Raw genomic sequence first — 72,089 nt, forward strand, 5'->3', positions numbered from 1 at the left:
GCCAACAAACCAGTAATCGAAGCCACCAGCACTGATAGTCACTATGACAGCCCACCTTCCTCTCAGAAAAAACTGATCACCCCCACAACTCGACCACCACCACCAATTGGAGGCAATACCCACCATGCCAAACCAACCAACCGGTCCCGCTGCATCCTAGTACAGCTGCAACGTTCCATCAAGTACCACCTTACCTAGCCACAACGTGCGACCATTGAATCGCCCTAAGAAAACATCCTACACCATCAGATCATCCTTGATCTCCCTCGTGCTCCCCCATATAATGAGCCGATGGCTGCACCCTTGGCACAGCCGTCCCGCAAACACACGCCCCATCAGCGTAACTCTGCACCCGCACTTCAACTGCCCCCAGCAAAGACTGCACCACCTTAAACCGCACCGTCCTTGCCGATCTAACTGCCTCTATCGCAGCCCATAGGACCACACCATTACCCACGAGGCCCACACTCCATAGCCATAACATCAATCTCTATCCCCCACCAACCGCATCACTGACACTGGACCTCCAGTCCCTTCCTGCGCCAACAGAACGCCAAAAGGGGTATACGCCACCTGCTGCAATGACACAACAACCCACACAAATCATCGGACCCGCCGACCCAATGCAAAAGAGAATCATCCTATAATGAATGAGTGATGTAAGCTTGATTGTAAGATTCTGATCTGGCTTATATATCCTGAGTCATATTGCAATGGATTGTTGAAAATCCACTTGTGACTTTTAGGATCGCTACTTCCAATAGGTGGCGCTGTGCTAGAGTTTGTCTCCTTTACTGGAGAGACAATTTGATGTAAGCTTGGACACACCACGCACCACCCACTCCACGAAGAAATAACCGCCTCAAATAGGAACACGAAATGGAACAACCCGTCAGCAAACACCGATCAACGTAAGAACTCCCATCCCCACAGCAGCACCAGAACTGCTGGCTGGCAGGGTGTACCAGTAACAACCGAAATGTCGCCGCCACATCCGCCTTCACCATCAATGCTCCACGGCTCACCGCGTTTACCAAATCCCCACACTTCGTCAAACGACACATAATAAACCGCCGACAATTCTGGAGCAAAGCAGGCATACACCAATGACTCCTCCGGATAAGATACGTTTTTGAACAAGCCGAAATATATTCAGCTCCTTTTTTGGCACTACCCCCAACAGAAACCCAATCATGAGAAGGAGGGACCCTGAATGGCCACCCATCCTGCCCAAAGCCACTTTCTTACCCCACTTTCCACTAACAACATCCGGGCGTCCCCTAGCCAAGCGCCAATTCCAATAAGGAGGCGAAGATCCACCAACACCAACAGAATGCCAAATCGCGGGAATTACTACGTCTCTGTCCCCAGCCCGAACACCTATGCTTAAGACCACCGGCTGCGCCAAATCTGCACTGCCCGCCAATCTACTGCCCCCCAACAAACCCCCATCGTCCGGTTCGCTGGGATTCCAAGTCCTGAACAACCAACTGCCCCCCGGAAGGGCTGACTAGGAGCCGCCATCAACCGCATCCATAAGGATATGCCCGTATGATCCTACCGCATACTCGCACGCAACCCCTTTCCCTGCCGAAATTACTCGGCGTACAAAAGCCAGGCTAAACCACCATATAACCGAACAAGCCTACCCAAATGCATCCATATAACCAAACCATGCCGAACAAGTACCCAATTCCTTCTCCCGATATACACACACCAAAACGCAAATGCCCGCAGCCACGTTGCAAATGTACGAGGGGAGAGCCTATAATGGCGCTACCCCCCTCTACTCCTCCTTCCTGGAGTCACTCGGTTTGACCTTATCCAGGTGAAGCTGTTCCAGGGGGAGCAGCGAAAGTATTTCTACACTCTCCCCATTCAAATCTTATCCCTCACATCCTCCAGCAGGTGAGCCCCCCAGCGGGCCTTCGAAACACCCATGCCTCTCACTTGGCCACTGTCATTCAGACGCACCGCCTCATCACCCTTTTCTTTCCTCACCACTTACTCTGTTACAGCCCTTGCCGCCTCTGGCCGAAAACGCTCCCCTGCCGCCACATGCGCCTTCACTCTGCCTGCCGTACCTGCGCCTATTACCACCGATCCCGTCCATGCCGCCGGCGGCGCATGCACACACTCCGCAACCGTATACACTATCCCCTGCAGTAAAACCCCATACCTAGTCGAAATCACAGACCCCCTTGGCGCTGCCGTGTCCGCAGCCGCCCCCCCCCCACCAACTGTGCCCCAACCCTGCCGAATCCACGGCCGTCTCACCCGACCGCGACCCGGCGTATCCTGGAATAAAGTCACGCCATCCTCCGCCATCCGGACATCCGAATCCTCCGTCGCCGCTTCCTCCTCCTGCTCGCTGGAGCCGACTGCCTCTGGCTCATGTAACGCAGCGCTGCCACCACCACGGCCGTCCTCCTGGTATGCCGCGTGGGTACCGTCCTCCAAGCTCCATCTTCTGTCCCGCGGCGACAACCCTGGAAACCGTCACATCCCACGGGCTGCCACCGCGGGCCTCCTCTTCTGGCCCGACCCCCCCCCCTGCTGCCTGCAAGGACGGGGGGGGGGGGTACCTGTGGCCCGACCCGAGACCGCCGCTGCTGGGAGCTGCATGCCTGATCTGGGTGACCAGGCAGGGACCCCGCCGTCACCCCCACGTACTGACGCCTCCCGGGCACCCGTTGCACCAGGCTCGCCTGCCCTGGTGCCGGACCCCCTGCTGGCTGCAGCCCCCCGGCCCCCCACCACCCGCGGGGGGGGGGGGCTGTAACACTGGCATCTGTCCTCGCCGGGCGCTCTCCTGGCCTGGAGCCGCCGCATCCAGCCCTCCTGGGCCCACGAAAGCCTCTGTCTGCTGGGCCCTCCCCCTTCTGGGGTAGACCGCCGTGGCCGGGAGCTGCACCCTGCTCTGGGTGACCGGGCAGGAACTGCAGGGCCCCTGCCGTCACCCCCCACTCACTGCCGCCTCCTGGGCACCCGTCGCACCAGGCTCGCCTGCCCTGGTGCCGGACCCCTGCTGGCTGCAGCCCCCCGGCCCCCCCTCCACCCGCAGGGGGGGGTGTAACGCCGGCATCTGTCCTCGCCGGGCGCTCTCCTGGCCAGGAGCCGCCGCATCCAGCCCTCCTGGGCCCACGAAAGCCTCTGTCCGCCGAGCCCTCCCCCTTCTGGGGGAGACCGCCGCGGCCGGGAGCTGCAACCTGCTCTGGGTGACCGGGCAGGAACTGCAGGGCCCCTGCCGTCACCCCCACTCACCGCCGCCTCCTAGGCACCCGTCGCACCAGGCTCGCCTGCCCTGGTGCCGGACCCACCACTAACTGCAGCTCCGCGGCCCCCCCCACCGTCCGCGGGGGGTAAAGCTGGCCTCCGTCCACAGCAGGGCGCTCTCCCCCGTCCGGGAGCCGCCGCATCCCGCAATCCAGGCCGCGGCTCGAAACCGGAAGTAGGCCGCAGACTAGCCACGCCCCCCCTCCCGGCTGCCGCGGCCAGACGGAGATTCCTCCGGCGGCTGGAGCAGCAGCAGAGCATCGCCGCCGTCCACGCCACTGCCGCGGAGGGTCCCCGAAGGGGCTCTCACGTCTCCTCCTCGCTCCCCCCGCATACGGCAAGTACCTGAAATGAAGGAGGGGGGGGAGGACGCCGCCCGCTGCTGACAGGGGAGCGAGGGGAAAGTGCCGACAGGTTAACCCTCGGCAGCCAAGATGTGGGACCGCGCTGCCAGGGGCCCGTGCACTGCCATGGTGAATCCGCCGGTCCCGGACAGCAGCCCCGTCGCATGTCCGGATCGCTCCATATCCGGAAATCAAGAGAAGGGGGTAAGCCAAATTTCCTATACTTACACCCCTCATCTGTCCCACCTCTTCCTCCAGAGAACTCCTCCTACCCACCAATCCCTTTCTCTGCACTATACACGAACATTCCTGTTCTTATTAACCCCATCACTCCTTCCCTTCCCTCTAGTCATGTCGCCCCTCCACCCTATGGGTTCCATGGCTTGCTTACAGCTCCGCTCCGTACACATCGTACGCTCTTGGCACCACTTGACAGACATCGTACACACACGGCTCTGTACACATCGTATGTGCGCAGCTCTGCTTTGGTCACGTCGTATGTGGATGATTCCACTGCAGAGATATCATACACTTACAGCTTCGCTCCATACACATCAGACACATACCGCTCTGTAAACATTGTATGTGCAAAGCTCTGCTTTGTACACATAGAATGCTCACGGCTCCGCTCCCTACACATTGTACACACACGGCTCTGCTCCGTACCCATCGTACACACACGGCTCCGCTCCGTACCCATCGTACACACACTGCTCCGCTCCGTACCCGTCGTACACACACTGCTCCGCTCCGTACACGTCATACACACATGGCTCCGCTCCCTACACATTGTACACACACGGCTCCGCTCCGTACACTTCGTACACACACGGCTCCGCTCCCTACACATTGTACACGCACGGCTCAGCTCCGTACACTTCGTACACACACGGCTCCGCTCCTGGCATGTCGTATACATCTCTCCCTGCTACATCCCTCCTGACCCCACACATAAACTTCACCTCATCCAGCACAGCAGAGTCCTGCACACACTGAGGAGCTGATCATGTGACCCCTGACTCCTCCCCTCCATGTGACATCATCACAGGTCCTGTAAGCACAGAACTGCATTCTAGCATTTTGAACACGCCCCTATCACGTGACAGAAATGCCGTCATACCTGGAAGGAGCCCATACAGTCTAGCATCTACCATATATCCAGTGTGCGGCTCTGCAGGAGGAGGTATGTGGAGATTCCCCAATACTGGGCGCAGGGGGCATTAACCCCCTCAGTGCTGAGCCCATGATAAATCTCTGCCTATGACTATAAGGCTATATGCACAAGCGGCATCTTTTTATCTTGTGGTCACAGAAAATGCAGCTTTGTGACCCAAAAAGCGCAAGACGTTTTACCGTGTTTTTGTTAATGCGTTTTTTAAAGGAAGAACAAAATATGATAGGATAGGATAATTGATATCTAGCGAAGATGATGGAAAGAACATATAGGAAAGAAAGAAGTAACAGAATAGCTGGAGAGAGAGGGATAGCTAGCTTGGCCAGCTGTTTTTTTCAAATTATGTTTTGGTAAAAAAAATGACGTGGGGTCCCCCCCATTTTGCACATCTAGCACAGGAACAGCAGCTGTGGGCTGCAACCCTCAGCTGTCTGCTGCACCCTGGCTGGTTATGAAAAATAGAGGGGATCCCACTGGTTTTTTTAATTATTTGATTTACTTAAAAAAAAAAATGGCAAGGCCCCCCCCCATTTTTCTAAAACCAGCCAAGGTTCAGCAGACAGCTGGGGGCTGAAATTATTAGGGTGGGAAGGGCCATGGGTATTTTACCCTCTCCAGCCTAACAGTAGCAGCCCACAGCCGCCCCAGAAGTGGTGCATCCATTAGATGCGCCAATAGTGGCGCTGGATCCGGCTCTTACTGGTGCGGTGGCAATAGGGGTAATAAGGTGTTAATGGCAGCCAACAGCTGCCACTAAGCCCTAGAATAGAAATGGGAGACGACTATGAGACCCCCCCATCACTAATCTGTAAGTGAACACCCAAATAATCCTTTATTTGAAATAAAAGATAAAATCCTCTTTCATAACTTTATTAACCCCAAAAACACCCCTGCAGGTCCGACATACACACGAGGTCCCACGACGCTTTCAGCACTGCTACATCTGAAGCTCACAGCGAGCGCCATAGACCATGGCATCCCGCTGTAAAGTAGCGACTGAAGGGAGCCGTACGATCATCGGTATTGTCACTCAGGTCATTTCCGGTCATAGGTGGAGGACTCCAGCTGTGGCTGCGGCTAATCTGAGTGATTTTACCGCTGATTGTGGCTTAGTCTCTGCCAGAACCTCACAGCGGGCAGTCATGTTTTATGGTGCTTGCTGTGAGCTTCAGTTGTAGCATTGCTGGAAGCATTGTAGGACCTCGTAGGGATTATGTCAAACCTCAGGGATGTTTTTGGGATAAATAAAGTGGTGAAAGAGAGTGTTTGTTTTTTTGTCTTTTATTTCAAATAAATTATTTTTTGGGTGTTTGTGTTTATTTTCTTTCACTTACAAATTAATGATGTGGGGTCCTCATACGCCTCCCATTACTAATCTAGGGCTTAGTGGCAGCTGTGGGCTGCCATTAACTCCTTACTACCCCGATTGACACTGCACCAGAGCAATCAGGAAGAGCCGGGTAAAGTGTCGGTATTGTCGCATCTAATGGATGCCGTAATTCCGGGCGGCCACAGACTGATATTTTTAGGCTGAGGGGTGCCCAATAACCATGGGTCTCCCCAGCCTGAGAATACCTGCCTTCAGCTGTCGGGCTTTATCTGTGCTGGATATTATATTATTGGAGGATCCTACGCCAATTTTTTAAAGTTATCTATTTAGTTTACTGTACAATATAAACCTGCCCACCAGCGTCTGTGATTGGAAGCGTCAGACACGCTGTCACTCAGCGTGGGGGCTCGTCTGACTGCAACCGATCACAGATGCCGGTGGGCGGAGTTTTAGAAATCGAGCAGAGAAAAAAGATGAAATAGCAGGCAGAGATTGTGGGGTTCTAGTTAGTAAGGAGGTGATGTCAGGTCCAGATAGGTAAATCTGTGTATGATCAGCATAGAGATGATACTGAAAACCGTGGGACTCAATGAGCTGTCCCAGGCCGACCGTGTGCATGGAGAACAGGAGGGGTGGAATTCAGTGGAATGGTGCTGTCGGAAGCCAGATTGTAACTGGTCAAAGAGATAGAGGTGGGAGGACAGTTCAAGAAGGACATGCTGTTCCAGCAGTTTAGAGGCCTAGTGGAGAAGTGATATGGGGCGATAGCTTGACACAGAGGATGGGTCAATGGGAGGACTTTTTCAGGATGGGTGTGATTGAGATATGTTTAAAGCATGACGGGAATACACCAGATGTTAGTTATAATTTGAAGATATGGGTTAGGGTGGGGAGAAACACTGCGGAGACGTTGGGGATGAGGTGAGACCTGAGCGAGTCAAGTGCACATGTGATGAGATGTGATCTTAAAGGGAACCTGTCACCAGATTTGGTGACTATAAGCTGCGGCCACCACCAGTGGGCTCTTATATACAATATTCTAACATGAGCCCAGGCCACTGTGTAGAACATAAAAATGAATTTATAATACTCACTTAAATGGTTGGTTCGGAGCAGAATGGTCAGATGGGTGTCTCTGTTCTCCGGGTGCAGCGCCTCCTCTTTCGGCTATCTTTGTCCTCCTTCTTCTGAAGCCTGGGTGCATGACGTGTCCTACGTCATCCACATGCGATGGCATTGAGGTCCTGCGTAGGCGCACTACAATACTTTGATCTGCCCTGCTCAGGGCAGATCAAAGTGCGCCTGCACTGAATTGAGGCAAGAGTCACTTTAAACTCTTTTTGTGCAGTGCGTGCGGTCATCATCAGTTTTTTTCACCTTTTGAAAAGACGGACACCACTTAACAGAGGCCCCACAGAGTCTGGAGTATAACTCTGCTGCCTCATTAGTGAAAGGACCCGTAGGGGTTTTTATCTGAATCACATATTAGGCCAGAGCCATTTGTAGAAGGGCATCCAAGCCTGCCTGGCTGGGTGGATTGCCAAGTGGTGAGCGGCACGCTGCAGAGCCAGGTGATGAGCGACCCGCTGCAAAGCCAGGTGATGCGTGGTCCACTGCAGAGCAGAGGACTGGCATCTGGCTCCTTGAGAACCCTTGGATGGGCTCCTCCTCTCCATGTTCAAAACTGTCAGGTGGTGCGCTGTCCGCTGCAGAGCCATTGACTGGCGTCGGGCTCCTGGAGGACTCGTGGGTAAGCTCCTCGTTGGTGCACGTGACACCGTCCTCCACCTCTTCTGCTCTGACCGTAGCACTGGCCAGTTCTTGAGCTTTGCTAGTGCCCTTCTTAGTGACATTCTTGCAGTCTTTGGTCACTGACATAGAGCTACAACCTGATGCACCGACACACCTTACTATATCTGCACTCTGACACTCTAGTGTTGAGCTAGTCTTAAGACCCCAGCAGCCACAGCTGCTACTGGCAGTCTTTAGTGTCTGGGAGTATGGGGTCTCACACTCGCACACACTATTATCTCAATCCCACAGCTGCGTCTAAAATGTTATGAACTGGGCCGGGGGGAGTCTCCTGTACGTCCCTTGCTCGGTCGCGACCCTGTCAATGTGCAACGAAACTTCACCTCGCAGCCCCACGCTCACGTCTTTAATACGTCGGGGCCATACGAAACGACCTCAATGCTTCAGCCAACAAGCGACGTTCTGCACCCCTGAGGGGGTTTGGCACAATGCAACACTGACACCTACTGTCCCCGCGGGCACAGGGAGGCATGGGGAGTTGAACTGAGTAGACCGTGCAACCTCCGTTGCACCCAGCTTTCCCACAACCTTGACAGGCCGACAGGAACTTTCCACTAGCCTAAGTAGAACAGAATTCTGCTGGTCCAGTACAGTGCGGTAAACTGCCACCAGTTCTTCGTTAGATATAGGCCTGGTCTATTAGCATGACTATATCTGGCCAGAAACCATCCCAATTAGCTTGTAAAACTAAAGGCCCCGTCACACGCAGCGATATCGCTAGCGAGCGTACCTGCCCCCATCGTTTGTGCATCACGGGCAATTCGCTGCCCGTGGGCACAATATCGTTCGGAGCCGTCACACGGACTTACCTGCTTAGCGACTTCGGTGTGGCCGGCGAACCACCTCCTTTCTAAGTGCGTCACAGCGGCGTCACTAAGCGGCCGCCCAATAGAAGCAGAGGGGAGGAGATGGGCAGTCATAACATCCTGCCCACCTCCTTCCTTCCTCATTGCCGGCGGCCGCAGGTAAGCTGTAGTTCGTCGTTCCCGCGGTGTCACACGTAGCGATGTGTGCTGCCTCGGGAACGACGAACAACCTGCGACCTTAACAATCAACGATTTTTTTAAAATGAACGACGTGTCAACAATGGACGATTTGGTGAGTATTTTCCATCGTTAACGGTCGCTCGTTGATGTCACATGCAACGACATCGCTAACGATGCCGGATGTGCGTCACGGAATCCGTGACCCCGGCGATATATCATTAGATACGTCGTGGCTTGTGACAGGGCCTTAAGCCGAGCTCACTGACTTGGAACTCGGAATCAAGATAAAAGAAACCGCTCAGATTAAATTATACATATTAAATTGCCTTAAGGGCACACTAGATAAGACACTATATACAAGATGAGAGTTACAGAATATATGTCAGAAGTGCAGTTACAGATAACCTCGTGGCTATAAACAGATATGCAGATTTATAAATTACCTTGTTCCTTTGTGTATATGAATGGTGATTGGCTGACACAGGGAAGACGCTGTGGAGCCACAAGTTTCCTGAGACTTCTCCCACGTGTATCGCATGAGACCACCTGGAGAAGAGCAACACAAAATGTCCGCACTGAGGTTCTGAATCTGGCCACATTCCATGTCCCCTCCCACCTGTGACCTTAGACTGAGCTGGACATGAGTGTGCCTCTTCCCTTCCAGGGAAAGTATGTATTTCACTTTTCCTTCATAACTCTGCCCCCGAGCGTCCCACATGGAAGATATGAATATTTATATTTTGCACCAGGATCTTATCTATCCATAGATAGGAAATATGATATGTCTGGGGGCTTCCTACTCCTAGTTATTAATTATTGAAGGCTCGCACATCTTACAATTTAGCAGAAAAGTGTGTGATATGCGTCTTGAAAATCTTATTTGGGGGAGCAACGTGCTCCTCGATATTGTAACTCTTTCAACGGCTCCTTTCGGTCTAGTTTTTCCCATTGAGGCTTGTTCATAAACTTGCAGTTCTCCTCCTACCTCCTGAGCCGGACAATTCACTCAGCAAGAAAGCCTGCTCTACTCAGGAACTGTCAATTAGATTTGTCACCTTGACCAGGTGCTGAGTAGATCTAAGGGGATTCTTTGCTAGAGTGCAAGGGGGTGGGTTATTGTACAGGGACAGCTGACTGACCTTTGTCATAATTCTCATCATATTCCTCAGAATATCCTCACAGGGGTTCTGCAAATAGAGTCCGCAAACTAATCTAGGAAAATCTTGTGCTTCAGAAATGAAAGGGCGCTCCTTCCCTCCTGAGCCCTGTGGTGCGGCCAAACAGTACTCTACAGTCACATGTGGGGTATTGCCACTTTCAGGAGATATTGTGTAACACATTATAGGGCCATTGTGTACCTTTTCCCCTTGTTGAAATTGGAAATCTGGAGTTTAAACAATATTTTAGTGTTAAAAATGTAATTATGGGGGGCGTGGCTTGCTGATGGCCGAGTGAGCTGCACTTGCTGGGAGCTCTGTCCTGAACTTCCCCCATTAGCCTCTATTAGAGCACATTAACATCTCCCTGCTTATGGGCAGATCCAGGAAAGTCACCAGACACCGAGGTGAGATAAAGGAGACAGTGAGCAGCATGGATCGTTTCCTCAGCCAGAGCACCTCAGCAGCCGTCAGGAACACTAGATCAATGATGGCGTCTGCCTCCCTCATGGAAAACTCACAGCCCCGGGAAAGTCAAACACAGACACAGCAGGAGCTGGGGAAATCACAGCAGGACTTCTCCAGCGAGGAGGACAATGAGGGAGATCTGCCTAATCTACATGAGATAAGTAAATCTATCAAGGCTTTGCCTACAAAAAAAGATTTGGACAGATTTGCTAGCAGGCTTGAGAATACTTATAAGAAAGAGCTGCAGGCACTGAAATCTGAATTCACATACAGGGTAGAGGAAGTGGAGAAGTCCCAGGAAGCCATCACTGCTGAGTTGTCCCTACAAAGGAAAATATTACTTAGCCACTCAGCAAAGATTGATGAGCTCACTTCAGGGCAAGAGGACTTAGAGAACCGCAATCGGCGAAATAATGTCCGTATCCGTGGCATCCCTGAAAGTATTGGCACGCCTGAACTGGAGGCCATGGCACAGAAGCTCTTTGCTCAAATTCTGGGAGAACAAAGCTCTGGGCCGATTGAGTTAGACCGCATACATAGGGCCCTGGGTCCCAAATCCCCTCCAGATTCACGTCCAAGGGACATAATATGTAGAGTCCACTTTTATAAGGTAAAGGACTCCATCATGTCCGCGGTGCGGCAGGCAGGATCCATCAACTACCAGGGGTCCCAGGTCCAGATATTACCGGATCTGGCTAGACGCACTCTGCAGCTGCGAAGAGCATTAAAACCCCTGCTCCAACACCTCCAGGACAGAAACATTCCATATAGATGGGGTTTCCCCTTCCAGCTGACAGCGCATAAGGATGGGAAATCAGCAATCTTTCGCAAACTCGGAGATCTGGCTAAGTTCTTGGGGACTTTCGAGCTTCCTATGGTAGCACTGCCGGATTGGCCCTCAGGCCCCCAACTCCCTGTGGAACCCCCAGTATGGCAGCCAGTCCGTCGCCATGGGAGACAAAGAGGTCCTGACAAGAGCAATCCGACAGGGTAGCGGTCCTGTGTAGCACCCCTGTTTCCTACTGGGGATAACCTTCATGGGCCCTTCCGGCATGATAGCCAATTATCCCTGGAGCCACAGGGGAGGGCCTTACCATGAAACTGCATCAAAGGCATCGTTGCAAGTTACTGTGATTTGTTGAAAGTCTTTCTCCTGTCACCTAATATTGCTTCTTTCCAGACTAGCATTGTGTTATTTCACAGGTGTTATCAGAGGTTCTGACATTGGGTCAAGTACTACTTAAACCTCATAGGAGGAAGCAGTAAACTGTTTGTGTTATACATCCACTTGGACCCTCCACCTGGTGGACCTGGTTTGGAGTGTCTTCCCCTAGCCTTTACTGACTGGACCCTGTGGGGCTGGACCGTCTAGAGGCGAAGATTTGGGCCTTTTGAGAAATAAGCCCGGGAGACCCATGTGATTTTCTTGTTTTTTACAATTACTAGAATCTTGTCCCTGATCTGAACACTTTGCTTACCTACCGGGAATGCTGATTGGGGTCAATGCCTAGAATAATAGCCTGTTATGATGTTTACTTTTCTTTAGATGATAAAGTTTTAGCGGGAGCATATAGTTAGTGCGCTTTATAATGATATATCATATTGTATTAGAGGCGGGGGGTAAGGAACGGACTCGCTGCCGTTCTTGGCTTCCTCTAACCCCCCTTAGTGCAAATGGCAATCCATTGCCATGGAAATTTTCCACCACTTAATACTAGGGTTCCTTACCCACCTTTTAGGTCCTTTGACCTAAACCTTGCTATTTCTTTTCTCTGTCTTTCTTTCTTCTCTATCCTTCCCTTTCACCTGACTGGACCAGCCCCCAGATACCACATCATGCTTCCAGCTGACCTGCATTATGGATAGTGTCAAGTTTTGCTCCTTCAACGTTAAAGGTTTGAATGTCCCTGAAAAAAGAAAACAGATAGCATATTCCTGTCATAAGCAACGGGTGGCCATCTTGATGCTTCAGGAAACTCACTTTAGGTCAGATGCAATTCCTAAGTGTTCCTCGGCTTACTACCCGATTTGGCACCATAGCTCGAATCCTGATGCTAAGTCTAAGGGGGTTTCCGTGGCATTTCATAGGTCCTTCATACCAGAGGTGTTAGACTCCTGTATCGACCCCAAGGGAAGATATATTTTCTTAAAGCTTTCTTGGAAAACCAATATCTTTGTTATTGCTAACATGTACTTTCCTAACCAGGGGCAGGACAGATTCTGTGCAGACGGGAGGAAAATTCTGGAAGATTTTGCGGACTCCTCTCCGGTGATATTAGGAGGCGATTTTAATCTACCAATGAACCCGGCCCTTGATGTGTCCTCGGGTAAGTCGTCCTATCCGGCCTCAGTCATACAAAGGGTCAAAAAGCACATGCATGGTCTGAGATTGGTGGACATATGGAGGATTCTTCATCCGGACACCAAAGATTACAGCTTCTATTCCTCGGTCCATTCTGTCTATAGCAGAATTGACTCTTTCCACATTTCTCATGCCCTCCTAGACATGACAGTAGAAGCGACCATAGGTAATATACTATGGTCAGACCACGCTCCCATTTACTTATCGATTCAGTTAGGGCCTCGTGTCAAATCAAATTTCACCTGGCGACTGAATGAAAACCTATTACAGGATCAGTTATGCAAAGCGGACCTTACCCAGTCAATTCATAACTTTATTAGAGATCATGAATGTGATACCACTTCTCCTGCAATCCAGTGGGAATCACTGAAATGTGTATTAAGGGGCATTTTGATCTCACATGGTACCCGCCTGAAAAAAGAAAGAGCCATTGAAATAACGCAGTTATCTAACCAGATTGCCTCACTAGAAAGCAAACACAAACGGGACTCATCTCCTACAACCTACGCACAACTCTCTACAACCAGACATAAATTACTAGAGGTATTAGACCAGAAATCCAGGGGCTTAAGAGAACGTCTCAAAAGCCGCTTTTATCAACTGGGAAATAGAAGTGGGAAGCTTCTTGCAAGGGCCCTCCATCCCCGCTCCATGAATACTTACATCCCTTTCATAAAAGACCCAGGAAGTGATGGTCATTTGCATAGCAACCAGGACATTTTAGCAGGCTTCCGCACATACTACAAGGCGCTTTATGATATTAGGGGACAATCGGGACACATAGCGACATATGGGACTCAAGAGGATGTTAAAGCTTACCTGAAATCCCATAATCTTCCTTCCATCTCAAATGATACCTTACTGGAGCTGGAAGAGGACTTCTCCCTGGAGGAGGTCAATGCGGTAGTCTCAGATTTGAAGTCAGGGAAAAGCCCAGGTCCAGACGGGTTCTCAGCGGGTTTCTATAAACAATTTTCAGAACTTCTAAATCCTCTGTTCCTATCGGTCTGTAGATATATATCTGCAGGGGGTGCGTTCCCTCCCCAGGCGTTGATGGCCCACATCACAGTTATACCAAAACCAGGGAAGGACGCATCTCTTTGCTGCAACTATAGACCGATCTCGCTCATAAATCTAGATATCAAGCTTTATTCTAAAATGATATCAAATAGGTTACGAGACCTTCTTCCCAGACTGGTAAATCCAGACCAGGTGGGTTTCGTGCTCAGAAGAGAAGCCAGGGACAACACCCTGAGGACCATCTCCCTGATTGACGGCGCAAGACGTCACAGGATCCCCATGTACATCCTGTCGGTAGATGCAGAGAAGGCGTTTGACAGGGTGCACTGGGGTTTCATGTTTCAGGTCCTTAAAACATAGGGTTGGGAGAGCACATGATGAACAGAGTTACAGCACTCTACTCTTCGCCCACAGCACAAATCAAAATAAATGGCTCCCTCTCAGATTCCTTTACAATATGTAATGGAACAAGACAAGGGTGCCCCCTTTCCCCATTATTATATATTCTGACCATGGAACATCTGGCGGTGGCATTGAGGAGCAATATATCAATTAAAGGGGTTACATTTCACAAACAGGACCATAAATTATCTTTATTCGCAGATGATCTGCTCCTGTACGTTACCTCTCCACTCATTAGTCTACCCAACATAATGGCTGAATTGCGGAGGTTCGGATCTCTGAGTAATTTTAAAATAAATACTCATAAATCCGAAATACTGAATATATCTCTTCCTCCAATGCTGGTGACTCAGCTCAAAGCCTCTCTCCCCTTCAAATGGCAGGTGGATTCATTGACATACCTAGGAATTAAACTGACGGCAGATCCCCTTGACCTCTTTAAATCAAATCACCGCCACATTTCCAGGAAGTTAGAATTAGACCTCAATAACTGGAACAAACTCCAGCTTTCATGGTTTGGGAGGATAAATGCGATCAAAATGGACCTGTTACCGAAGCTGCTTTATTACTTCCAAACCATCCCCTTAGTATTGCCGGCCTCTTTTTTCTCACGTCTGAAATCTAGCATAACCAAATTTGTCTGGGCACATAAACGCCCACGTATTTCCCACAAAATATTGAGTAGATCAAGGGATATGGGAGGAACTGGACTCCCTAATCTGCTTTTGTATAGCTACGCCTCTTTAGGGACGTGCGTTCTGGATCTATTTAACTCAGGTGAAACGAAAAGATGGGTGGAAGCCGAAAGCGCGCAATCTGATGTTGATCCGAAGGTAGTTATTTGGACCAGAGCACCACCCAGCTCCAGCTCTATCACAGTACCCTTTATCACAAAGCAATTGCGGAATTTTATGTCCCGAGGTAATAAATATCTTGACTTGTCCTCCATTCCAGGCCCATTGACACCGGTCCATAGTAATTCAGATTTTCAGGCGGGTTTCCATAGATCAACATTCCTCCATAAAAGGAAGAGTGACCATCCTATTATTCGTGACTTTATCTCAGACACAGGTATTACACCCCTAGATAATTACTCTTCAGATATCACCAAATCTCAAGATATGTGGTTCTTCTTCGAACAGCTGAAAAGTTTTATAGTGTCTATGGCTAGGAGGGTAGACATCTATAGGGCACTCACACCCTTTGAGGCCCTTTGCCTAGCGAAGGATCCTCCAGGCCATACCATTTCGACCTTGTATGACTTGTTTCTCAGATGCAGAGGTGCGAGGGACGGCTTGCCTGGGTACTTTGGGAAATGGGAGAGAGAGTGGGGGAGGTCATTCTCGGCTGAGGAGCGGACCAAAATCCTTCTCTTTATTGGTAAAACTTCGCTGAATGTGATATCACAGGAGAGGTGCTACAAGATCCTATCTAGGTGGTATAGGTGTCCTGTGAGTATCCATGCTGCCTTTCCATCAGCCTCTGATGTGTGCTGGAGATGCCAAAAGGAGAGGGGAACCCTCACTCATATCTGGTGGTCATGTCCCCCGGTGAGATCATTCTGGGAGAGCATTTTCCAGTTACTCAATAAACTCTCCTTGAGGCAGATCCGGCCCACAAAAGAGTTAGCTCTCCTGTCCCTCGGGAATGTTTCTGCTTCAGGGTTTAGGAAAGGTTTATTAAGACATTTTTTAACAGCTGCCAGAAACCTAATTCCAAGATATTGGAAGCAAATTAGAATCCCATCACGGGATGAATTCATAGCAGAGTGCAACGAGATCTTCAGGATGGAGACCTTGATAGGTCAGACACTCGGCAACAAGGACAAAGTTGATGCTACGTGGGCCCCGTGGATCATGTTCAGGGACTCACCGGATATGGGTCTATGGATTCACGGGGGGGCAGGTATGTAGGTAATTTTCCATTCTCTTATTTCTGTACCTAGAAGGTTAGCCTTGAAAATGTGGTTTTGATGTAGGAGCAGGGCTGTGGAGTCGGAGTCGGAGTCGTGGAGTCGGAGTCGGAGTCGGAGCTCATTTTGGTGGAGTCGGAGTCGGAGTCGGTATAAAATGCACCAACTCCGACTCCTAAAATATATAATAAATTGGGGACAGGAGTGCAATGCAGAATGTGCTGAATATTTTACTAAATAATAACATTTAGTATAATGCTTATATTTAAGTGAAAAATGTATTGTAGTACAATGTGAACATCAGACATTTAATTGTTTTTATGATACAATAATCAAGATATTTGGATAGAACATAAAATATATTTATTGGAATACAACTTTAGAACACAAAAAACTGTAATAAATTGTAAATATGTAATACACTATGTAATATACAGTAGATTACATATATATCTTGTGTGTGTATATACACTGTATATACATATATATATATATATACAGTGTATATACACACACAAGATATATATGTAATCTACTGTATATTACATAGTGTATTACATATTTACAATTTATTACAGTTTTTTGTGTTCTAAAGTTGTATTCCAATAAATATATTTTATGTTCTATCCAAATATCTTGATTATTGTATCATAAAAATTATTAAATGTCTGATGTTCACATACACATATTCATGTACTACAATAAATTTTTCACCTAACTATAAGCAATATATGTAGGAGTCGGAGCCGGAGTCGGAGCCGGAGTCGGAGTCGGTGCAAGAGAATTTGAGGAGTCGGAGTCGAAGGTTTGGCTTACCGACTCCACAGCCCTGTGTAGGAGGGCGCATCCACTCGGGTGGGAACTCTTTGTACCCTTCCCCTTTCATCTTACTTTCCCACGTTTCTGTTGTCTTTACTGTCTCTAAATTCTTCTTCCACCTCCTCTTCTTTATCTCTTTTTTTTCAACTTGTTCTTCCTATTTCAAACACATACGAATTGTACTTGTTATTTTTGGTCGCCAGTGGCGCAGGTGTAGTCAAAGAACTGTTGTGTTTTTAGCAGCTAGCTTGGATATATACCCTCAGCCTGCGCGCTGTGCAATTGTTTGATTATCTTCTTCTATTCTAATAAACTTTGATTTGAACATAAAAATGTAATTATTTTTTCCTCACCACCCAATAGTAGAACATTTTGTAACACACCTGTATTGTCAGTATTCTCACTGTACCCCTAGGTGAATTCATTGAGGGGTGCAGTTTGTAAAATGGGGTCTTTTCTTGGTGTTTTCTGCTGTTCTGGCATCTCAGGGTCTCTGCCAATATGGCATGGCACCCGCAAACCATTCCAACTAAATCTCAACTCAGATATGGCGCTTCTTCCCTTCTTTACATAGCACTATGCCTCATGAGTAATTTTCAACCACATATGGGGTACTGGCATACTCAGGAGAAATTGCACAACAAATTATATGGTCCATTTTGTCCTGTTACCCTTGTGCAAAGTAAAAAAATGGGGTTAAAGCAATATTTTTGTGATTACTTTCACGGCTCAACATTATAACGTTTTGTGACGCAGCTGGGGGTTTAAGGTGCTCACCAAACATCTATATGAAATCCTTGATGGGTCTAGTTTCTAAAATGGAGTCACTTGTGGGGGAGCTCCACTGTTTGGGCACATCAGGGGCTCTCCAAATACGACATGGCGTCTGCTAACGATTCCAACTAATTTTGTATTCAAAAAGTTACATAGTTACATAGTTACATATAGTTACATAGTTACTTAGGTTGAAAAAAGACCTAGGTCCATCTAGTTCAACCTTCCTCCACCAGTTCTACATTTGGTCACTAAGTCATTTATAACCAACAATGTTCTGTGTACTGAGGAAATCATCCAGCCCTTTTTTAAAAGCTGTTATAGTATCTGCCATTACTACCTCTTGTGGTAGTGTATTCCACAGTCTGACCGCTCTAACTTCCTATTTAGGTGTCGGAATCGCTTTTCTTCCACTCGCAGTGAGTGCCCCCTGGTCCTTAGTATTGTTTTCGGAAGAAATAAGTCATGTGCCAGTCCTTTATATTGACCACACATGTATTTATACATATAAATGAGATCTCCTCTGAGACGTCTTTTTTCTAAGCTAAACATATCTAACTTTTTCAACCTGCCATCATATGGGAGGCCTTCCATTCCTTGTAATAGTCTAGTTGCCCGCCTTTGAACTGACTCTAACTTCTGAATGTCCTTTTTAAAATGTGGAGCCCAAAACTGGATCCCGTATTCCAGATGTGGCCTTACAAGTGATTTATAGAGGGGTAACAACACGTTGGGATCACGGGATCTAATCTCTCTTTTTATACACCCTAAAATCTTGTTTGCTTTAGCAGCTGCTGCTTGACATTGAGTGCTGCTGCTCAGCTTATTTGTAATGAGAATACCCAAGTCCTTCTCCTGTTCTGTAGTCCCGAGTTTACTTCCATTTAATGTATACGCAGCTATAGGATTACTCCGTCCTAGGTGCATTACTTTACATTTATCAACATTAAATCTCATTTGCCAAGTATCTGCCCATTCTGACATCTTATCCAGATCTTTTTGTAATATTGTACTATCCAGGTCAGTTTTTAATATCCTACATAGTTTGGTGTCATCGGCAAAGACTGACACTGTACTATCAATCCCATCCACAAGGTCATTAATAAAGAGAGTAAAAAGAATCGGTCCAAGCACAGATCCCTGCGGCACCCCACTGCTGACTATAGCCCATTTAGAGAATGTACCATTTATGACTACTCTTTGTTTCCTATCTTTTAGCCAATTCCTTACCCAGTTGCATATTGTGTCCCCTAGTCCTTGCTTCTGGAGCTTTAGTATAAGGCTATTATGTGGTACAGTATCAAATGCCTTTGCAAAGTCCAAATAAATGACATCAGCTGCATTACCAATATCCAGGTTTGAACTTACCCCCTCATAGAACCCCAACAGGTTGGTTAGACACGACTTATCTTTCATGAATCCATGCTGTTTGTCAGTTATCATATTATTTTCTGCAATATATTTTTGCATGTCATCCCTTAAAATGCCCTCAAAAACTTTGCATACTACTGATGTCAGGCTTACTGGACGGTAGTTGCCTGGATCTACCCTCTTACCTTTCTTAAATATCGGTACCACATCAGCAATCCTCCAATCCTGAGGCACCAACCCTGTTACAAGTGAGTCTAAAAAGATGAGATACAGCGGTCTGTCGATTACGGAGCTCAATTCCCTCAATATTCGTGGATGAATGCCATCTGGCCCTGGGGATTTGTCAATGTTTAATTTACTCAGACGTAGGCGTACTTCATCTTGTGTTAAATTAATTATATCGGGTGGTGGACTTTGATTTTTCACTTGTTGAATGATCCCTGGTACAGTCAGTTCCTTGGTGAATACAGATGAGAAATGCCTATTTAATATCTCAGTCTTTTGTTTGTCCTCTATAACTAACTTGTTATTATATTTTAAGGGTCCGATACTATCCTTTGTTTTCCTTTTGGCATTAATGTATTTATAAAAGATTTTGGGATTTATTTTAATGTCATTGGCGATTTTTGTTTCAGTAGCTAGTTTTGCTTGTTTGATTTCTTTTTTGCATTGCCTATTGATATCTTTATACTCCTGCAATGCTATTTCTGTATTCTCAGCCTTTAAGATTTTAAACGCCCTTTGTTTTTGTTTTATTATACTTTGTACAGTCTTATTTATCCATAGTGGTTTCTTTTTATTCCTGGACATTTTATTACCAGAGGGTATACGTTTTTTACAGGACTCTAGTAGTATATCCTGAAACTTACCCCATTTATGTTCGGTATCCCCAGTTACCATGACTCTGTCCCAATCTACACATTTAAGCTCTTCCCTTAATTTGTTGAAATCAGCTTTCCTAAAATTCCAGGTTTTAGCATTCCCCCTTTGAAATGTTCTATTGAATATTATGTCGAAGCTTACCATATTATGATCGCTGGTGCCCAAGTGCTCCCGGACCTGTAGATCTGAAATTGTATCCGGTCTATTTGACAGGACCAGATCTAGCAAATTATCTCCCCTGGTCGGTTCACCTACCATCTGAGAGAGGAAATGGTCTTGAATGGTAGATAAGAACTTACAGCTTTTAGCAGAACCAGAAGATTCTATGTCCCACTGTATGTCTGGATAGTTGAAATCCCCCATAATAAGAACCCGATTATTATTATTAGCTGCCTTTTCAATTTGTTCCAGCATTTCACCCTCTATTTGTTCAGGTATGTTAGGAGGCTTATAGCAAACTCCAATTAGCATTTTTCCATTATTCCCCTCCCCATGTACATTTACCCATACTGACTCTACATTGTTGCTGTTCCCCTCAATGTCATCATACAACACAGGTTTTAGGTTAGATTTGATAAATATACACACCCCACCACCTTTTCTGTCTTTTCTGTCCCTCCTAAATGTACTATAACCCTGTATGTTTGTCACCCAGTCATGGCTTTCATCCAGCCAGGTTTCCGTAATGCCCACCACATCATAATCCATGGTTGACATAAGAGTCTCCAATTCATTCATTTTGTTTGCAAGACTTCTTGCATTTGCCAGTAGACATTTAATCCTATTAACACCTTTATTACTCCTAGCCTCCCTATGTTCCTTGCATGTCCCATCCCCCACTAATCCTTCATTGACCCCTACCGTCTCCCTGTCTCTATCTGCTCTATCTATCCCCTTATTTGCTCCACTACCCTACCCTAAGTCAAATGGTGATCCTTCCCTTCCGAGCCCTGCCATGGACCCAACCAGTAGATTTCCACCACATGTGGAGGATCGGTGTACAACAAATTGTATAGTGCATTTTTTTCTTGTTACCCCTGTGAAAATACAAAACTTGGGACTAAAGTAACATTTTTGTGGGAAAAGGAAACATTTTTATTTTTTCCTTCCACATTGCTTTAGTTTCTGTGATGCACCTAAAAGGTTAATAAACTTCTTGGATGTGATTTTGAGCACTTTGAGGGGTGCAGTTTTTAGAATGGTGTCACTTTTGGGTATTTTCTTCCACCTAGGCCTCTCAAAGTCACTTCAAATAGGATATGGTTCATAAAAACATTATTTTGTAAATTTTGTTGGAAAAATGAAAAATTGCTTATAAACTTTGAACCGTTCTAACTTCCTAACGAAAAAAAACTGTTTCAAATATTGCGCTGATGTAAAGTAGCCATGTGGGAAATGTTATTTAGTAACTATTTTGTGTGACATAACTCTTGGATTTAACCCCTCTCACGACTGATGACGTACTGGTATGTCATTGGTCGTGTCGCAGTAATCACCACCGGCTGCCGCGGTGAGTCAGCGGTAATCCCCGCATATGTCTGCTGATTTGATCTGCAGACATGTGGGGCTAACAGGTGCAGGCGGATCCGCAAGTGACAGCGCAATTTAAATGGCTGTGGCGGGGATTGTGCCGTTCTCTGTCGCCATCTGAGGCCCTGTTACATGATCACGGTGAACAGATGGTTGTTATGGTATCTCGGGATCATGTGATGAATCCTGACATGACCATGATGTACCCCCTGTAAGAGCCGACAGAGCGGCGTCTCTTAATGGAGCAGTGTATTTTTGCTGATCAGAGCTGTGCAGAGCTGCTTATCCATGAAGTCCCCTAGGGGGATTAGTAAAATAAATAAAAAAAAGTTTAAAAAAATAAAAAAAAAAAAAAGTTCAAATCCCCACCCATTTGCCCTATTGAAACTAAAAGTAAAAAAACAAACAAACACACATATTTGGTATTACCATGTTCAGAAATACCCAATCTATCAAAATATAAAATCATTTATTCTGATTGGTACACGGCGTGGCGAGAAAAAAATTCCAAACGCCAAAATTAAATTTTTTTGGTCGCCACAAAATTTTTTTAAAATGCAATAACAAGCGATCAAAACGTAGCATCAGCACAAAAATGGGAATAATTAAAAACCTCAGCTCAAGACTCAAAAACTAATCTGCATTGAGCCCCAGATCATGAAAAATGAGAACGCTACGTGTCTCAGAAAATGAGACCAAAAAGCACTACTCTTTTTTTTTTTTTTGGACGAACTCCTGAATTTTTTTTAACCCCTTAGGTAAAAGTAGACGTTTGGTATCTACGTACTGGTACCGACCTGAGGCATCAGAACTACACATCAGTTTTACCATATAGTGAATACGGTGAATTAATTACCCCCAAAACAATAGTGCAAATGTACTTTTTTTTTGCAATTTCACTGCGCTTGGAATTTTTTTCCCCCATTTTCGAGTACGCTACAAGGTAAAACTAATGGTTCCATTCTAAGTACAACTCTGCCGTTAAAAAAATAAGCCCTCATATGGCAAGATTGATGAAAAAATAAAAAAATAAGGCTCTCGGAAGATGGGGAGCAAAAAACGAAACTCGCACGAGGGTGAAGGGGTTAATAACATTAAAATAAAAAGTTTGAAATATGTTTACATTTTTGAAAAACTTCTAATATTTTCACATATAAACACAAAAAATATTGTTTTAAATTTACCACTTTCATGAAGTACAATATGTCCCAAAAAAAAACTATCACCGTGATCCGTTGAAGTGTTCCAGAGTTACTGTATTTTTCGGACTATAAGACACTTTTTTTTCCCCCAAATGTTCGGGGAAAGTGGGGGGTGCGTCTTATAGTCTGAATGTAGGGCTGCGGTGAATGAGGGTGCTGCGGTAGAGCGGGTCATCGGGGGCATGAGCAGGCTGCAGCAGCGCCTACCGTGACCACGTGGGCCCGCTCATTACATATGCACGCCCATCCTCCCGCCCATCTCTCAGCGCTGAAGCCGACGCTGACAGGTGGGTGGGATGATGGGCGGGGGGTGCACGTATACTAAACAGCCGGCCACATGATCACCCCTGGCAATTACAGCCTGGAGTGATCATGTGCGGCTGTATTCACTGCTCCCCGCGCATCATCATCAGCGCGGGGTGCAGTGAATCAGTACACTCACCGTTCCCCTGCAGCACCGCGATGTCCTCCTGTCTGCCGGCCGCGCTGTGTGGAGACTAGCGGTGCTCACAGCGATGACGTCATCGCTGTGCGCACGTGTCCACACAGCTGCACCGGCACAGACAGGAGGACATCGTGATGCTGCAGGGATTGTGGCCGGCTCCACAAAGCGTTGCCGGCACAGACAGAGGAGGAGCGATGCTGCGTGGAGCAAGGAGAGGTGAATTTAAATTTTTATTTTTTTTTTCTGTGTGTGCCACAGGATGCAAGACATATAGCAGGATGATGGCATATGAACAGGATGATGGCATATAAACAGGATGATGGCATATAGCAGGATGATGGTATATGAGCAGGATGATGGCATATAGCAGGATGATGGCGTATATAGCAGGATGGGGGTATATAGCAGGATGCGGCCATATGCCAGGATGGGGTATATAGCAGGACAGGATGCGGCCATATGCCAGGATGGGGTATATAGCATGATGCGGCCATATACCAGGATGAGGTATATAGCAGGATGGGAGTACATACCAGGATGGCAGTATATAGCAAGATGGGGCTATACCAGGATGAGGGACATATATATATATACAAGGCAGGAGGATCATTACCAGGATAGGGTACCTTAGTAGAGAATTTGGGGACATTACCCCCATAATAGTGTCAGAAGCAGATCCTCGCCCCATAACAGTGTGTCATGACCACATTTTTTGCTTAAAATGTTATTTTCCTATTTTCCTTCTCTAAAACCAGGGTGTGTCTTATGGTCCGGTGGTCTTATAGTCCGAAAAATACGGTATAACCTGTCAAAGTGACAGTGGTCAGAATTGCAAAATATGTCCCGGACATTAAGGTGAAAACCAGGCATGGGGGTAAAAGGGTTTAAGGGAACCTGTAAACGGGTTTTTCCCATATAAGCTGCAGCCACCACAGTAAGCTCTTATACAGTATACGGCATGCTGTACTTAAGTGCCCAAGCTACTCTGTATCACACAAAAAATAGCTTTTTAATATATTAACCTGCAGAGTGGCCCAGTCCGATGGGCGTCCCTGGTCTCAGTCCGGTACTTCGTCTCTGCTTGAGATCGCCGTCCTATTTCTCTTCTTCGTGTGGATGACATGTCCTACGTCATAAACATGCACTACCCTCTGCCATACTGAGGGCAGAGCAAAGTACTGTAAGGCCAAGGCCACACAGGGATTTGTGCAAGTGCTCACATACACTCATCTCACGCTTGCAGCACAGCGGGAGCTAAGTGTCATTCGAGTATCATGCGACTGTGGTCCGATCATGCGATCAGACCACAGTTGCAGAGGGGAGGGTCGGCGCGGAGGAGGAGAGGGAGGGATTTATCTCCCTATCTCCACCGTTGCCGGCTGATGCGAGAATCGCACTGCTCTCGCGTTACACCGGTTTAACGCAAGAGCAATGCGATGTTTCTCTCACCCCATAGACTTGCATGGGTGTGAGTGGAACAGGATCGCATTCCACTCACAGCATGCTGCGATTGTTTTCTCGGTCCAATTAGGGCTGAGAAAATAATCCCTCATAGGAGCTGCCCCATAGGGTAATATTGGTTCAAGTGGAATGCGATTTATTTTTTTTATCGCATTCCACTCACACCGTTTTTCTCGCCACGTGTCCTAGGCCTAATACGCTGGCGCATGGAAAGGTCAAAGAACGCATGCGCATTACAGACTTGTGTACAGTATTCTAGAATACTGTATAGGCTTTGCTCCCACTTGCAGTTAACACGGACAAGTGCAATCCGATAAAATGTCGGATTGCACTTGAACCAGTGTTAAGTAATGCAGCAGTGTCCATCTACTATTCAAGTCGACATGAGAACAAAATTTGCAGCATGCTGTGTTTGGCAGCGAGTCTCGTATCTCACGCACCCATACAAGTCTAAGGGGGCGTGTGAAACATCGGACTGCACTCGGATGTCACGCTCACAGCAGAACCTTAGCTGAGTGTCATTAGCATATCGCATGCGATGCCATTCGCAAGTGGGAATAAGGCCATATAAGGGCTTACTTATGATGGACGCAATTTATATGGGGAAAAACCTGGTAACAGGTACCCTTTAATAATGATTCAGATAATTTAGATTTTCCTTTTAGATTTTTTGGGGGATTTTGGTGCTGGATTGGAGATATTCTGTGATAAATCTCTGTGTGTGACTATAGTTGGATTGTGTGTTATACCGGGGGCAGGACGGGGCCAGGACTGGATGTAGTGATCATGTGAAGCCGGTAACAGCTCCGGAGATTTCTTATATGGGATTTTTATCCTGTTACATCATCATCTTCATCTGGCAGCTAAATAGAAAAGGGTTCTTTACAGTTAGAGCAGTCAAATTGTTGAATGCCCTACCACAAGAGGTAGTAATGGCAGATACTATAACAGCTTTTAAAAAAGGGCTGGATGATTTCCTCAGTACATATAACATTGTCGGTTATAAATGACTTAATGACAAAATGTACTGTATAATTGGTGGAGGAAGGTTGAACTAGATGGACCTCGGTCTTTTTTCAATGTATGTAACTGTAATATCTTCTCTCCATTCAGGTACCTACAATATCGGATCCTCTCAGATCTTCTGTATAAGGGAATTTTACTGATTGACCCGTCAAGGATGGATAGGGACAGGGACAAGATGGCGGAGAGGATATTACACCTCACCCTAGAGATCCTCTTCCGGATTACTGGAGAGGTGAGAGATTCTGATGACATCACATTACATCATTCTTATCTATGGGAATAACAGATGGATAGAACTGGAGAGGTGAGGACTCTGGAAATGTCTGTAGTGAGGTTTATTAATGTGTCTCTCCATAACCAGGATTACACAGTAGTGAAGAAGACCTCTAGTGATCGCTGTCAGGACCCTGTGTCTGAGGGATGGGGAAGACCCCTGAGCCCAATCACGGGACCTCCACCTCACCCCCTGATACATGAGGACATCAATGACCAGAAGATCCTAGAACTCACCTACAAGATGATTGAGCTGCTGACTGGAGAGGTGACACTGCTGGGAATGCTGGGACATTATACAGTAACGCTATGAAGGGATCGGGGGATGACGGTATCATTGTATGTGTCAGGTTCCTATAAGGTGTCAGGATGTCGCCATCTATTTCTCCATGGAGGAGTGGGAGTATTTAGAAGGACACAAAGATCTGTACAAGGACGTCATGATGGAGGTTCCCCAGCCCCTCACATCAGCAGGTAATAGACAGGACTAAATACACGGCCTATAATTATCTGTATGTAAAGAATGAATTCAGTCCCTGTATGTGTTTCCTCCAGTTCTATCCAGTGAGAGGACAACACCAGAGAGATGTCCCCGTCCTCTTCTTCCACAGGACTGTAAACAAGAAACTCCAGATGTTCCTCAGGATGATCAGGTAGATGGAAAGAAGGTGTCATGAAATCTCCCTATGATGTGTAGATGGCTGTGAAGGTCTTCTGTTCAGTCTTGTTTTGTCCACCGGTATTAGACAATGAACGGACAATTTATTAGAGACACTGCACATTTCATGACCGGAGCATGATCAGCAACATAAAATCAAGTTATTCAGTTTCTGTTCATCAGGTTCAGTGTAAATTAAATCCACATCAGGGTGGTAGATTAATCAGGGCCAATATTTAACAAATTGCCAACTTTGTGGGTAAAGGTGAAATTATGTGCAATTGTGTAAAAAAAAAAAAGTTCTGTTCATGAAAAACATTCATTGAATGTGGATATGTGAACTTAAACAACTGAGAAGGCTGTGAAGAACTGTTCTGAGGAACAAGCGGGGCCCAGCCAGGAAAATTGCAGCTTATTACATCGCTGGTGTCCAACTAATGTGTCCAAATGCACTTGTCATTCCTCAACAGAACTGGCATATAACTAGACAGGGTAAAGCTGATTATGGACATTAGATGTTACCTGGATCTTCTCACAATTTTCAGGTTATGGATACTGCTGGTTACAATTAAGAGCCAACAGGTTGGATTATACAGGAGACCTGTACGTGTGTGATGACTATTTCACATGACTTCTCCATCTGTCTGTGACTTTTACAATCTGTTTCAGGGTGAAGATCTGACCCTCATCAATAGTACAGGGCAATATGTGAGAGTTGATGAGCAATGTAAAGAGGAGATTCTTACAGATAATCACACAGGTGAGTAGTGACCACTAAATGCAGGATAGTCATAGACCCTATTGTGACTGGATTGTAGAATGTGCTGAACGTTTTAGGGTGTTACACAGTATTTTTCTGTTTTTTGGGGTTTTTCTTTTTCTTAACTTTGTTATTGGAAAGTTTCAGTAGGCAAAATTGGGTCAGAATGAAAATATGGGGCCAATGTTTACAAATTTTACTCTGGAGTCAATCGCTGTCCACAGTACAGATGTATCAGTCACTGGTCAGTGATTGGCTGAAGTGGTCATCTCTTTAGTCAAATGTGGAATTAAGGAGACTGGCGGGGTACCTGGGCAGCTTTGGAAGTAAATCATCAGGAAATCGATACCGTTAGTATGCTTTATTACATTATTATACGCTGGACCATATTTTTCCAAGCCACGAGATAAAATACTTTACTTCTTCTAATATCCAAAGTTTATAGGACCGTGAATTCAGACCACAAGAAGACTAACAAGAACAGAGGGACTCCAAGAGACATGATTTAGGGTTTCTGGCTTTAGATGAAACAGCGGAAATAATTGAGAATCCACAAATGATTTGTCTGGACTAGTCTCTGATTTTGTGCATAAGCTTAACAACAATAATCTGAACTTGCACTTTATTTATTAAATGGACGGAGGGTTATTAGGGTGGGAGGGTCTTAGAAAACAAGTAAGGGTGACATTATTACACAAACGTCTACGAAACCAATGGCCACTAAATCTTTGCTAAGGTAGCAATCCAACCATCCATTGATTTTGAAAAGAGGGATCACCCAAAGTGCAGCACTTAAAGGGAACCGAACATCAGGATTTTCGTGTATAAGGTGCAACCAGTGCAGTTCTGGCACTATCAGGCACAGTGTGTACATACCATCAGGGTGCAGCTCGGGTGTTTAGTCAGTGAAATCCGACTTTATAAAGTTTGAAATTTCGTGCACTTTTTGATTGACATGTGCACCTCTCTCCTAATGTCCGGGCGGGTTATGCACGAGTTCCCCGCCCCCCCACCAGCCTGTTCCTCCCTCTCTCCTGATGTCCGGGCGGGTTATGCACGTGTTCCCCGCCCCCCCCTGCGCCGCCTGTTCCTCCCTCCCTCTGGCTGTATGTAAATTTCTAATCTTCAGAAACATGGCGCCGGAGTGGGCCTCTGCGTATAGCGCTTACCTCCGGTGCCATGTTTCTGAAGCCCGCATTACACAGCTTGGTGTCTGAGAGGGCGGCGCATGCGCCCTCGCTGCTTCAGATCCCGTGGTGACCGCGGGAGCGTGCGCGATCACAACAGGACTGCAGAACAGCTGATCGGAGGACGCGATCAGCTGTAGCTACGATGACGTGCCGCCTCAGGACACCGGGGGTCAGGTGAGGTGAGTTCACAATGGACTCACATGACCCCGTGACGGCAGTGCTGCGAGACCCGGTCACGGTAGTGATATCGGGCGGCACTGTCTTCACGGGGTCAGGTGAATGAAATTACTAGCACCTGTGATGTCATTACCCCAGCAGGCACGCACACATTATACACACACACTGCTGTGTGCGCGCCCCTGCGCTGACCTGGGCTCACCTTCTGAGTTCCATGTCACTGCAGGAAAGCACTCATAGCTGTGTGTGTGTGTGTGTATAGTGTGTGTGTATAATGTGTGCGCGTGTATAATGTGTGTGTGCGTGTATGTGTATAATATGTGTGTGTATGTGTATAATGTGTGTGTGCGTGTATGTGTATAATGTGTGTGTGTGCGTGTGCGTGTATGTGTATAATGTGTGTGTGCGCGTGTATGTGTATAATGTGTGTGTGTGCGCGTGTGTGTGCGCGCGTGTATGTGTATAATGTGTGTGTGCGTGTATGTGTATAATAAGTGTGTGCGTGTATAATGAATGTGTGCGTGCGTGTATAATGTGTGTGTGTGTATAATGTGCATAATGTGTGTGCGCGTGTGTATAATGTGTGTGTGTGCGCGAGTGTATAATGTGTGTGCGCGAGTGTATAATGTGTGTGCGCGTGTGTATGTGTGCGTGTGTATGTGTGTGTGCGCGCATGTATGTGTATAATGTGTGCGTGCGTGTATAATGCGTGCGTGTATAATGAATGTGTGCGTGCGTGTGTGTGTGTGTGCGCGCGAGTGTATAATGTGTGTGTGTGCGCGAGTGTATAATGTGTGTGTGTGTGCGCGAGTGTATAAAGTATGCGCGTGTGTATGTGCGCGTGTGTATGTGTGTGTGCGCGCGTGTATGTGTATAATGTGTGCGTGAGTGTATAATGTGTGCGTGCGTGTATAATGTGTGTGTGCGTGCGTGTATAATGAATGTGTGCGTGCGTGTATAATGAATGTGTGCGTGCGTGTATAATGTGTGTGTGTATAATGTGCATAATGTGTGTGCGCGTGTGTATAATGTGTGTGTGTATAAAGTGTGTGTGTGCATGTGTATGTGTGTGTGCGCGCGTGTGTATAGTGTCTGTAGTGTGTGCGTATAATGTGTATGTGTGTGTGTGCGTATAATGTGTGTGTATAGTGTGTGTGTGTGTGTATAGTGTGCGCGCGCGTGTATAGTGTGTGTGTGTGTGTGTTTGTAGTGTGCGCGCCTCTCTGCTGGGGCAATGACGTCACAGGTAGAAGTGAGAGGCTGCACTCATCAATGGGGGACTTTTAGTTCTGCATTGAACGTGCCAGGGATTATGGGATCAACCCCAGATTTGGATTTTGGTGGACCTGGATTATGGATGTCACAGGGAATTAAATTTGAAAAGATGGCGTCTATTGTGTTCTAATTTCTATTTTTGTCTTTTCAGGGTCAACTTTGGAGAACGTCGGGGGACATCTAAATGGATTACGGCGGACTGTTAGCATTTTAATAATTTTGTTAATAAATTGGTCAACGAGGGATGGTGTCGGGGGGTTTTTTGTTCTAATAAAAAGTATTACTTTCAAATAAAGGAATTCATAATGGCGGTGTCTACTAGATGCCCACCCATTACTAATACCAGGTATTGATGTCAGCTGGCAATTCACAGCTGTTATCAACCCCATATATTACCCCGTTTGCCACCGCACCAGGGCAACGGGATGAGTTGGGGCGAAGCGCCAGTATTGGCACATCTAATGGATGTGCCACTTCTGGGGTGGCTGCAGCCTGCTATTTTTAGGTTAGGGAGTGTCCAATAACAGTGGACCTCCCTAGTCTGAGAATATCAGACCCCAGCTGTCCGCTTTACCAATTTGGGGGGGGACCCCAAATTTTTTGTTTTAAATTATTTATTTAATGTAAAATAACAGCGTGGGGTTCCCTCTGTTTTGGATAACCAGCCAAGGTAAAGCTGCCAGCTATGGTCTGCAGGCTGCAGCTATCTGCCTTACCCTAGCTGGCTACAAAAGATAGGGGGGACCCCACATCGTTTTTTTTTTAAATATTTCCTCCTTCTCCTCCTTCTCCATCATCATTATCCTCCTTCTCCATCATCATTATCCTCCTTCTCCATCATCATTATCCTCCTTCTCCATCATCATTATCATCCTCCTCCATCATCATCCTCCTCCATCATCATTATCCTCCTCCTCCTCAAAATCCTCCTCCTCCATCATCATTATCCTCCTCCTCCTCATAATCCTCCTTCTCCATCATCATTATCCTCCTTCTCCATCATTATTATCCTCCTTCTCCATCATCATTATCCTCCTTCTCCATCATCATTATCATCTCCATCATCATCCTCCTCCATCATCATTATCCTCCTCCTCCTCCATCATCATTATCCTCCTCCATCATCATTATCCTCCTCCTCCTCAAAATCCTCCTCCTCCATCATCATTATCCACCTCCTCCTCATAATCCTCCTTCTCCATCATTATTATCCTCCTCCTCATTCTCCTCCTCCATCATCATTATCCTCCTCCTCCTCATAATCCTCCTCCTCCATCATTATCCTCCTCCTCCTCATAATCCTCCTTCTCCATTATCATTATCCTCCTCCTCCTTCTCCATCATCATTATCCTCCTCCATCATCATCATCATCCTCCTCCATCATCATCCTCTTCCATCATTATCCTCCTCCTCCTCCATCATCATTATCCTCCTCCTCCATCATCATTATCCTCCTCCTCCTCCTCAAAATCCTCCTCCTCCATCATCATTATCCTCCTCCTCATTATCCTCCTTCTCCATCATCATTATCCTCCTTCTCCTCCTTCTCCATCATCATTATCCTCCTTCTCCATCATCATTATCATCCTCCTCCATCATCATCCTCATCCATCATCATTATCCTCCTCCTCCTCCATCATCATTATCCTCCTCCTCCTCCATCATCATTATCCTCCTCCTCCTCCTCAAAATCCTCCTCCTCCATCATCATTATCCTCCTCCTCCTCATAATCCTCCTTCTCCATCATCATTATCCTCCTCATTCTCCTCCTCCTCCTTCTCCATCATCATTATCCTCCTCCTCCTCCTCATAATCCCCCTCCTCCATCATTATCCTCCTCCTCATAATCCTCCTTCTCCATCATCATTATCCTCCTCCTCCTTCTCCATCATCATTATCCTCCTCCTCCTCCTCCATCATCATTATCATCCTTCTCCATCATCATTATCCTCCTCCACATTATCCTCCTCCATCATCATTATGAGGAGGAGGAGGAGGATTATGAGGAGGAGGAGGATTCATAGAGCTTACCTATCCCCGCTGCCTGCCGCGTCCTCGCCACCTATGCTGCTGCTACTTGCGGTTGTATAATGAATTTTTCATCGATATGTATGTTGGAAGGTGGCTTGTGCAACCATTCAAAAAAAAAGTAAAGAAAGATCTTTAGGCTATGTGTGCACTAGAAAAGTTATTTTTTGGCTAATTACAAGGCTAGGCACCCTTTAGTGCCACATGAAAGTCACTAAAGGGTGCCAGCTAGCAGGGGGTGGGACATTATATAGGTCTTTCTCATCTATCTATTTATCTATCTATCTATCTATCTATTCATCCATCTTTCCCTCCATCCATTATCTGTCTATCGATTAATTATCTATATTATGTATTGCAGTTCAGCATAAAAAAAAACGCAGAGACCAACCTGTGGAAAAACCGCTGGAAAACTGCGGGGAAAAACGCATGCGTTTTTCCTGCGGTTTTGGTGCGTTTTTATACCGCAGGTGCGGTAATCTTCAACTCCCAGAAGTTTCTCAAGAAATTTTCTGGAGAAAAATCACTTTTCTAGTGCGCACATAGCCTAAAGATCTTACTTTACTTTTTTTTTTTGGAATGGTTGCACAAGCCACCTTCCAACATACATATCGATGAAAAATTCATTATACAACCGCAAGTAGCAGCAGCATAGGTGGCGAGGATGCGGCAGGCAGCGGGGATAGGTAAGCTCTATGAATACTCCACCTTCTCCTCCGTCTCCTCCTCCATCATCATTATCCTCCTCCTCCTCATTATCCTCCTCCTTCTCCATCATCATCATCATCCTCCTCCTCATTTTCCTCCTTCTCCATCATCATTATCCTCCTCCTCCTCATTATCCTCCTTCTCCATCATCATTATCCTCCTTCTCCATCATCATTATCCTCCTCCTCCTTCTCCATCATCATTATCCTCCTTCTCCATCATCATTATCATCCTCCTCCAACATCATCCTCCTCCATCATCATTATCCTCCTCCTCCTCCATCATCATTATCCTCCTCCTCCTCCTCAAAATCCTCCTCCTCCATCATCATTATCCTCCTCCTCCTCATAATCCTCCTCCATCATCATTATCCTCCTCTTCATTCTCCTCCTCCTCCTTCTCCATCATCATTATCCTCCTCCTCCATCATCATTATCCTCCTTCTCCATCATCATTATCCTCCTTCTCCATCATCATTATCATCCTCCTCCATCATCATCCTCCTCCATCATCATTATCCTCCTCCTCCTCCATCATCATTATCCTCCTCCTCCTCAAAATCCTCCTCCTCCATCATCATTATCCTCCACCTCCTCATTATCCTCCTTCTCCATCATCATTATCCTCCTTCTCCATCATCATTATCCTCATTCTCCATCATCATTATGCTCCTCCTCCTCCATCATCATTATCCTCCTCCTCCTCCTCAAAATCCTCCTCCTCCATCATCATTATCCTCCTCCTCCTCATTATCCTCCTTCTCCATCATCATTATCCTCCTTCTCCATCATCATTATCCTCCTCCTCCTTCTCCATCATCATTATCCTCCTTCTCCATCATCATCATCATCCTCCTCCAACATCATCCTCCTCCATCATTATCCTCCTCCTCCTCCATCATCATTATCCTCCTCCTCCTCCTCAAAATCCTCCTCCTCCATCATCATTATCCTCCTCCTCCTCCTCATAGTCCTCCTTCTCCATCATCATTATCCTCCTTCTCCTCCTTCTCCATCATCATTATCCTCCTTCTCCATCATCATTATCCTCCTTCTCCATCATCATTATCATCCTCCTCCATCATCATTATCATCCTCCTCCATCATCATCCTCCTCCATCATCATTATCCTCCTCCTCCTCCATCATCATTATCCTCCTCCTCCTCAAAATCCTCCTCCTCCATCATCATTATCCTCCTCCTCATAATCCTCCTTCTCCATCATCATTATCCTCCTCCTCATTCTCCTCCTCCTCCTCCATCATCATTATCCTCCTCCTCCTCATAATCCTCCTCCTCCATCATTATCCTCCTCCTCCTCATAATCCTCCTTCTCCATCATCATTATCCTCCTCCTCCTTCTCCATCATTATCCTCCTCCTCCTCCATCATCATTATCCTCCTCCTCCTCCATCATCATTATCCTCCTCCTCCTCAAAATCCTCCTCCTCCATCATCATTATCCTCCTCCTCCTCATTATCCTCCTTCTCCATCATCATTATCCTCCTTCTCCATCATCATTATCCTCCTTCTCCATCATCATTATCCTCCTCCTCCATCATCATTATCCTCCTCCTCCTCAAAATCCTCCTCCTCCATCATCATTATCCTCCTCCTCCTCATTATCCTCCTTCTCCATCATCATTATCCTCCTTCTCCATCATCATTATCCTCCTCCTCCTTCTCCATCATCATTATCCTCCTTCTCCATCATCATTATCATCCTCCTCCAACGTCATCCTCCTCCATCATTATCCTCCTCCTCCATCATCATTATCCTCCTCCTCAAAATCCTCCTCCTCCATCATCATTATCCTCCTCCTCCTCCTCATAGTCCTCCTTCTCCATCATCATTATCCTCCTTCTCCTCCTTCTCCATCATCATTATCCTCCTTCTCCATCATCATTATCCTCCTTCTCCATCATCATTATCCTCCTTCTCCATCATCATTATCATCCTCCTCCATCATCATCCTCCTCGCATCATCATTATCCTCCTCCTCCTCAAAATCCTCCTCCTCCATCATCATTATCCTCCTCCTCCTCATAATCCTCCTTCTCCATCATCATTATCCTCCTCCTCATTCTCCTCCTCCTCCTCCATCATCATTATCCTCCTCCTCCTCATAATCCTCCTCCTCCATCATTATCCTCCTCCTCCTCATAATCCTCCTTCTCCATCATCATTATCCTCCTCCTCCTTCTCCATCATCATTATCATCCTCCTCCATCATCATCCTCCTCCATCATCATTATCCTCCTCCTCCATCATCATTATCCTCCTCCTCAAAATCCTCCTCCATCATCATTATCCTCCTCATTGTCCTCCTTCTCCATCATCATTATCCTCCTTCTCCATCATCATTATCCTCCTTCTCCTCCTTCTCCATCATCATTATCCTCCTTCTCCATCATCATTATCCTCCTTCTCCATCATCATTATCCTCCTCCTCCTCCATCATCATTATCCTCCTCCTCATTATCCTCCTCCTCCATCATCATTATCCTCCTTCTCCATCATCATTATCCTCCTCCTCCTTCTCCATCATCATTATCCTCCTTCTCCGTCATCATTATCCTCCTTCTCCATCATCATCATCCTCCTCCATCATCATCCTCCTCCATCATCATTATCCTCCTCCTCCTTCATCATCATTATCCTCCTCCTCCTCCATCATCATTATCCTCCTTCTCCATCATCATTATCCTCCTTTTCCATCATCATTATCCTCCTTCTCCATCATCATTATCCTCCTCCTCCTCCATCATCATTATCCTCCTCCTCCTCCATCATCATTATCCTCCTCCTCAAAATCCTCCTCCTCCATCATCATTATCCTCCTCCTCCTCATTATCCTCCTTCTCCATCATCATTATCCTCCTTCTCCTCCTTCTCCATCATCATTATCCTCCTTCTCCATCATCATTATCCTCCTTCTCCATCATCATTATCCTCCTTCTCCATCATCATTATCATCCTCCTCCATCATCATCCTCCTCCATCATCATTATCCTCCTCCTCCTCAAAATCCTCCTCCTCCATCATCATTATCCTCCTCCTCCTCATAATCCTCCTTCTCCATCATCATTATCCTCCTTCTCCATCATTATTATCCTCCTTCTCCATCATCATTATCCTCCTTCTCCCATCATCATTATCATCTCCATCATCATCCTCCTCCATCATCATTATCCTCCTCCTCCTCCATCATCATTATCCTCCTCCATCATCATTATCCTCCTCCTCCTCAAAATCCTCCTCCTCCATCATCATTATCCACCTCCTCCTCATAATCCTCCTTCTCCATCATTATTATCCTCCTCCTCATTCTCCTCCTCCATCATCATTATCCTCTCTCCTCCTCATAATCCTCCTCCTCCATCATTATCCTCCTCCTCCTCATAATCCTCCTTCTCCATCATCATTATCCTCCTCCTCAAAATCCTCCTCCATCATCATTATCCTCCTCATTGTCCTCCTTCTCCATCATCATTATCCTCCTTCTCCATCATCATTATCCTCCTTCTCCTCCTTCTCCATCATCATTATCCTCCTTCTCCATCATCATTATCCTCCTTCTCCATCATCATTATCCTCCTCCTCCTCCATCATCATTATCCTCCTCCTCATTATCCTCCTCCTCCATCATCATTATCCTCCTTCTCCATCATCATTATCCTCTCCTCCTTCTCCATCATCATTATCCTCCTTCTCCGTCATCATTATCCTCCTTCTCCATCATCATCATCCTCCTCCATCATCATCCTCCTCCATCATCATTATCCTCCTCCTCCTTCATCATCATTATCCTCCTCCTCCTCCATCATCATTATCCTCCTTCTCCATCATCATTATCCTCCTTTTCCATCATCATTATCCTCCTTCTCCATCATCATTATCCTCCTCCTCCTCCATCATCATTATCCTCCTCCTCCTCCATCATCATTATCCTCCTCCTCAAAATCCTCCTCCTCCATCATCATTATCCTCCTCCTCCTCATTATCCTCCTTCTCCATCATCATTATCCTCCTCTCTCCTCCTTCTCCATCATCATTATCCTCCTTCTCCATCATCATTATCCTCCTTCTCCATCATCATTATCCTCCTTCTCCATCATCATTATCATCCTCCTCCATCATCATCCTCCTCCATCATCATTATCCTCCTCCTCCTCAAAATCCTCCTCCTCCATCATCATTATCCTCCTCCTCCTCATAATCCTCCTTCTCCATCATCATTATCCTCCTTCTCCATCATTATTATCCTCCTTCTCCATCATCATTATCCTCCTTCTCCATCATCATTATCATCTCCATCATCATCCTCCTCCATCATCATCATTATCCTCCTCCCTCCTCCATCATCATTATCCTCCTCCATCATCATTATCCTCCTCCTCCTCAAAATCCTCCTCCTCCATCATCATTATCCACCTCCTCCTCATAATCCTCCTTCTCCATCATTATTATCCTCCTCCTCATTCTCCTCCTCCATCATCATTATCCTCCTCCTCCTCATAATCCTCCTCCTCCATCATTATCCTCCTCCTCCTCATAATCCTCCTTCTCCATCATCATTATCCTCCTCCTCCTTCTCCATCATCATTATCCTCCTCCATCATCATCATCATCCTCCTCCATCATCATCCTCTTCCATCATTATCCTCCTCCTCCTCCATCATCATTATCCTCCTCCTCCATCATCATTATCCTCCTCCTCCTCCTCAAAATCCTCCTCCTCCATCATCATTATCCTCTCTCCTCATTATCCTCCTTCTCCATCATCATTATCCTCCTTCTCCTCCTTCTCCATCATCATTATCCTCCTTCTCCATCATCATTATCATCCTCCTCCATCATCATCCTCATCCATCATCATTATCCTCCTCCTCCTCATCATCATTATCCTCCTCCTCCTCCATCATCATTATCCTCCTCCTCCTCCTCAAAATCCTCCTCCTCCATCATCATTATCCTCCTCCTCCTCCTCATAATCCTCCTTCTCCATCATCATTATCCTCCTCATTCTCCTCCTCCTCCTTCTCCATCATCATTATCCTCCTCCTCCTCTCTCATAATCCCCTCTCCTCCATCATTATCCTCCTCCTCATAATCCTCCTTCTCCATCATCATTATCCTCCTCCTCCTCCTTCTCCATCATCATTATCCTCCTCCTCCTCTCCTCCATCATCATTATCATCCCTTCTCTTATCCTCCTCCACATTATCCTCCTCCATCATCATTATGAGGAGGAGGAGGAGGATTATGAGGAGGAGGAGGATTCATAGAGCTTACCTATCCCCGCTGCCTGCCGCGTCCTCGCCACCTATGCTGCTGCTACTTGCGGTTGTATAATGAATTTTTCATCGATATGTATGTTGGAAGGTGGCTTGTGCAACCATTCAAAAAAAAAGTAAAGAAAGATCTTTAGGCTATGTGTGCACTAGAAAAGTGATTTTTCTCAAGAAAATTTCTTGAGAAACTTCTGGGAGTTGAAGATTACCACACCTGCGGTAAAAAAACACACCAAAACCGCAGGAAAAACGCATGCGTTTTTCCCCGCAGTTTTCCCGCGGTTTTTCCACAGGTTGGTCTCTGCGGGTTTTTTTATGCTGAACTGCAATACATAATATAGATAATAGATAATTAATCGATAGATAATGGATAGAGGGAAAGATGGATGGATAGATAGATGAGAAAGACCTATATAATGTCCCACCCCCCTGCATATTCTAAGCTGGCACCCTTTAGTGACTTTCATGTGGCACTAAAGAGTGGCTAGCCTTGTAATTAGCCAAAAAATAAATAAATATTTAAAAAAAAACACCATGTGGGGTCCCCCCTATCTTTTGTAGCCAGCTAGGGTAAAGCAGACAGCTGCAGCCTGCAGACCACAGCTGGCAGCTTTACCTTGGCTGGTTATCCAAAACTGAGGGCACCCCACGCTGTTATTTTACATTAAATAAATAATTTAAAACAAAAAACGTGGGGATCACCAGCCAAGGTAAAGCGGACAGCTGGGGTCTGATATTCTCAGACTAGGGAGGTCCACTGTTATTGGACACTCCCTAGCCTAAAAATAGCAGGCTGCAGCCGCCCCAGAAGTGGCGCATCCATTAGACGTGCCAATACTGGCGCTTCGCCCCAACTCATCCCGTTGCCCTGGTGCGGTGGCAAACGGGGTAATATATGGGGTTGATAACGGCTGTGAATTGCCAGCTGACATCAAGTCCTGGTATTAGCAATGGGTGGGTATCTAGTAGACACCGCCATTACGAATTCTTTTATTTGAAAGTAATACTTTTTATTAAAACAAAAAACCCCCCGACACCATCCCTCGTTGACCAATTTATTAACAAAATTATTAAAATGCTAACAGTCCGCCGTAATCCATTTAGATGTCCCCCGACGTTCTCCAAAGTTGACCCTGAAAAGACATAAAAATAGAAATTAGAACACAATAGACACCATCTTTTCAAATTTAATTCCCTGTGACATCCATAATCCAGGTCCGCCGAAATCCAAATCTGGGGTTGATCCCATAATCCCTGGCACGTTCAATGCAGAACTAAAAGTCCCCCATTGATTGTGAGTGCAGCCTCTCACTTCCACCTGTGACGTCATTGCCCCAGCAGAGAGGCGCGCACACTACACACAGACACACTATACACGCGCGCGCACACTATACACACACACACTATACACACACATACATTATACACACACATTATACGCACACACTACAGACACTATACACGCGCGCACACACACATACACACGCGCACATACTTTATACACTCGCACACACACACACATTATACACTCGCGCACACACACATTATACACACGCGCGCGCACACATTATGCACATTATACACGCACACATTATACACGCACGTACACATTCATTATACACGCACACATTATACACATACACGCACACACACATTATACACACACACACATTATACACGCACGCACACATTCATTATACATGCACGCACACACTCATACACGCGCGCACACACACATTATACACGCACGCACACATTATACATGCACGCACACATTATACACATACACGTGCGCGCGCACACACACGCACACACATACACACGCGCACATACACACACGCACATGCACATACTTTATACACTCGCGCACACACACACATTATACACTCGCGCATACACACACATTATACACACACACATTATACACGCAAGCATTCATTATACACGCACGCACACCTTCATTATACACGCACGCATACCTTCATTATACACGCACGCACACCTTCATTATACACGCACACACACATTATACACGAACGCACACATTATACACGCGCGCACACATTATACACATACACGCGCGCATACACGCGCACACACACATACACACGCGCCCACGCACATACTTTATACACTCGCGCGCGCACTCACATTATACACTCGCGCGCGCACATACACATTATACACACGCGCGCGCACACACACATTATACACTCGCGCACACACACACATTATACACTCGCGCACACACACACATTATACACTCGCACACACACACATACATTATACACACACACATTATACACGCACGCATTCATTATACACGCACGCACACATTATACACGCACGCACACATTATATACATACACGAGCGCACACATCTGTGCTGGGTATCATATGGGGGACCCTTCGTCAATTTTTTTTTATTTAGTTCTACACCACGATAATAACTTGCAGGCAGGGTCTGTGAGTAGTTGTAGTCAGATGGTATCACACAGGCCGAGGGCGAGTCTGACTGCAGCCAATCACAGACACAGGGACTGCCGTTGGGAGGGGAAAGCAGTGCATATGAACGATAATGAACGGCACCAGAAGAAGAAGGGGACGGTCGGGAAGCAGTGTTAAAGCCGTGGGGGACTCGATAAGTGTAACGCGCATGCTTTATTTTTATTTTTCCTTTATTTAAGTTTTTTTTTAATTCCCCAAGTAGCCAGACCCAAATTATTATACGGAGTTCCCTGAGAACTCTGGACCCAGGTTCGGCACCCGGATATTTTGAAACCACGCAAATCTGGACTTTTATAGTGGTTTTCTACCATTCTATTTAATGTATGGCATTGTGTGTGGTGACATGACTAGAGCTGGGTGGACCCGGACTGGAAAAGTCCGGATCCGCGCAGCTTCAAAGTTTCCTGGATGCCGGGCCCGGGATTCCGGCTCTTTGACCTGGATCTGGCACTCGAGAAGTTAAAAAAAAAATAAAGAGATAAAATAAGAATAAAGCGAGTGCTTCATACTTGTCGAGGCTCCATCGCAGCTGTAAATTGCTCCCATGCGGCTGTACGCTGCTCCTGCGGCTTTTGCTCATCATTGCTCATCCATATGCACTCGGCACTGGCCTGGCCTCTGTGACTGGTTGCAGTCAGACGTGACCGCATCTCATTGCAATCAGTCATCGCTGCTCATCCATTCTCGTGAGTGGTCATGCTCTATGGTCGGTCACTGTGACACAGATGTAGCAGAGTTAGAATTGTCGTGGGACCTCGTGTGGATTAAGTCGAACCTGCAGGGGTGTGTTTGTGTTAATAAACTGTTGAAAGACGGTGATTTTGTATTTTATTCCAAATAAAGGATTTTTTCGGTGTCTGTGTTTATTTACTGTCACTTACTGATTTAGTAACGGGGTGTCATAGATGCTGCCATTACTAATCCAGGACTTAGTGGCTGCTGTGGGCTACCATTAACTCTTTATTACCCCGACTGCCACCGCACCAGGGCAATCAGTTAGAGCGAAGTAAAGCTTCGGGATTGTCATATCAAATGGATGCGACTATTCCGGGCAGCTGGAGGCTGATAATTTTAGGCTGGACCTCCCCAGCCTGAGAATACAGCTGTCAGCTTTATCTTGGCTGGGTATCAAAATTCGGGGGACCGCCCGTCAAGTTTTTTAATTATTTATTTAAATGAAAAAAAAAGAAGCCGCGTGGGCTTCCTCTTAGGCCAGAGTCACACTTGCGAGGGACTTGCATGAGTATCACATCACCCAACACGGCAGCACAAAGCGGGTTGGCTGCATGTAGTTCTATGTAGCTGCACGCTCATGTCTGGAGAGCGTCAGGCCATGCTGGGCAATGCGAGACTCAGACAAGTGTGGCTCTGGCCTTACGGTGCGCTCACACGAACCGTATGACTAGCATGAGCATCGCATCACCAGGCAGCTGCACACCCTCCGGACACGAGCATGCAGCTGCATAGAAATATATGCAGATGCATAATCCTGTCAGGAAAGTGTGCGGCTGCCTGGTGATACGATACGAGACTCACGCAAGTGTGTCTCTGTCCTTACGGGGCGCTCTCACGAGCCGTATGACTCGCATGATTATTGCATCGCATCACCCAGCACGGCCGCACACTTTCCAGACACAAGCTTGCAGCTGCATAGAAATACATGCAGATGCCTGCACCTGTCAGGAGAGTGTGTGGCTGCCATGTGAAGTGTGTGACTCCAGCCTTATTTTGATACACAGCCATGATAAATCCCAAAAGCTAGGGGCTGCAGCCGTGGACTTTATCTGTGCTGGTATCAGAATACAGGGAGACCCTACGCCAATTGTTTTATTTATTCATTTATTTTTATACCACGATACTCACTGGCAGATATTGCACTGCTTTCTCCGCCCACTGACTGTCCTGGCGCCTGTGATTGGTTGCAGTTAGCTGCCACGCTGCCACTCTAACTGCAACCAATTACACGTGCCGGTGGGTGGGGAAAGCAGTAACTCTTCAATGAGGGTTAATTGATGGCTCCGGAAGTGAATGCATGACCTGTAAGCAGCTTGGTTGAGTCTAGAATGTACCGGCTCCTGACAGGTTAGTGGGCGTGTCCAGCTTGGTTGGTAGGTGTGGCCAGCTTGGTTGGTGGGCGTGGCGATGTTTCTTCCTATCCACTATAATTATGCAAGAGGGGGCTTCGCACTCCCATCTTTGGGTCTTACTCCCAGACCCCTGCTTCTATTATAGTCAACTCCATGCCCATGTGGACTTAGAAAAACAATGTTTATTCAGTCTGGAAACGTGGGGCTAGAAACATCGGACTGCATTTTGAACACGCCCCATCACATGACAAGTTACTTCATACCTGTTATGAGCCCGTACATTCTAGCATCTACCGAAGCACCTTGCTGCCATGACGGAGGTTCGGTGAGTACACCGCACGCGCTCCTACTCTCCTATCTCCTTCTACCAACATTTTTAATCACCGGATTCTGGTTCCCATAGACTTATATGGGTACCAGATTCCGGACCAGATCCATGTTTTTTTAAAAATTCAGCAGGGACCCGCCGATCCTGGTTTTCTGCGACACTGCCCAGCTCTAGACATGATTTTTGCATGCAATTGCTCAACTATGAACACCCATGCCATGAAGCTCCCTGTGCACAGCTTTTGTTAACCCCTTCAGCCCCAAGCCTATTTTGACCCTAAAGACCAGGCCATTTTTTGCAATTCTGACTAGTGTCACTTTATGAGGTTATAACTCTGGAACGCTTCAGCGGACCCCGGTGATTCTGAGATTGTTTTTTCGTGACATATTGGGCTTCATGTTAGTGGTAAATTTAGGCCGATATTTTTTGCGTTTCTTTGTGAAAAAAACGGAAATTTCGCGAAAAGTTTGAAAATTTTATATTTTTCAAACTTTGAATTTTTATGCTCTAAAACCAACGAGACATATGACACAAAATAATTAATAAATAACATTTCCACATGTCTACTTTACATCAGAACAATTTTGGGAAAAAAAAAAAATTTAAGGAAGTTATAGGGGTTCAAAGTTTATGAGCAATTTCTCATTTTTACAACAAAATTTACAAAGCCACTTTTTTTAGGGACCACATCACATTTGAAGCGATTTTGAAAGGTCTACATGACACAAAACACCCAAAAGTGACACCATTCCAAAAACTATACCCCTCAGGCTACTCAAAACCACATTCAAGAAGGTTATTAACCCTTCAGGTGCTTCACAGTAACTAAAGCAATGTGGAAGGAAAAAATGAACATTTTACTTTTTGCAACAAAAATGTTAATTTAGCCTCAAATATTGCATATTCACAAGGGTAGCAGGATTAAATGAACACCCAAAATTTGTTGGGCAATTTCTACTGAGCACGCAGATACCTCATATGTGGCGAAAAACCACTGTTTGGGCGCACGGCAGGACTCGGAAGGGAAGGAGCGCCATTTGACTTTTTTGAACAGAAAATTAGCTGGAATCGTTAGCCGCACCATGTTGCGTTTGGAGAGCCCCTGAGGTGCCGAAACAGTGGAGCTCCCCCACATGTGACCCCATTTTGGAAACTAGACCCCTCATGGAATTTATCTAGATGTTTATTGAGCACTTTGAGCCTCTGGGGGCTTCACAAAAGTTAATAGAGTTGAGCCGTGAAAATAAAAAAAAAATTTTTTACCACAAAATTGTTACTTCAACCAGGTAGCTTTTTTTTTCACAAGGGTATCAGGAAAAATTGCACCATAAAATGTATTGTGCAATTTCTCCTGAGTACACAGACACCTCATATGTGGTGGAAATAAAATGTTTGGGCGCACAGCAGGGCTCGGAAGGCAAGGAGCGTCATTTGACGTTTCAAACGCAAAATTGTTTGGGATAATTAGCGTATTCCATGCTGTGTTTGGAGACCCCCTGAGGTGCCGAAACAGTGTAGCTCCCCCACATGTGATCCCATTTTGGAAACTAGACCCCCATGGCATAGAAAAAAAAAACAGCGGCGGGGGGGTGGGGGCGGCAGATGGGGCGGCGGCAGATGGGGGGGCAGCGGCATATAAAGGGAGCATCTATGATTGTGAGACGGCGGCTGGGATTGGGTGGGGGCGGATGGAGAGGGCGCAGTGGATGCAGGAGCGGCAGAGGATGGGGGGAGGGGGGGATGGGTGGGAAGGGGAGTGGGAGGTGAGATTGGGGATAGTTACCCTACAGGATGGATCTAGGCAGCTGGATCACAGGAGATGAAGGAGGCAGCAGATCGGGGAGGGTGAGAGGTGGGGGAGGGAGCACAGCGCAGATCACGGAGGAGACAGGTGAGCAGAGCACAGATCACGGGGGTGAGAGGTGAGGGAGAGCGGACAGCAGATCACGGGGGTTACAGGTGAGGGAGCACAGATCACGGGGGTGACGGGAGGGAGCGCACATCACGGGGGTGACAGGTGAGGGAGCACAGATCACGGGGGTGATAGGTGAGGGAGCACAGATCACGGGGTGACAGGGGAGGGAGCACAGATCACGGGGGTGACAGGGGAGGGAGCGCACATCACGGGGGTGACAGGGGAGGGAGCGCACATCACGGGGGTGACAGGGGAGGGAGCGCACATCACGGGGGTGACAGGTGAGGGAGCGCACATCACGGGGGTGACAGGTGAGGGAGCGCACATCACGGGGGTGACAGGGGAGGGAGCGCACATCACAGGGGTGACAGGGGAGGGAGCGCACATCACGGGGGTGACAGGGGAGGGAGCGCACATCATGGGGGTGACAGATGAGGGAGCGCACATCACGGCGGTGACAGGGGAGGGAGCGCACATCACGGGGGTGACAGGGGAGGGAGCGCACGTCACGGGGGTGACAGGGGAGGGAGCGCACATCACGGGGTGACAGGGGAGGGAGCGCACATCACGGGGGTGACAGGGGAGGGAGCGCATATCACGGGGGTGACAGGGGAGGGAGCGCACATCACGGGGGTGACAGGTGAGGGAGCGCACATCACGGGGGTGACAGGTGGGGGAGCGCACATCACGGGGGTGACAGGTGGGGGAGCGCACATCACGGGGGTGACAGGTGAGGGAGCGCACATCACGGGGGTGACAGGTGAGGGAGCGCACATCACGGCGGTGACAGGGGAGGGAGCGCACATCACGGGGGTGACAGGGGAGGGAGCGCACATTACGGGGGTGACAGGGGAGGGAGCGCACATTACGGGGGTGACAGGGGAGGGAGCGCACATCACGGGGGTGACAGGTGAGGGAGCGCACATCACGGGGGTGACAGGTGGGGGAGCGCACATCACGGGGGTGACAGGTGGGGGAGCGCACATCACGGGGGTGACAGGTGAGGGAGCGCACATCACGGGGGTGACAGGTGAGGGAGCGCACATCACGGCGGTGACAGGGGAGGGAGCGCACATCACGGGGGTGACAGGGGAGGGAGCGCACATTACGGGGGTGACAGGGGAGGGAGCGCACATTACGGGGGTGACAGGGGAGGGAGCGCACATCACGGGGGTGACAGGGGAGGGGGCGAGTAGCCGATCACGGGGTGAGAGGTTGGGGGAGAGCGGGCAGCACATAACGGAGGAGAGGGGGCGCGCAGCATATAACGGAGGGGAGGAGACGGGCAGCACATAACGGAGAGGGGGAGCGCAGCACATAACGGAGGAGAGGGGGCGGTGCCGGGCAGCACATAACGGAGGAGAGGGGGCGGGGCCGGGCAGCACATAACGGAGAGGGGGCGGGGCAAGGCAGCACATAACGGAGGAGGAAGCTGGCAGCCGATCTCGAGTGGAGGGGGCTAGCAGCACATCACAGAGGTGAGGGGACGAGCAGCCGATCACCAGGGAAAGGGGCCGGGCAGCAGATCGGGGGGGACCGGTGGCGCTGTGGCGGATGGAGGGCGGCGGATCGGGAGGTGTGGGGGTGAGGGTGCGGGTGGCAGATCGCGGAGGGCAGCGGCGGATCGGGAGGTGTGGGGGTGAGGGTGCGGGCAGCAGATCGGGTGGCAGATCGCGGAGGGCAGCAGCGGATCGGGAGGTGTGGGGGTGGGGGTGCGGGCAGCAGATCGGGTGGCAGATCGGAGGGCAGCGGCAGATCGCGGAGGTGTGGGGGTGGGGGTGCGGGCAGCAGATCGGGTGGCAGATCGCGGAGGGCAGCGGCGGATCGGGAGGTGTGGGGGTGAGGGTGCGGGCAGCGGATACGAGGGGTGGGGGTGCGGGTGGCAGATCGCGGAGGGCAGCGGCGGTGGATCGGGAGGCCGGTTTCATACAGTGCAATGGCAGCGCGGCAACTTCCGGGTCCCATGCGCCGGTCACATAACAGCATGGGACCGGATCTTGTCGCCCTGCCATTGCACTGTGTACACTCACTGTGCTAGCGTGCTGCAGGGAACGGGAAGTGAAGCTGATGGGGCGGTCACCGGCAACAGGTCCACTGTGATTGGAGACAGCGGTCACAAGGCCGATCTCTCCAATCAGAGCTACTGGAGCTGGGGGAGGGTGGTCCAGTGAGGTCACCCAGCTCCAGCCAATGGCCAGTGCTATAGCTGCACTGGCCAGGGCTGGATTTCAATGTTTCAGTCACTTTAAGTGGCTAAAACATTACAGTGGCTGTGATTGGTTGAGCGGCGTTTGTCAGCCAATCACAGCCTCCGTAGGTCCGGGGAGGAGGCACCACCCCTCCTGAGGTCAGGTACAGGTCCCCTCCTCCCCGAATTTGCGGTTTATGCTAACTTTTCGCAGTCACCGGAGGCTCCGGTGCCGCGATTACGCCATGACGGAAAGATCCGTCCTTGGTCGTTAAGGCCCAGGGCACCATGACGGAGCATTCCGTCCATGGTCGTGAAGGGGTTAAAGAGACTGTCAGTAGGATCAACCCTCATAAGCCATCTATATGTGCACAGGTGAAAGAAAACGGAATAAAATGATACCTTGATATTTGCAATCCCATGTCTTATTCCTTAGAAATCCACGTTTTTCTTAAAGAAGTTGTCCAGTTACCAAAACTGATTTTTTTTTTCTCATAAATCTTTCTAATATGTGCCTCTCCACACATCTATTATGTTTTTTTCAGCAATATTACCTTTTATTGTGCTCTAGCAGCACATCCTCATTTCTGGCTCCAGCTCTCATGGGGTTAATCTCTCTTCTGACTTCCTGGGTTCAGTTTCTACAACTCCCATAATTCTTTGTGGCTCTAGGGCTGTATCTAACGTATCTAACACACCCACTCAGCTCTCCTCTCCACCCAAAGACTCCTCCCTGCCTCTTCCCTGTGGATAAAAGCAATCACAGCAGAGACAGCAAAAGCACCCAGCTCTTCACAACCAGGGGAAGAAAGTGTGTGTGTGCGTGTGCGTGCGTGTGTGTGCGTGTGTGTGCGTGCGTGTGCGTGCGCGCGCGCAACATGTGAAAAAAATAATTGGGGGTGAAAAAAATGAAGGGATCATGAGATTGCTTTTTTTCCCTCTTGCATAGTCTCTGTGTGTCGTCCGTACTATCCGTGTGGCATGCATTTTGCAGGCTACCTTCACATCAGCAGGGGGGTTTTTTTGGCTGTAGGCAAAAAACCGCAAACCACATATGACCTGATCCTGTGGATTAAATGTGCAACGCTTGCAACCGTTATTTTACTGGATCCTTCTGCAGCGGGACACAGAATTTATCATCCGGCACTGGAGTCAGCTGACTCCTGATCTCACAGCCCGCAGACGCTGCAATGGATGCAGGTTAACAGCAGTCACTGCCTGCTGCCGATCACATGTGACAGTGTGCGGTCTGTGTGGTCAGGAGTTCAGCTGAGTTCAGATCAGCAGACTCCAGTTTCGGCCGATTAGGCTGGGGTCACACGGGGGTTACTGCGATCCCCTCGCATGACACTCGGCTCACGCTGGCAGTACAGCAGAGCCGAGTGTCATGCGTGTGTCCCTGCGACTCAGGTCCGACTGTGCGAGTGGACATTAGCTGCGGGGGGGCGGTACAGCACTTAGGAGGGGCGGGCCAGCCCTGCGGAGGGGCGGGCGGGCCGTCACTGAGGAGGGGTGGGAGGGATTTCTCTCCCTCTCTCCTCCGTAGTTGGCTATTGCGATTCTCGTTCTGCACTCGCGGTACACCGATGTACCACAAATGCAGTGCGATTTTTCTCTCACCCCATACACTTGAATGGGTGCGAGAGAAATAGTCTCGCATTACAGTTGCAGCATGCTGCAATTGTTTTCTCGATCCGATTAGGGCTGAGAAAATAATTGCTCATGTGCGCTGACACACAGGCTAATATTGGTCCGGATAGAATGCGATGTTTTATCGCACTCCACTCGCACCGATTTTCTCGCAGTGTGGCTTAGGCCTTTCTTGTTCTGTGTCCCCCTGCATCCATCGCAGCGTGTGCGGGCTGGAGTTCAGCTGAGTTCAGATCAGCTGACTCCAGTGATGGACTGAACTCAGGTGAACTCACAGCCTGCACACGCTGCGATGGATGCAGGGGGACACAGAACAAGTAATCGTCCGACACTGGAGTCATCTGATTACTTGTTCTGCTGGCTGTGTGGTGAGGAGTAGGCATGAGTGAGCAGTAAAATGCTCTGGTGCTCAATGGGCGAAGCCCATGTTGATTTTTTTTTTTTTTTTAAATTCATTAAAAATAAAAAAAAACAAACACATAACCCTAACCCTAGAGTTATGGGTAAAAAAAAAATGCGAATTGCAGTCCACAGCCGCCCCAGAAAATGGCGCTTTCATAGAAGCGCCATCTTCTGGCGCTGTATCCAACTCATCCAGTGGCCCTGGTGCCACTGAAAAGGGAAAGGGAGGGAAAAGAGAGGGAGGGAGGGAAAAGAGAGGGAGGGAGGGAAAAGAGAGAGAGAGGGAGGGAAAAGAGAGAGGGAGGGAAAAGACAGAGAGGGAGGGAAAAGACAGAGAGGGAGGGAAAAGACAGAGAGGGAGGGAAAAGACAGAGAGGGAGGGAAAAGAGAGAGGGAGGGAAAAGACAGAGAGGGAGGGAAAAGAGAGAGGGAGGGAAAATAGAGAGAGAGGGAGGGAAAAGAGAGAGGGAGGGAAAAGAGGGAGGGAAAAGAGAGAGAGGGAAAACAGAGAAGAGAAGGAGAGAGGGGGAAAGAGTGGAGTATGAGAAGAGAGGGGTGAGAGAAGAGAGGGGGGAGAGAGGTGCTCTGTCACCAACTTGCTCCACTCTGTGACTTGTGGTGCAGGTGGCAGAGTGGAGACAGTTGGTCCCATGCAGCAGGACAGGTGACAGAGCAGAGCGGTGACATGCTCTGCTCTGACACATGCGGTGATGCATGTCACCAGCTTGTCAGTGTCTTGCCGCATCCTGTGGTGCTGCTGGGAGGAGCGCACATGATCACACTGCCCGACACCGCCTGTTCTCCTGCATCACAGCAGAGCGGGCGGGTGGAGAGTGAGATCAGTACTTACGTGACAGCAGGTGTCAGCTGAAGAACCCCACCTGTACTCCACACTGGTGCCCCGTGCCTCACCATCTGCCCGACGCTCAGCCCTCTTCACCGCTCCACACTGTCGCCCTCCGGATCCTCCCCTCGATGCTGGGCTGTGACGTGCGGTAGTCACCGCCCACAGCCCAGTCAATCACTGTGAGTGGCGCCCGCATCCTCTGACGTACCCGTCTTGTTTGAGAGCCTGGAATTGATGGGACGTAAGAGGATACTAGCGGCCGCAGAACCAGCAGGTCATGTGACCGGCACTGAGCGTGCAGGATAGCGCCGCTCCGTGCCAGAACTGGAAATAGAAGCCAATGAAGAAAAGACCTAAAATGGTAAGTTACACCCATAGAGAAAATTAAAAAAATGGGTGAACCACCCCTTTAATATGTAAATGATCTGTTAAGATCTATGGGCCGCACACAGTTCCTTGAGAATCTGCCTCCAGAGCTTATTTTAAATAAAAGGGAGCATTACCAGTGTGAGACATGTAGATCAGGAGAACAGACAATCAGTCATTACATGTCTCACACTGATAACACACCTTTTCATTTAGAGTAAGCTCTGGAGGCAGATTCTCGGGGAAATCTATGTCTGGCCTATAGATCTTAACAGAACATTTACGTATTAAAAATGTCATGAATTTTCTGGAATAAGACTTCGGATAACAGATAAGTTTTTAAAAATATTAAAATATATACCTGATTGTTCGGTTTATAAGACGCCCCGGATTATAAGACGCACCCAAATTTAGAGGAGGAACATAGGAAAAAATAATCTTTAATGTTAAAATACGGGTCCGTCTTATAATCCTAGGGTGTCTTAATCCTAATGCTTACTAGGGGGATGTGGCAGTGGTGAAGCGTCACAGGAGGCAGGGTCAGTGATGCTGCTTGCTCAGAGGAGGGCGTGTTGCGTCTCAGGAGGGTCAGTGGACGGAGGGTCAGTGATACTGCGGCCTTGGGGGTGTCGCGGCGATGGGCACAATTGATCTGCCGGCGTACTGCGGGGGTGTCACTGCAGTGGAAGACTCAGGAGGGTAATAGGACGGGTTGTCTGTGGAGGCTGCACGTGCGCAGTAAGGTCTTCGTGGCCATTTTCTTGCAGTCCATCGCGTCAATCTGTGCATGTGCTACCTCAACAGCCATTTTCTTTAAGTTCATCGCGTCAACCATGGGAGATTCAATAGAGCCCTCAGTCAGCTCAGTGCACCTGCTGATGCCGCGACACTGCAGTGACACCTTCAGTATCGCCGACCCTGCCTCCTATGACACCGCTCCACCACTGCCGCCCCGGTAAGCCATACCCGTATTGTAAGACGTATCCCCATTTTACCAAAAAAGTGCGTCTTACAATCCGCAAAATACGGTATATACAAATTTTAATCACCCCTATCCCCCTCTCTGCACTGACCTGGAGGATCATGTTCACAGGTCAATTTTACTATAAAATGAATGCCGTAAAGGCAAAACTCAAAAAAAAACTATAGTGGAATTGCATTTATTCACTCCAGGTTTAAATGTCACTACAGATAGGGGCACCATTTTTATTTTCACCTTTGGCAGCAGGATAGTTAGAATAGTTTTTTATATTGGAATGGCATATATAGTGTCGGACTGAACTAAACAGGTGCATAGAAATAGACAAGCACTGTAATACTTATTCTATGTTCTGAGGATTTCGATAGCGTAGGGCAATGACAATCAGAGACGAGTTCCGGGTACAAGATTTTTATAGTATGTCACCACGGTAGATACAGAACAAACACAACAACACAATAACACATACAATACTTTCCGGAATAGACGCGCAGGGGATTCCCGGGGCCACGCACCGGACTCCCCCAGGGAGACCACCAGAGCGAACCCCTATACAGGGACTGTCCGGCAATCTACCCCGGAAGGCCTAAATGCGCAGCAGCCGGGATAAGGAGCAAGCGGTAAAGTCAATGAGTGTCCGTACGGAAATGTTTGTCCAGAATGGTTACGAACCAAAAGAGAACCAGGCGGAGTGCTGACCGAAGATGGTAAACGGAATCCGGGCACAGCCTTGAAGAGCCGGGTACAGTCCAGAGTCAATCGGTAGGTAGTCTTTTAGGGGAATCCAGAGGCAATCAGGAATAAGCAGCAAACACAGCAGGAGCACACAGCAGGCAGTATACTCAGGCACTGGACTGGGCTGGGAGGCGGCCTTTTAAGCAGCTGGACAGGAAGTAGGGCAACAGAACGGTAACCTCCATGTTAACCGAGGGCAAGGGCAGTCAAAAGAGAACTGGAAAACCTGGAAACCTGACATTACTCCCCCCCCCAGAGACGGCCTCAGGACGGATCAGGGCCAGGTTTGTCCGGGTACCGTCGATGAAACTGAGCAATCTTCCGGGGTGCCCGAATGTTACCCACCGGTTCCCAGGAATCGTCCTCGGGGGCGTACCCCTGCCAACGTACCAGATACTGAAGCCGACGACGATGGAGCCGGGAGTCAATAATGTCCTCAACCACGAACTGCTCCTCGCCGTCGACCATCACAGGCGGAGGAGGAGGCACAATACGACCATGAAACGTATTAGGGGAAACGGGTTTGAGGAGAGACACATGAAAGACCGGGTGTACCTTTAGATGGTGCGGTAACCGTAGCCGACAGGCCACAGGGCTCACGATCCCGGTGATTTTAAACGGACCGATGAATTTTTGTCCCAGTTTCTGCGAAGGAACACCCAATCTCAGGTTTTTGGTGGATAACCATACAGAGTCCCCTACCTTATACATGGGTGCCGGTTTCCGGTGAGTGTCCGCCGACCTCTTGTAACGCTCCTGGGCCGTAGCCACGGTGTCCTTTAGAACCTCCAGATTTTGTCGTATTTCTGTCACTCTGTCCTCCACCGCTGGTACCGAAACCGCAACCGGTGACCTAGGCAAAATAGTCGGATGGTAACCCAGGTTAGCGAAAAAGGGCGTTACCTTAGTGGAGCTGCTCTGTGTGTTGTTGTAGGAGAACTCCGCCAACGGAAGCATCTTCAACCAATCGTCTTGGAGATGGCTGACATAACAGCGAAGGTATTGTTCCAGGGTTTGATTCGTCCGTTCGGTTTGTCCATTTGTCTGAGGATGGTATGCAGAAGACAAACAGACATCAATCTGGAGTGCCGTACAAAACCCCTTCCAGAATCTAGACGTGAACTGCACACCCCGATCGGAGATGATCTCATCCGGTACCCCATGCAATCGGAATACGTTCTGGACAACCAAATCCACTGTCTCTGCGGCTGAGGGAAGACCGGTACACGGAATGAAGTGAGCAGCTTTAGTCAATCGATCCACCACCACTAAAATGGTATTATGCCCGCCTGAGACTGGCAACTCCACAATAAAATCCATGGAGATAGACCCCCAAGGGCGAGATGGCACGGGTAACGGTTGGAGGAGTCCCGTAGGAGCCACACGAGGGACCTTGCACCGGGCACAAACCACACATGAGTGGACATAGTCCTTCACGTCCTTTAAACAGGTAGGCCACCAGAAAAACCGGCTCAGAAATTCCTGCGTCTTCTGTACCCCCCTATGACCGGCCAACACGGAGTCATGAACCAACTTGAGAACCCGAAGTCTTACGGCCTCCGGGACATAAATGCGTCGTTCTCTTAACCACACACCATTCCGAAGAACAAGAGTTACATCATTCGGGGGGGCAGCAAGAAATACATCACCATCATAGGCCAGCTTGATGTCCTTCCACAAGTCCTGGTCCTGGATTACTCCAACGAAATTGGCATCTGATAACACGGTCTGCGACGGGGTTCCAGGCACGGAGTCCACGGCAGGGATTCGGGACAAGGCATCGGCTTTCCCATTACGTGAACCTGGACGGTATGTAACAACAAAATTGAATTGGTTAAGAAATAGGCTCCAACGGGCTTGCCGTGGAGACAGGCACCTGGCAGACTTAAGAAATTCCAGATTACGATGATCTGTGAGTACTATCACTTGCTGCGCGGCTCCCTGTAAGTGGTGTCTCCATTCCTTGAAGGCGGCAATAATCGCCAATAATTCCTTATCCGCAATGTCGTAGTTCCTTTCCGCAGGGGACAACCTGCGGGAGAAGAAGGCACACGGATGCAGGAGACTCTTGTCCCCGGTCCTTTGAGAAAGAATGGCCCCTAATGCGTAGTCGGAAGCGTCGACCTCCACGATGAAGGGAAGTGCGGGATTCGGATGCACTAGTATGGGTGCTGAGGTAAAACATCCCTTGAGACGATGGAACGCTTCCTGAGCCTGGGCGGACCATACAAACTTCTGTCCTTTCTTAGTCAACAGGGTGATGGGACGAACAATCTCTGAAAAGTTACGGATAAATCGTCGGTAAAAGTTGGCAAAACCGACAAAGCGTTGTACCTCTTTGATGTTTCCCGGTTCCGGCCAGTCGAGAATGGCTTGTATCTTGCTAGATTCCATGTTCAGTCCCTGAGGAGAGATGACATAACCTAAGAATTGTATTTGTGAGCAGTGGAACTCACATTTCTCCAGTTTAATGTACAGGTGGTTGTCCCTCAGCCGGGTAAGTACGGTCTTGACGTGCTCCTGGTGTTCCTGGAGAGAATCAGAAAAGATTAGAATATCATCCAGATAGATCACCATGAATTGGTCCATGATATCCCTGAAAATATCATTAACTAGATGTTGAAATGCCGCAGGAGCGTTACAAAGTCCAAAAGGCATCACTAAATACTCAAAATGTCCGTACCGACATCGGAACGCGGTCTTCCACTCGTCTCCGGGACGTATACGAAGCAGATTATATGCCCCACGGAGGTCCAATTTGGTGAATATCTTTGCCTGTTGGACTCTCTCCAATAGCTCCGGAATCAACGGTAACGGATACCGGTTCCGGATGGTTATTTTATTCAGTTCCCGGTAGTCAATACAGGGTCTCAGAGTCCCCTCCTTCTTTTTCACAAAAAAGATGGGTGCCCCTGCGGGCGAGGTAGACGGGCGAATAAATCCCTTGGCCAGGCTTTCATCAATATACTCCTTTAGGGCTTCTAGCTCAGGTGCCGCCAACGGGTAAACATGACCAAACGGGATTTCTGCCCCTGGGAGTAAGTCTATGGGGCAATCATACGGTCTATGCGGAGGAAGCCGATCGGCCTTTCTTTTGTCGCATATGTCAGCGAAGTCACGATAAACCGGGGGTAAAACGGGTACCTGTACCGTGCCTTCTGCATGTGGTGTTACCGGAACCGGAACAGTTGGACAAATGGCCGGATCACTCTGCGGTGGGAAGGATATCTCCTTAGTTTCCCAATTGATGACCGGATTTGTAGACCGTAGCCACGGAATACCTAAAATAATCGGAAAATGTGGAGAAGAGATCATCATGAAAATAAGAGTCTCCTGCTGACCTGGTTTCATCACGCATTCTAGCGGTACTGTTTCCCGATCCACTGGTCCAGATGTTAACGGAGATCCGTCTACCGTCTCCATGGTAACCGGTGAGGATCTTTGCTGAGTCCGGATACCGTGTTTACTAGCAAAAGAAAAGTCCATGAAATTTCCCCCTGCCCCAGAGTCTATCATTGCAGAGGTAGGAATTAGCTGTCCCTCCCACCGGATCTGAATGGGGAGTGAACAATGGGTATATTTCCCTTCTGAGTCCTTCGGTGAGGTAGACATTACAGTCAAGGGAAATACCGCATCCAAGTGTCCACTTGCCTCAGAGATATCAGACTCTGCGTCCGTGTTATCACACTCTGCCATGGCTGCCAATACCTTATTTGGGCGATTCGGACGTTTCGGGCAGTCGATTAAGAAATGGTCCGATTGACCGCAGTAGAAACACAAACGCTCACGGAGCCGGTGTTCACGACGTTCATTGGTCTCTCGCTTTTGTAGAGAGTCCACTTGCATAGGAACGTCCTCAGCCTCCCGTGGCGTCCTGAAAGCAGGTTCTCTGGAAGGAAACGTATTATTATTTATACGGTTTATAGCTGCCCATTTTTCCTGTCTACGTTCCGTCAAACGGGTATCTATGCGCACACAGTGCTGGAGGAACAGGTCAAAATCCCCTGGGGATTCGGAACGGGCTAACTCGTCCTTGATGGTACCGGACAAACCCTTTCTGAAAACGGACAATAATGCATTGTTTCCCCAGTCGGTGTCTACCACTAACCTCCTGAACTCAGTGGCGTATTCAATGACAGAGCGCTTTCCCTGACGTAAGGAAAGGAGAGCAGATTCAGCGGTAGCACGGCGATTCGGATCATCAAACATCTGCGCCATTGCGTTCAGAAAGTCATCTAGGTGATTTAAACGGATGTCCCGGTTTTCTATCATAGGATTAGCCCAAGCCAGTGCTCGTGAGGTTAATAACATGATGATACATAACACCTTTGACCGGTCAGAACGGTAATAATCAGCATGTACATCGAAAAACAGTATACATTGGTTAATAAATCCACGGAACTGACTACGATCACCATTGAAACGGAATGGGGGTAACCTAGGCATACCGGCAGCTGATACGGACGTAGTGGGGACGGCTTCCTGAGCCTCCACTCTGACTTGCAAATCCTGTATAGCCGGACCCAGTACCTGGTGATCATGGCCCAGCTGCGCTTCCACATCTCTAAGCTTAGTCTGCACTACCTCCATCTCCTGCTGCAGGGAGTTAATCATGGAGAACAGCTGATCTATTCGTGTCTCAGTCATTGCCCCAGCGAAATCCTCTAATGGCCTGAGTATAATGTAATACTTATTCTATGTTCTGAGGATTTCGATAGCGTAGGGCAATGACAATCAGAGACGAGTTCCGGGTACAAGATTTTTATAGTATGTCACCACGGTAGATACAGAACAAACACAACAACACAATAACACATACAATACTTTCCGGAATAGACGCGCAGGGGATTCCCGGGGCCACGCACCGGACTCCCCCAGGGAGACCACCAGAGCGAACCCCTATACAGGGACTGTCCGGCAATCTACCCCGGAAGGCCTAAATGCGCAGCAGCCGGGATAAGGAGCAAGCGGTAAAGTCAATGAGTGTCCGTACGGAAATGTTTGTCCAGAATGGTTACGAACCAAAAGAGAACCAGGCGGAGTGCTGACCGAAGATGGTAAACGGAATCCGGGCACAGCCTTGAAGAGCCGGGTACAGTCCAGAGTCAATCGGTAGGTAGTCTTTTAGGGGAATCCAGAGGCAATCAGGAATAAGCAGCAAACACAGCAGGAGCACACAGCAGGCAGTATACTCAGGCACTGGACTGGGCTGGGAGGCGGCCTTTTAAGCAGCTGAACAGGAAGTAGGGCAACAGAACGGTAACCTCCATGTTAACCGAGGGCAAGGGCAGTCAAAAGAGAACTGGAAAACCTGGAAACCTGACAAGCACAGTTTCATGTTTAGATTTTTTTTTTGTCTATTTTGTTAGCTAAGTTCTCCCTTTTTTGCAAAATTCTACCTCCCTTCCCCAAAAGGATGTAATAAGACAAGCCAGATAGGTATGTAGGTAGGAAGTTACATGTCAATAAACCTAGCTCTTGCAGCAGGCCTTATGTTTGTGTGTGGCTTGTACGATTGTAAAATTGACTGTGGGAAAAAATCGGAATTTGTGACACACAAACTTTTAAAATAGATTTTCTTTATCATTAAAGAGTAGCTAAACTGTATTGTTTAAGTCTATAAACCAAGCTCGATGATACAGAAACCAAGAAACATGAACCAGTTGTAGAAAAACTAGAGAATATGCAAGGACTCACTCGAAAAAAAACATCAACAAATATAATTCAACATTAAAAGGCGATGTCGGGGCAGCTAGGAGGCTAAAAGAAGAAGTGATGATTATCAACATGATTTTGGCAAGATAAGAGAAATAATGTTTCAAGACAACTATAACACCACCATAAAAAGTTATATGTGAAGAAGATTGCTTGAGTGGAAGAGACACAGCAGCATCTTGAGCAAATGGAGGATTACACTCAGCGTAAAAAATAGAGTTCTGAATGTCCCAGAAAAAGTGGAAGAGCTGAATATAAAGGACTTCATTAATAAATGGAAATAGGTGAAACAAAATTTGGCTCATAATAAGTTCTCTCCAGTATTCAGGATTGGAAAAGACAATTGTGTACCTGTTAGGCCTTCCGGAAACCGGATTTCCTCCGAGGACAATTAAGTTAATTTAAGTAAGTTGTTAGCATTTGAAGACTGAGGTTATAGATTATGAATCCAACATGGTACAAACAGCAATACAAAGTCTTCTGCGGCTATCAATGTCCTAATCCGTTGAATATCAACATTTACTTTAAATTTTATAGATTTTTTAATACTGAAGTATTCTGATATTTATAATAATATATTAGAATGAATATTGTTCCAAAGCACTGTTATTGAAGAATAATAATGGTTTCATTTTTGACAGATGACTGTACCTGGAGCACAGAGGAATATATGATATTCTCAGATGTCAAAGCAGATGATCATGGTATCCCACCACCAGAAACATATGAAGAGCAAGCCATTATCCCAGAAACACCTCCAGCCAGTCATAGTATAGATCTATCAGCTGATCTTTTTCAACAGGTCCTATCTACCGATTTATCACAGATTATTACTGAAAACAAAAATTACAGAAAGGATGTTGAACATCAAAGAGTACACACACAAAATAAGCCATATTCATGTTTAGAATGTGGGAAAAGTTTTACTCATAATACAAAACTTGCTAAACATAAGAGAATTCACACAGGGGAGAAGTCATTATCATGTTCAGAATGTGGAAAATGTTTTAAGTATAATGCAAATCTTGTTGTACATCAGAGAACTCACACAGGAGAGAAGCCATATTCATGTTCAATATGTGGGAAATGTTTTAAGCATGATGCAACTTTTGTTGTACATCAGAGAATTCACACAGGGGAGAAGCCATTTTCATGTTCAGAATGTGGGAAATGTTTTACACACAAAGCATATCTTGTTGTACATTTGAGAACTCACACAGGGGAAAAGCCATATTCATGTTCTGAATGTGGGAAATGTTATTCTCAGAAATGTGATCTTTCTAGACATCAGAGAACACACTCTGGGAATAATCCGTTTCCATGTTCAGAATGTGAGAAAAGTTTTGTTAGGATGGCAGATCTTGTTGTACATCAGAGAATTCACACAGGGGAGAAGCCATTTTCATGTTCAGAATGTGTGAAATGCTTCGGTAAGAAATCAAGTCTTGATCAACATGTGAGAATTCACACGGGGATAAAGCCATTTTCATGTTTAGAATGTGGGCAGTTTTTCAGAGACAAAGTAAGTCTTCGTCGACATCAGAAAAAACACACAGTGGAGAAGCCATTTTCATGTTCACAATGTGGGCAATGTATTACAAATAAATCTGATCTTGTTAAACATCAGATAAGTCACACAGTAGAGTAGTAATTTTTGTGTTTAGGATTTTGGAAATGTTTTAACTATGAATCAGTTCTTGTTGATCATCCAAATATGGGTCTTCATTTTAAAAAAAATCCTTTTCATTCATTACACTTTGTCCAGAGCATGATGGATCTCCGTTTATCTACTATAGAACTTGCAGCAAAATCTCTACCATATTTGGCACATTGTGCTGCTGAGTGATCTTTTACCTTAACTATCGACGTTTTCATGAAAAAAGTAGATACTTTTTGGTTTAACCCCTTAGGGACCTGGTGATTTGTTTTTGTTTTTTAGTGCGTTTTTTGTTTATACCCCTTATCTTAAGAGCCATAACCTAATAAGAATTCCAAATGTGGCAACATGCAAAAACCGTGAAATTCGGCAAAAAAAAATAATTATGTAGAGCATTTATGTTTCCAGAAAACTGACCTGGCAATGTGATTCTTCAGGTCAAAAGATACCAAACATTTATAGTTTTTGTATTATTTAAGTGGAGGAAAAAAATCTGAATTTTGGAAAAAAAAATAAAATAAAATTTTGCTTGTGTCGCGGCATTCTGAAAGCCGTTACCTTTTCATTTTTCGTGGTATGGAGCTGTGTAAGGGCTTGTTTGTTTGCACACCAAGCTGATGTTTTTATTCTTATTATATTGTGGTGTACCCGATGTTTTGGTCTCCTGTAATTAATTTTTTTCTGTTGTGACTGAAATAATGCAATACTGGAGTTTTTATTTTTTATTGTTTACCAATCGGATTAATTTATTTTATATTTTGATAGATCAAACTTTTACGAGCGCAATGATACAGAATATGTGTATTTTAATTTTATTTTTCTTTATTTCTTAATTTTTAATATGGTAAAAGGAGTGATTCTAACTTTTTATATTTTTTCATATTTTTTTAAACTTATTTTTCTACTTTTCACTGTACTTAATAGTCCCCTTAGGGGATTTGAACCTACAATGGTCTGATTACTTGTGCTATACACAGAAGTGCATGAGCATTGCTGTATATAGAAGAAACCACAGTTTTCTATGACACAGGCTCGTTTTCACTGGAGTAGTATGATGTCGGACACAGGAATCTTCAGCAGACCCCTGGCTATCTTGACAACACATCAGCGTCCTGCTGTCACATTGCGGGAACGCTGATGAGGGTCAAAACAGTATGCCTTACTGCCGTCATGCGTTATATGCCGATTTCAGAGATTGACAGTGGAATTTAACAGGTTGACAGCTGTTAAAGTCGGAAGAAGGCTGAATAATTAAGCCTTCATCTGCAGGGAAAGATGCGGGCTTAGCGTACAAGCCCGCATCAAAGGCAGGCAGATTGCTTTTGATATACATAGTACGTAATAAGTCGTTATGGTGTCAATACTAGCCTATTAGAAAAACATAAGGGCCAGTCTAGGAACATTTGACTCTAGGAACATAACCTCTGGAGACAGATTCTCAGCGACATTTGTGTCTGGCACATACGATAGATCCTAACAGATCATTTACATATAAAAGAAAATGTGGATTTCTCTGGAATAAGATATCAGATCGCAGATATCAAGCTATCATTTAGCTTACTATGACCTACATGCCGATATAGAAGCTTAAGAGGGTTGATCGTATTCAAGGAGATTTTGAGCAATGCAGATAATGCAATTGAATTAGCAGCGCTTTGCTAACATTTTTTCGCTATACTTGTATGTCTCATCACTTAATTGTAACAGTCTGTAACTTTACCAAAGCTGTATATGGTCTGGACTATAACCTATTTCTGCCATGACCATTGATTTGCAGAGCGCTAATATACCACTACTACCCCAACTGCAGCAGATTTTAGGCAAAAAACCCTTTCTTTGCCAAGAGTAAAAATAGAATAAATAAATCTGCGCTCATTGGAGTTTAAACTTTCATTTTGTATTTATATATTTTAAAATGCAAAAGTATAGTAATATCTAAAATATCTAAAAGTATTGATCCCTCTCCTCCATCCAATTTAATGTCAGGAAGAGCTGTTTTTCTGCTCAGGATTGAATTATTAACTTGGGAGATTAGTTAATATTTAGAAATACATAAATAGATATAAAATCATACAATTGGTTGGTTGCTCCGGCCGGTAGCAAACCACCCTAAAAATAAAATCAATACAAAACAAGATATAAAGATAAAATAGAGAAGATGAGGAAGATAAATGCAATAAACTAAGTCATGTAGATTCATATAAGTTCGCAAGGTCCATGGGTTCAAATGAGTTTAGACAAGTTCTAAAAACTGTATTGGATTATCCACTTGTGGAAAGAAGCCCTGTAGCCACTGAATAAAGCTCTGCCAGGTTGTACAGTTTAGTTTATAGTAATTCAGTTACTTTTTCAGTTCGCTAGTTCATTTATTAAGTATAGTTCACGCTGAATATTGCCAGATTTAGCAGAGAGTCTGGGTGCTTACCCTTGCTGTTGCGCTGGCCTCCATGCCGCTGCTCCTATGATCTCAGTACCCAGCACTCTACAGTGTACCTCGTCTAAAAGGATCACACTGGAGCGCTCCTGGAGAAAAACAGGCATGGACAGCCCCTGTCCTCAAGGATGGCCCAGATACTTCAGTTGTCTAAATTTATAGACCTACGCAGCATATGTTTAATCAATTAATTTTCGTACGTATTCACTATAAAAGTATATATGGGGTATATAATATACAGTGCTGGCCAAAAGTATTGGCACCCCGCGAATTCTGTCAGATAATACTCAGTTTCTTCTTGAAAATGATTGCAATCACAAATTCTTTGGTATTATTATCTTAATTTATTTTGCTTACAATGAAAAAACACAAAAGAGAATGAAACAAAAATCAAATCATTGATCATTTCACACAAAACTCCAAAAATGGGCCAAACAAAAGTATTGGCACCCTTAGCCTAATACTTGGTTGCACAACCTTTAGCCAAAATAATTGCAAACAACCGCTTCCGGTAACCATCAATGAGTTTCTTACAATGCTCTGCTGGAATTTTAGACCATTCTTCTTTGGGAAACTGCTCCAGGTCCCTGAGATTTGAAGGGTGCCTTCTCCAAACTGCCATTTTGAGATCTCTCCACAGGTGTTCTATGGGATTCCGGTCTGGAGTCATTGCTGGCCACTTTAGTAGTCTCCAGTGCTTTCTATCAAACCATTTTCTAGTGCTTTTTTAAGTGTGTTTTGGGTCATTGTCCTGCTGGAAGACCCATGACGTCTGAGGAATACCCAGCTTTCTAACACTGGGCCCTACATTATGCTGCAAAATTTGTTGGCAGTATTCAGACTTCATAATGCCATGCACACGGTCAAGCAGTCCAGTGCCAGAGGCAGCAAAGCAACCCCAAAACATCAGGGAACCTCCGCCATGTTTGACTGTAGGGACCGTGTTCTTTTCTTTGAATGCCTTTTTTTTCCTGTAAACTCTATATTGATGGCTTTTCCCAAAAAGCTCTACTTTTGTCTCATCTGACCAGAGAGCATTCTTCCAAAACGTTTTAGGCTTTCTCAGGTAAGTTTTGGCAAACTCCAGCCTGGCTTTTTTATGTCTCGGGGTAAGAAATGGGGTCTTCCTGGGTATCCTACCATACAGTCCCTTTTCAGTCAGACGCTGACGGATAGTACGGGTTGACACTGTTGTACCCTAAGACTGCAGGGCAGCTTGAACTTGTTTGGATGTTAGTCGAGGTTCTTCATCCACCATCCGCACAATCTTGCGTTGAAATCTCTCATCAATTTTTCTTTTCCTTCCACATCTAGGGAGGTTAGCCACAGTGCCATGGGCTTTAAACTTCTTGATGACACTGCGCACCGTAGACACAGGAACTTTCAGGTCTTTGGAGATGGACTTGAAGCCTTGAGATTGCTCATGCTTCCTCACAATTTGGATTCTCAAGTCCTCAGACAGTTCTTTGGTCTTCTTTCTTTTCTCCATGCTCAATGTGATACACACAAGGACACAGGACAGAGGTTGAGTCAACTTTAATCCATGTCAACTGGCTGCAAGTGTGATTTAGTTATTGCCAACACCTGTTAGGTGCCACAGGTAAGTTACAGGTGCTGTTAATTACACAAATTAGAGAAGCATCACATGATTTTTCAAACAGTGCCAATACTTTTGTCCACCCCCTTTTTTATGTTTAGTGTGGAATTATGTCCAATTTGGCTTTATGACAAATTATTTTTTTTTTTCATTGAAGACAAATTAAATGAAGATAATAGTACCAAATAATTTGTGATTGCAATCATTTTCAAGAAGAAACTGACAGAAACTGAGTATTATCTGACAGAATTGCAGGGGTGCCAATACTTTTGGCCAGCACTGTATACTGTTTAATATCTCTATAGAATGTACTCATTGTCACAGAAATAAATACGTTAATATAAAAAATGTAATTAAATGATTGGGATGAAATTGTGGAGCAGGTTCAGATGAGGTTGAAGGGGGTGGTATATACAGTGGGTACGGGAAATATTCAGACCTCTTTAAATTTTTCACTCTTTGTTTCATTGCAGCCATTTGGTAAATTAAAAAAAGTTAATTTTTTTTTCTCATTAATGTACACTCTGCACCACATCTTGACAAAAAAAATGTAGAATTTTTTTGCAAATTTATTAAACAAGAAAAACTGAAATATCACATGGTCATAAGAATTCAGACCCTTTGGTCAGTATTGAGTAGAAGCACCCTTTTGAGCTAGTACAGCCATGAGTCTTCTCTGGAATGATGCAAAAAGTTTTTCACACCTGGATTTGGGGATCCTTTGCCTTTCTTCCTTGCAAATCCTCTCCAGTTCCGTCAGGTTGGATGGTGAATGTTGGTGGACAGCCATTTTCAGATCTCTCCAGAGATGCTCAATTGGGTTTTGGTCAGGGCTCTGGCTGGGCCAGTCAAGATTGATCACAGAGTTGTTCTGAAGCCACTCCTTTTTTATTTTAGCTGTGTGCTTAGGGTCATTTTCTTGTTGGAATGTGAACCTTCGGCCTAGTCTGAGGTCCAGAGCACTGTAGCAGAGGTTTTCTTCCAGGATATCTCTGTACTTGGGTGCATTCATCTTTCCTTCAATTGCAACCAGTTGTCCTGTCCCTGCAGCTGAACAACACCCCCATAGCATGATGCTGCCACCACCATGTTTCACTCTTGGGATTGTATTGGGCAGGTGATGAACAGCGCCTGGTTTTCTCCACACATACCGCTTAGAAATATTTCTATCTATGGCTCATCAGACCAGAGAATCTTATTTCTCATAGTCTGGGAGTTCTTCATGTGTTTCTTTTGCAAATTCTATGCTGGCTTTCATATGTCTTGCACTCAGGAGAGGCTTCCATCGGACCACTCTGCCATAATGGCCCGACTGGTGGAAGGCTGCAGTGATAGTTGACTTTGTGGAACTTTCTCCCATCTCTCTACTGCATCTCTGGAGCTCAGCCACAGTGATCTTGGGGTTCTTCTTTGCCTCTCTCACCAAGGCTCTTCTCCCACAATTGTTCACTTTGGCTGGATGGCCAGGTCTAGGAAGAGTTATGGTGGTCCCAAACTTCTTCCATTTAAGGATTATGAAGGCCACTGGGCTCTTAGGAACCTTGAGTACTGTAGAAATTCTTTTGTAACCTTGGCCAGATCTGTCGCTTGCCACAATTCTGTCTGTGAGCTCCTTGGGCATTTCCTTTGACCTCATTATTCTCATTTGGTCTGACATGCACTGTGAGCTGTGAGATCTTATATAGACAGGTGTGTGTGCCTTTGCAAATCAAGTTCTATCAATTTAATTAAACACAGCTGGACTCCAATGAAGGAGTAGAACCATCTCAAGGAGGATCACAAGGAAATGGACAGCATGTGACTTAAATGAGTGTGTGAGCAAAGGGTCTGAATACTTATGACCATATGATATTTCAGTTTTTCTTGTTTAATAAATTTGCAAACATTTCTATATTTCTGGGCGGGGTTTGTCAAGAAGGGGTTCAGAGTGTACATTAATGAGAAAAAAATGAACTATTTTGAATTTGCCAAATAGCTGCAATGAAACAGAGTGAAAAATTTAAAGGGGTCTGAATACTTTCCATACCCACTGTACTGTATTAAACTTATTGGAAAGCAAATAGCTCTATTTCATTACTCAGTCCCTTTGGTTTGAGTGTATCCAGATCAAAAATTCACTCACTTTCCGGAGCAACCAACCAATTGTATGATTTTATATCTATTTATATATTTCTAAATAGTAACCAGTCTCTGAAGGTAATATTTCAATCCTGAGCAGACTAACAGCTCTTCCTGACATTAAATTGGATAGGGGGATCAATAATTTTAGATATTACTATAAAAAATGAAAGTTTAAACTCCAAACAGTGCAGATTTATTTATTTATTCATTCAAATTTGCTTTTGTGTTGCTATTTTCTGAGACAGTAACACATTTTATTTTTATGTCAGTGGTCTTGTTTGAGGGTTTGTCTTTTGCTTGGCAAGCGCATATTTTTAATTATATAATTTGATATTTGGTATTAATAAAATGTTTTGATCACTTTCTACTGCATTTTTAACAGTCTATAATATGCGTAATCGACTCAACATTGAAATTACAAAACCAAAAATGAAAAGTCAGAGTTGTGAAAATCATAGGATCGATAAACATGTAAATAATATACAAATGATAAAAAAATGGCAACAATATTTTCAAAAGTCTCTATTCAGTATCTAGTACAAACGCCTCATGCAGAAATCCGTGCATTTACATGTTTTGGCTGCTATCAATTAGGTTATTATTATTGGTTGTCTGAGGAATGATCTGCCACGCTGAATGCACTTGGGAAATTGATCAAGACCTACTGTTGTCAGCTGCCTGTGCAGTTGCTGAGTAATGACGTTCCAGATATGTTCAATGGGAGACAAGTCTGGAGATGCTCCAGTCAATGGTAGCAGATTTCAGCAACATAGGCTGCTCACAGTAGCATGAAGAACATGTGGCCTGGCTTTGTCCTGTTGATAAATGGCTCGTGAGACACTTTCATGTACCTTTGTGAAAGCCTTGATATGGTGTTGCCCCGTGGCATCCAGACCAATCCCTGGGCATCATTGAATCCAAAATAAAAGCAAGACCCGTTGCTGAATAGACCTCTACTCCAGTCTCCATTGCAGTTTTGCTCTACCCCATGTTATCGTTTGAGAAGAGTGGTGTGAGGTTAGTGGACACCTGTAACTGAACATCTGGATGATAGCCCAATGTCACGCAAATGCCTTCGGATGGTTTGTGTAGACCAGAGGTCTAAAACTTACAAGTAAATGGGCCACACATAAAAAATTTAAGCTAGAGGGCCACATTCCTTTCAAATTTAATACAATAAAAATTTGTTAATTAACTATTTATTTGAACTACTATAAGACTACTACATTACTATAATACTACAATAATACTGCCAAGTTTAACCGTTACGGAAATTTACAGGATTACTCCACGTGCTTATTTTAACAATCCAGTTTTCCAGTTCAACTGTCACAAAACGCAGTCTGGCTGCAAAGTTGCCAACGTTTGGCAGATACAAGAATGTCAAGATTGGGCTTGATATCATGCGCGGTAGTCAGTCACAATGTTGCACGAAGATGTTCATCTTTAATCTTGACCATAATGCTGATTTTTTTTTAATCTTCATTGAAGAGAAAAACTGCATACAGTACGTATGTACTGCCAAACATGGCCATTATTTTGGAAGCAGCTTTAACAAATTTGGGAAGCTTTTCTCGTAAGATAAACCTGTAGGAGTTTGGAACACCAATGACCATATATTTCTGCATAAGAGAAGTGTCACACTGCAAGTCCATGATCTCCCATCTGCAGATCTTCAGAAACACAAAAGCAATGTCTACCGCAAGCGGTGTGGCAAAGACTATTTCGAGATCCTGCAACTTGTGAAAATGTCTATTGAATTCTTGTAATTGGAAAATTATATCTGAGTAATATTTCAAAATTTCTTTTTGTCTGGACACATAATTTCACAGCCTTTATAAAATAGTCTTTAATGAACTGACCCTCAGTAAACGGTCGTGCGTAGAGATGAGTGAACCCAAGGTTCGCTGTTCAGTGTTCGTACCAAACACAGACTTTAAAAACAAACCAGAGTTCAGATTCTTTTCGTATGCAAACCACTCTCACAAGCAGCGCTGTGCTCAGGTACTCTCGCTGCTTAGCCCAGTGCGATCCACTTGCAGTGTTTGATCAGCTTGCACTGGGGGTAACAAAAGCGTGACTTTATGTAGTGTGCACCAAAAAAAATGGGAGAGCCCTGCCAAACTGCCCCAGAAGTGTTCTGTTCATGGCTGGGTGTATGTACTCATAGGTGGAGACTCCCCATTTGTGACTTGCATTGGGGTTCAGGTCAAGTCCGGGTCCCAAACCAAATTTTTTCTTAAGTCCGGCTGAACCTGCCAAGACGAACTTCAGCTGGTTCGCTTATCTCTAGTCTTGAATATTTTGCTATCATGTTACTGAGGACAACATTTGCTTTCACAGAAGTTTCACTTGACCTGTTGATACTCGCAAAAACGTTTAGTTGTTTTTTAAGTGATGCTTTCAGCTGCTGAGACGTTTTATCTTGAAGTTTGCCAGACAGGGTTTCATACTGTTCTCCGTGCTGTGCAATGTAATGTTGATGCACATTGTAGTCCTTAAGCACTGCAATAAACTGAAAACAAATGAATCTCTGGACTCTCTCTTTGACCTCTGTGACATAATACAAGTTTTCCCACTTTTCCTGAAATATTTGTTTTTCGGCAGCAATCTTGCTTTTTTTATGACGATTGTATTTATGATTTTAAGGGGTTCTCTATGAATTGAAAAATGTCTGTTAGAAACTACATCCTGAACCCTAAGAAATGCATTATAGTCTGCTGCCCCTATAGAAAAATAGAGACTCTGCCCTTATATTCGGTAAGTTGCCCCCTTCAAATTACAGGGCTCCAGCAGCTACCAGAACTAAGCACTATATGAGCAGAATACAGCAGCCTTGTACATTTCTTGGTGGCCCCTGCAGCTACTGCACTTCAATTGGAGATAAAGCATAGTGCTCTTATGTGACCACTAAGCAATATATGATACTGCTGTGTTCTGCCCAAATGTTGCTTAGGTCTGGCCACTGCTGAAGCAGTTTTAAGCTGATCGATGGGTGTGCTGGGTGTCAGAACCCCATCGATCTCATATCGCTGATTTATTCAATGAAATGAATGTTTAAAAGAAAAAATGAGCGGTGTCAGGGTCCACCAAGCCGTAAAGTTTAAAATTCTTTATTCCACACTACACGTTACTGGTAATATCCATCCCTTTCATCCAATTCAGTTACAATCAATGGGGTGTATCCCCTTATATCCACAAATGAACAGTTACATCAATGAATGAAGTTTGTAACTTGATACTACAATGAATTAAAGGGAACCTGTCAGGTATTTTATGTGTTCTCACCTAGTACCAGTGTGATGTGTGGCCTAGTAACCCCTTCCTACCCATCCCTGTGTTGTAATAGTGTGTAATGTGCATGTATAAAAATATGTTTAATTACTTATGTGTACCTTATGTAAATGAGCAGGGGCTCTAGCCCCATGGGCATCGCATCGCCCTGTGGGCATTTGCATGTTTTCCATGGTATCACACCCCTGTGGGTGCTTGCTTCTCTTCTTCAGACTGCGCATGACAAGAACCGCAGGAGGCATCTGAGCATGCGCAATGCGCGTCTGAAGACGAGAAGCAAGCACCCGAATAACAAGGCTGCGGGAATGGTAAGTGCACACGAGCGGGATCTCCAGGAGCTGACAGTGACGTCGCTCATGTAAATCCATGGAATCACGCCCGCAGGGGCGTGATACCAAGGAAAACATGCAGATGCCCACAGGGCGATGCGATGCCCATGGGGCTAGCGCCCCTGCTCATTTACATAGGGAACACGTTAGTAATAAAACATATTTTTATACATGCACATTACACACTATTACAACACAGGGATGGGTAGGGAGGGGTTACTTGGCCACACATCACACTGCTACTAGGTTAGAACACACAAATTACCCGACCGGTTCCCTTTAAGCCATGGTATTAGTTAAGCTTTGAAGAAAACACGTTTGTTATTCACAAAATGACCCCCACCCCCAATGAAAACCCCCCAAAAGATAAGATCTCCCTGTTTCTCCATGATCCGAGGTGATTTGCTGCAGAGGTTCGCAGAACTGCAGACACTGGACACATTGCATGATCCTTCCTAGGATTACCTGCGCATCGCTTATCTTCAGGGTTGTGCCTGCATGCACAACCTGATCAGGTGAGTTCATTCATCTCTATTTTTTCCTGGTCTTCCAATACAGGTACGCACATAGCGCTCCCTCTCTCCAAATTTTATTTTTTACTCAATGAAGTGGTTATTAATCATTAAAAGGGCTGTCTGAGAATTTTATATTGATATCTTATCCTTAGAATACATGCTCAATAGCTGATCGATGGGATGCGACATCCAGCACTCATGCTGATCAGCTGTTGCCGGTGCTGGTGGTATACGGATGTGGATAGTTGCAGAAAGAAACTACATAGCTTTGTCAACTGCATAGCAGCCACGGCCAGATAATTAAGATCTGTGAGACCTAGCTGTGGCCACTATACAGGATAGGTCATCAAGATGAAAGTCACGGACAACTTCTTTAAGTCATGGAGAATATCTTTATGTAGTTTTGCACCACAGCATTAATACCATACATGTCAATGCTAAAGGGAACCTGTAACATTGAAAACACTTTGTATCCGGAGATATTGGATTAATCTGCAGGTAAATAGCTTTGCAATACTGCACACTGAACTGTCAATCCAAGTGCCATGGTATGATTATAGCGATTGCTCACAGTTTGCACGCCTCCATGATAAGAGTGGCTTTAGTCATGGGCAGTTTAGTGAGCTGACTAAAGCCGCTCTTTGGACGAAAGCCAACAGCTCTCGAAATATAGTTAATTTTCTTCTAGTAAGGAGACCAGGAAGCATTGTAATTAGCTCTAAAGTTCCGGGTCCATAACGGATGCCTAGAGTCCATACACGGACACCAAACAAGCGCTTCTCAGGGAAATCTGTGTAACTTCGGGTTTGGCTACCTGGATAATGATAAAAAATAAAAAAAAATAAGACTAAAAGGAAAACAAAAGAAAATAAGGAATAAAGCAAGAGCATTATACTTACCGACCTTCCCTGTGGCTGTCACACTGCATCCTGGTCCGCTCATTAACCCTCATGCATATTTACTGCTTCTCCGCCGTCCAATGACAGTCCCGGCGTCTCTGATTGGTTGCTGTCAGACCACACCCCCACCCTGTGTGTCATCAGTGGAAACATAGTAACTGGGAATAGGGGCTAGTAAAATAGTCCTCAAGCTAGTGGGCCCTAACTGTCCCTTATCCCAGAGGTACCTCTGAAGGTGAACAGGTCTGGACTGCCAGCGTAGCCCTGACTCCTGATCAGCTCTAGGACTAATACCCCCTCAACCCCAAACCAGGAGAGGGCCGGGACTGAAGTGGTAAATCCCACACAGATAGACAGACAGCTAGAAACTCAAACTCACAGAAATCACTCCCAGAGGTATAGACAAATTGTATTCAGGAGTAAATAAAGAAAAGGAAGGAAATAATAAAACGACAAGAGTATTTCCACAACACACCAAAATAGCATACAGTAGTTCAACAGAAGCTGAATAATCACGCACATGGACCGGAATGGCAAAAGCTATAGTCAGCATGGAGGAGAAAATTCCACCATTTTTTAAGGGGCGGAGGCAGTCGTGATGGGACTTCAGAACCCCTTGACCCTAGCAGCAATTCACAGGACAGCAGAAATTAACTCCTGCTAGACCAATAACTAATAAGCACACAACAGGTCAACACCTGCCTCTAGGAGAGCAACTCTGCTGTGTGAACAGGGTCAGAAGGCACCATGACACCCATTGAGTTTAGAACTGAGCACTGTGTGACAGTGTCTGTGTTTGAATCACACACTGTTGTTGAGGATAAGAATTGAGTAACCTGAAATACTTAATTCAGCTATTTCACAGACCCAAATATGTAGTTTAGTTGATGTAGCCTAACATATATTTATGAATGCTTTTGTTGTTTATTAATACACATTTGATATATAGTACAGACCAAAAGTTTCAACACACCACCTCATCTCTAGAACAACTATTAAGAGGAGACTTTGTGCAGCAGGCCTTCATGGTAAAATAGCTGCAAGGAAACCACTGCTAAGGACAGGCAACAAGCAGAAGAGACTTGTTTGGGCTAAAGAACACAAGGAATGGACATTAGACCAATGGAAATCTGTGCTTTGGTCTGATGAGTGCAAATTTGAGATCTTTGGATCCAACCACCGTGTCTTTGTAGAAAAGGTGAATGGATGGACTCTACATGGCTGGTTCCCACCGTGAAGCATGGAGGAGGAGGTGTGATGGTGTGGGGGTGCTTTGCTGGTGACACTGTTGGGGATTTATTCAAAATTGAAGGCATACTAAACCAGCATGGCTACCACAGCATCTTGCAGCGGCATGCTATTCCATCTGGTTTGCGTTTAGTTGGACCATAATTTATTTTTCAA

At 46.2% G+C, this 72,089-nt stretch overlaps 2 protein-coding genes across 2 annotated transcripts; both read left to right on the plus strand.

Annotated features, from left to right (window-relative positions):
• The first annotated feature begins 4,745 nt into the window (after window positions 1-4,745).
• On the plus strand, window positions 4,746-26,339 carry LOC142312841 (oocyte zinc finger protein XlCOF29-like). The gene is made up of 3 exons (XM_075351828.1): window positions 4,746-4,803; window positions 25,841-25,985; window positions 26,115-26,339. The coding sequence occupies exons 2-3, from the start codon at window positions 25,908-25,910 to the stop codon at window positions 26,337-26,339; spliced, it is 303 nt and encodes a 100-aa protein (XP_075207943.1). The 5' UTR covers window positions 4,746-4,803; window positions 25,841-25,907.
• A 61-nt stretch (window positions 26,340-26,400) lies between these two features.
• LOC142311939 (uncharacterized) lies at window positions 26,401-60,433 on the plus strand. The gene is made up of 4 exons (XM_075350809.1): window positions 26,401-26,500; window positions 26,582-26,679; window positions 27,354-27,444; window positions 58,481-60,433. Exons 1-4 carry the CDS (start codon window positions 26,416-26,418, stop codon window positions 59,485-59,487), a joined length of 1,281 nt encoding a protein of 426 aa, XP_075206924.1. The 5' UTR covers window positions 26,401-26,415; the 3' UTR covers window positions 59,488-60,433.
• Window positions 60,434-72,089: the final 11,656 nt, after the last annotated feature.

This window comes from Anomaloglossus baeobatrachus, chromosome 5 (assembly GCF_048569485.1).
Source record: "Anomaloglossus baeobatrachus isolate aAnoBae1 chromosome 5, aAnoBae1.hap1, whole genome shotgun sequence".
Classification (NCBI taxonomy): Eukaryota; Metazoa; Chordata; class Amphibia; order Anura; family Aromobatidae; genus Anomaloglossus; species Anomaloglossus baeobatrachus.

Excerpts from the sequence above, each read along its gene's own strand:
- LOC142312841 (XM_075351828.1), top strand. The coding sequence starts at position 25,908 with ATGGATAGGGACAGGGACAAGATGGCGGAGAGGATATTACACCTCACC. Across the intron at positions 25,986-26,114 it reads TCTTCCGGATTACTGGAGAG|GATTACACAGTAGTGAAGAA; the intron begins GTGAGAGATTCT and ends CTCCATAACCAG.
- LOC142311939 (XM_075350809.1), top strand. The coding sequence starts at position 26,416 with ATGGAGGAGTGGGAGTATTTAGAAGGACACAAAGATCTGTACAAGGAC. Across the intron at positions 26,501-26,581 it reads CCAGCCCCTCACATCAGCAG|TTCTATCCAGTGAGAGGACA; the intron begins GTAATAGACAGG and ends TGTTTCCTCCAG. Across the intron at positions 26,680-27,353 it reads ATGTTCCTCAGGATGATCAG|GGTGAAGATCTGACCCTCAT; the intron begins GTAGATGGAAAG and ends AATCTGTTTCAG.